General features: G+C 49.6%; 1 protein-coding gene across 3 annotated transcripts; it reads left to right on the top strand.

Moving 5' to 3' along the window:
• The first annotated feature begins 14,970 nt into the window (after nt 1-14,970).
• Nucleotides 14,971-57,888, top strand: CDK18 (cyclin dependent kinase 18). 3 transcript variants are annotated; one of them, XM_038749106.1, is made up of 17 exons: nt 14,971-15,034; nt 36,724-36,767; nt 37,171-37,349; nt 39,246-39,394; nt 40,581-40,706; nt 44,819-44,875; nt 47,770-47,884; nt 48,042-48,136; nt 49,149-49,211; nt 49,639-49,762; nt 50,456-50,576; nt 50,695-50,792; nt 53,927-54,032; nt 54,365-54,407; nt 54,827-54,917; nt 55,225-55,302; nt 55,838-57,888. In XM_038749106.1, the coding sequence occupies exons 3-17, from the start codon at nt 37,226-37,228 to the stop codon at nt 55,870-55,872; spliced, it is 1,425 nt and encodes a 474-aa protein (XP_038605034.1). In that variant the 5' UTR covers nt 14,971-15,034; nt 36,724-36,767; nt 37,171-37,225; the 3' UTR covers nt 55,873-57,888. The 3 variants fall into 3 exon arrangements, with proteins under 3 accessions (XP_038605034.1, XP_038605032.1, XP_038605031.1); XM_038749104.1 differs by having other exon boundaries at nt 37,148-37,349; XM_038749103.1 differs by lacking the exon at nt 14,971-15,034 and adding an exon at nt 21,868-22,057.
• The last annotated feature ends 13,358 nt before the right edge of the window (nt 57,889-71,246 follow it).

Here is a 71,246-nt window from a genome sequence, read left to right as displayed (position 1 = left end):
GACTCCTCTCTCTCATTCAACCCACATATTCAATCCATCACTAAATCCTGTCGATCCCACCTTCACAAAATAGCTACAATCTGCCCTTTCCTCTACATCCAAACTGCTACCACTTTAAAACAATCACTCATCCTATCCCACCTGGATTACTGCATCAGCCTCCTTGCTGACCTCCCAGCCTCCTGCCTCTCCCAACTCCAGTCCATATTTCACTCTGCTGCCCAGATCATTTTTTCTACAAAAACGTTCAGGACATGTCAAACCACGCCTCAAAACCAAAACTCCTCACATTGGTTTTAAAGCACTCCACCACCTTGCCCCCTCCTACCTCACCTCATTTATTTCCTTCTACAACCCAGCCCACACACTTTGCTCCTCTAATTCTAACCTTCTCACTGTGCCTCAATCTCACCTATCCCACTGCCGACCTCTCACCCACGTCCTGCCTCTGGCCTGGAATGCCCTCCCTCCTCAAATTCGACAGAAAATTGCTCTCCTCCACTTCAAAACGTTATTGAAGGCCTATCTCCTCCAAGAGGATTTCCCAAATTAAGTCCCACTTTTCCTCATCTCCCGCTCACTTCTGCATCACCCTGACATGCTGTCTTTGCTCTTCCCCCCTCCCAGAGCACTTATGCACATATCTGAAATTTTAGTTTATTTACTTGTATTGATGTCTGTCTCCCCCCTTCTAGACTTTCAGCTCTTTGTTGGCAGGGAATGTGACTGCTTATTGTTGTAAATGGAAGCCTCTCTTTCCCAAGCTTCATTCCCAAGCTTTTGTTTTCTTTGAGCTGTAGAGTTTAGTAAGTCTGAGTTTAGTGTGTACACTTAAGCCTTGTGGTTATGTGACTTTTGGGGGGAAGGTGGGTGGGGAGAGGGTTGCTCTGAAACATGGTGCAGGATTTTCTTTTACTGACCCCATGCTGTGCAGCAGATTGGGGAGAGGTGGCAGGGTCTCATTCCTGGTTGCTAGTCACCAAGCCAGCTGGGACAAGGTCCACTTAAAACCCATTTGGAGGGCCAAACAGAGAAAATGGGAGGAAGACAAGGTCTCGCGGAGGTGGGTGGTTCATCATAGCCTACTGCTGCTTTCCATTTAAGTTCTGCTCTGACCAATCTCCCATCTCCTGGGGAAGCAGCGTGGCTCAGTGGAAAGAGCCCAGGCTTGGGAGTCAGAGGTCATGGGTTCTAATCCCACTTCTGCCACTTGTCAGCTGTGTGACTTTGGGCAAGTCACTTAACTTCCCTGGGCCTCAGTTACCTCATCTGTAAAATGGGGATTAAGACTATAAGCCCCATGTGGGGTAACCTGATTACCTTGTATCTCCCCCAATGCTTAGAACAGTGCTTTGCACATAGTAAATGCTTAACGATTGCCATTATTATTATTATTATTATTATTATTATTTCAAGCGCTTAGTACAGTGCTCTGCATACAGTAAGCACTCAATAAATATGATTGAATGAATGAATGATGTATTCTCCCAAGCTCTTAGTACAGTGCTCTACACACAGTAAGCACTCAATAAATACGATTGAATGAATGAAATACCCACACACCAGAATCACACAATTACAGATGTACTTTCACCCACTCCAAGTTTTACCAATCGCTTTCCTCCTACTCTTCCACTTGGTCCCTCTGGTCCCAGCGGCTGCCCTGTTCCCACCTGCAATTCCCGCAGGACCCCTGGCCTTCAGGCTGCCTGGGCCAGCTCTACCGCACCTCCCCTCCCCAACAGCTCCTGGACCCTGGGTGGAAAGCACATTTCAGAGCCGGAGTCCCCAGACATTTGACCCAAAACCTTTAGCCTGGGACCTCTTGCACTCAGATCCTCTCCCGGAGAAGGCTGCCTTTCTCTCTGCTCTGGCTGGAAAGTGGCGGTGGACTGACAGGACAGTGGTGGCTCTCGCACCATCTGGGTGCTTGTTATTGTCTCTGCTGCTGCCTCCCCCGGTGCCCAGAGCTCGAGCTCTGAGAATGCCTGTTCTATGGCAGGGGCAGGGGCATCAGGGGAATAGGAGTCGCACGGAGAACCCGGGCTAAAGACGTTGGCTTCGGCTTGGGCTCTACTTCCCAGATCAGAGGAGACTTTGTCTCCCTTCCCCCGCCACACAACCCCCAATCAATAAATCAGTAATCAGTGCTTACTGTATGCAGAGCACTCTACTAAGGGCTTGGGGGAGTACAATTGAAGGCACATCTCCCAGAAGCCTTCCCTGACTAAGCCCTCCTTTCCTTTTCTCCCACTCCCTTCTGCATTGCCCTGATTTGCTCCCTTTATTTACTCCTCCCTCAGCCCTGCAGCACTTATGTACATATTCATTCATTCATTCATTCAATCGTATTTATTGAGCGCTTACTGTGTGCAGAGCACTGTACTAAGCGCTTGGGAAGTACAAGTCGGCAACATATAGAGACGGTCCCTTCCCAACAATGGGCTCACAGTCTAGAAGGGGGAGACAGACAACAAAAACAAAACATGTAGACAGGTGTCAAAATCGTCAGAACAAATAGAATTATAGCTATATGCACATCATTAACAAAATCAATAGAATAGTACATATGTCCGTGATTTATTTATTTATACTAATGTCTGTCTCCCCCTTTAAACTGTAAGCTCCTTGTGGGCAGGGAATGTGTCTACCAACTCTTATACTGTTATATTGTACTCTCCAAGCACTTAATGCAGTGTTCTACACACAGTAAGCACTCAATAAATATGATTAATTGATTGATTGATACAATGCAACACAGCTGGTAGACATATGCCCAGCCCACAAGGAGCTTACAGTCTAGAAGGGGAGACAGACTTTTAAATTTGTTAAAGATATGCACATAAGAAGGGCTGTGGGGTTGAAGGAGAGGTGAATTGGATCAATAGTATTTATTGAGCGCTTACTGTGTGCAGAGCACTGTACTAAGCACTTGGGAAGTCCAAGTCGGCAACATATAGAGATGGTCCCTACCCAACAATGGGCTCACAGTGTAGAAGGGGGAGACAGACAACAAAACAAAACATGTAGACAGGTGTCGAAACCATCAGAATAAATAGAATTATAGCTATATGCACATCATTAACAAAATAAATAGAATAGTAAATATGCACAAGTAAAACAGATAAATAAATCTGTACAAATATATGCAAGTGCTGTATCAAGTGGTTAAAGTACATAGGTGATGAAGAAGGGAGAGGGAGTAGGGGAAATGAGCGTTTATCTGTAGGGTTTAGACTACACACTTTGCTCCTCTAGTGCCAGCTTGCTCACTGGGCCCTGATCTCATCTATCTCGCCTCCGGCCCATTTCCCGCGTCCACCCTCAGGTCTGAGACTCTGTCCCCCTTCATATACACCAGATCACCACTCTTCCCACCTTCAAAGTCTTATTAAAATAGGGTTTAATCGGAGAAGGTCTCTTGGAGGAGATGTGATTTTAATTAAACCTTGAAGGAGGGGATAGTGGTGGCCTGTTATATATGAAGGGGGAGAGAGATCCAGGCCAGAGGGAAGATGTCAGCAAGGGGTCAGCAGTGACGTAGATGAGATTGAGATGTAGTGAGAAGGTTGGTGTTAGAGGAACCAAGTGTGTGGACAGGGTTGTGATAAGAAATCGGTGAAGTAAGATGGGGTGGACAAATTGATTGAGTGCCTTAAAAGCTGTTGGTGAGGAATTTCTAATTAGGAGGGTTTGAGGAGTGGGGAAACATGGACTGAGGAATGATTTAGAAAAAGAATCTGGGCAGTAGAGTGAAGTATGGACTGGAGTGGGGAAAGACAAGAGGCAGGGAGGTCAGCGAGGAGGCAGCAGTCACGGCAGGACATGACGTGCTTAGATCAGCGAGCAGTTTGGATGGAGAGTAAAGGACAGATTTTAACAATGTCGTGGAGGTAGAAATGACAGGATTTGGTGAAAGATTCAATAGTGGGTTGAATGGGAGTGATGAGCTGCGGATAATGTCCAGGCTTGTGAGATAGGATAGCGGGGTTGTTTACAGTGGTGGGAAAAACAGGGGGAGGGCAGAGTTCGGGTGGGAAGATGAGGAGTTCTGTTCTGGACATGTTAAGTTTGAGGGGTCAGGATAGCTGAGTAGAGATGTCCTGAAGAGGATATGTGAGACTACAGAGAAGGAGAAAGAGAAGGAGAGAGGTCAGGGCTGGAGGGATAGATTTGGGAATCATCCCCACAGAGATGGGAGTTAAAGCTGTGAGAGAAAATGAGTTCTCAAAGGCAGTGAGTGTTGGTGGAGAACAGAAGGGGACCCAGAACTGAGCTTTGAGGAACTCCCACAATTAGAGGGTAAGAGGCAGAGGAGGAGCCCGCATAAAAGTCTGAGAAGGAGCAGCCAGAGATACGAGGGGAGCAGGACAGGAAAGTGACAGTGAAGCCAAGGTTAGATAAAGTTTCCAAGAGAAGGAGGTAGTCCACAGTGTTGAAGGCAGCTGAGAGTCAAGGAGGATTAGGATGGAGTAGAAGCCATTGGATTGGGCAAGAAGGTCACTGATGATCTTAAGGAAGGTGGCCTCACTGTTCAGTCCTCCCAGGGCTCGGCTAAATGTAGGATAAGGCTGAGGTGGATCGGAACACTGGACAGAAATGTATAAGATTTTCAAGGATTGGTCCTATACCCTCCAACTCAATCGGAAGCAATTTCAAATGCCCAGGTCTGGATGGGGCCTAAGAATGGGGAGAAGACTCCAAGTATCAGGGTTGGAAGTGGAGGAGTGGAGTAAAGGTAGGGGCAGGGGGCACAGGGTGGGGAGAGAGATACCAGGGATTGCCTCTCTTTATTGCTGAATTGAACTTTTCAAGTGTTTAGTACAGTGCTCTGTACAAAGTAAGCACTCAGTAAATACAATTGAATGAATGAATACCACAAATATTTCTCTGGGCTCAGAAATGTCTAGTGCTTTGTTCCACTAAATACATTCTGCTGGCCTCTTTTCTGTCCCTTTCCTTGGAAGATCTCTTCCTCCCTACTCCATCTGCCCCTTCGCTCTCAGATTTTAAGTCTTGGATTCTCTAATGATAACAATAAAAATGACAACAATAATACTGATATTCGTGGTGTTTGTTAAGCACTTACTATGTGTCAAGCACTGTGGTAGTTAGAATGCAATCAGACCAGACACAGTCTCTGCCCGCAGTCTAAGGGGGAGGGAGAACAAGCATTTAATTCCCATCTTACAGATGAAGGAAACTGAGAGACTGAGAGGTGAAGTGACTTCCCCAAGGTGTCCCAGGAGAAAAGTGGCAGAGCATTCATTCATTCATTCATTCAATCGTATTTATTGAGCGCTTACTGTGTGCAGAGCACTGTACTAAGCTCTTGGGAAGTACAAGTCATCAACATATAGAGACGGTCCCTACCCAACAGCGGGCTCACAGTCTAGAAGGGGGAGACAGACAACAAAACACATTAACAAAATAAAATAAATAGAATAAATATGTACAAATAAAATACAGTAATAAATACGTACAAAAATATATGCATATATACCCACTGTTGGGTAGGGACTGTCTCTATGTGTTGCCAACTTGTACTTCCCAAGCGCTTAGTACAGTGCTCTGCACACAGTAAGCGCTCAAAAAATACGATTGATTGATTGATTGATATATACTAGGCGCATAGAAAGCGCTTAAGCAGGGATTAGAACTCTGGTCTCCTGACTCCCAGTCCTGGTTCTTTTTATGAGGCCACGCTTCAACTCTTCAGTCCCCACCTACACTCTCTTCCAACTCAAGCACATTAATTATGTAATGTATATTCATGGAGGAGATCTAATGGTTCCTCTATCCTAATCCTCTACAACTTCTCAGCTTCCTTCAACACCACAGACCACGCCCTCTCCTGGAAACACTAATCTCGGTTTTACTAACCAAGGAAACCAGTTCTCTCCTGGTATCGCTATCTTTGCACTAGCTCCTCTTTTGTCCCTCACCTCCTTACTTTGGGTAGAGTTGAAGCCGCTGAGCTCAGTCCCCTGCTCTTCTCCCTTTGTATTCACTCCCTTGGGGACTTTATCCATAGCTTCAGCTTCCTACTCTATGTGAATAATTTCCAGATCTAGTCCTGATCCATATCAACGCTGCCTTCTCTCCCCCTCTGTGATCTCACTGGTCCTCTTGCCTCAAGCTCAGTATGTCTCAAACTGAACTCATCTTACGGACCGAATCCTCTCTTCTGTCCAATGCAGTCACTACTGTTGGTGACCCCATCGTCCTCCCTATTGCCGAAGCTTGCAACCTTGGTATTAGCCTTGATTTCTCACTTTCTTTCAACTAACACATTCAATATGCCACTAAATCCTGTCACTTTTTTCCCCTCTGCATCATTTTCTGGATCTACCCCTTCCTCTCCAACCAAACCTTCTTGTTCTGCCCCCATTTCTCCACTCCTTAAAAATCTGCCATGGTTACTCAGTTTTCCCCACATCAAACAGAAACATCAAGACCATTGGCTTTAAGCCACCCCTTTAGCTCTCTTCCCCTTTCCTATCCACTCTCTTCCCTTATTACACCCCAGCTCGCATTCCCCCTTTCTCCCAAGATCATGGTCTCACTGCACCTTATTCTTGAATCTTGCTCCTCCCATCCCTGGTTCACGGTCTTCCTCTTGCCTGGAGATCCCTCCCCCTTCAAATTAAATTGGCCAGATCTCAGCTTGCCTCCGTATTCAAAGCCCCTCTGGGGCTTCTGAAATCCCACCTCCTCCAGGAGGCCTTCCCCAATTAATTTTTCTTCTCTCAGGGTCACTTCTTCCCTACTATCATTTTAGTACTTCTGCACCACATCAGCACTTAAGCATTCACTACCTCCCAAATTAATTTGCATATTCTATCTTAACAAATACCACAATTATTATTATTATTATTATTATTACTCTTAACAAAGACACGTTCCCCCTACCTGAAAATTATTCTGTCAGTCTTCCCCTTTCATTTTGTGGACTCCTTGAGGACAGGGACTGTGTCTTTCTCTATTGTGCTCTCCCAAACACTTAGTACAGTGCTCTGTGCATGGTAGACACTCTCAGTAAATAAGCAGAGAAGCAGCGTGGCTCAGTGGAAAAAGCCCGGGCTTTGGAGTAGGAGTTCATGGGTTCAAATCCCGGCTCTGCCAATTGTCAGCTGTATGACTTTGGGCAAGTCACTTCACTTCTCTGTGCTTCAGTTACCTCATCTGCAAAATGGGGATTAAGACTGTGAGCACCCCGTGGGACAACCTGATCACCTCGTAACCTCCTCAGTGCTTAGAACAGTGCTTTACACATAGTAAGCACTTAATAAATGTCATTATTATTATTATTATTACTATTGTTTGAGACAGGGCTGGAGGAGAAAAAGCTAGGATCTTCTCTGGCTGGGATCTCTGGGCCAGCTTTCCCACCTCGGCAATTTTACGTTTACAAAGTGGCTGCAGGAAGGAGGAGCTGCATATATTTTCTAAATATATCGAAAACCTGCCCAATTCAGGGAGCAAGTCAAAAACTGGTAGCACCTGTCTCTTTTTGGACACCCTTATCTCTCATCCCCTCCCCCTTCCGAGACTGCCAGTGTCTGTTGAGGGAGATGTGTTGTGATGCTCTGGGGCTTGGGTAAGGGTTAGCTCGAAGTTATTTTAATCCCTCAGCTGGACTTCAGCCTCACATGTTCCGGGATCCGCTACCAGAGAGGAAGCCAACATATTCCCACTAAGGCATTGTGTTCAGTCCTTGAGGGGCTGAGGGAGAGGAAAAGATTGTGAATATGTACATGTACACTGGGGATTCCCCTCTGGAAATTTAACCTCCTCCAGGAAGGATTCCCAGATTAGCTTCCTCCTTTCCAGGTCGTGTCACCCCAACACTCCCTGTGCTTCTTCAGCCTCTGGTAAAAGGTAGGAAAATATCTATCTACCCTTCTCTACTCCGTTACCCATCTTTTCCTTCTCTTGTAATTATTCAGTTTTATCTGTTTTCCTTATACACTGCAAAACATTTGTGCCTGCTTGTTTTCCCTGTTAGATCCCCGAGGTCAGGGATAGTGTCATTTACCTCACTTGAACTCTTCAGAGTGCTTAGTACAGTGCTCTCCATACAATGGGTGTTCAATAGATATTTTTGATTTTCCGATAGATTGGTGAAGGGAGACTATACTGGAACAGAAAAAGGGAGAGGAGTTGATGGTGGAAGTAGGCTGAAAAGGGATAGCCACTTGTCTGCTGTGTGACCTTGGGCAAATCACTTCACTTCTCTGAGCCTCAGTCCCCTCATCTTATAAAATGGGGATTGAGACTGTGAGCCGCACGTGGAATAGGGACTGTGTCCAACCCAATTTGCTTGTATCCACCGCAGCGCTTAGTACAGGGTCTGGCACATAGTAAGATCTTAACAAATACTATTATTATTATTATTACTATTATTATTATTATAGGGAAGAGCTAGGAATGAGGTTGGGGGGGCAAGGATGGATCAGGGCAGAAAAGCCTCTCTGCCCTACGTATCCCACTCTGGCTAGTGTTTCCTTTTTTATGGTATTTGTGAAGTGCTTACTATGTGCTTGGCACTATTCTAAGCATTCATTCATTCATTCAATCGTATTTATTGAGCGCTTACTGTGTGCAGAGCACTGTACTAAGCGCTTGGGAAGTACAAGTTGGCAACATATAGAGACGGTCCCTACCCAACAGTAGGCTCACAGTCTAGAAGGGGAGGACAGATAACAAAACATATTAACAAAATAAAATAAATAGAATAAATACGTACAAGTAAAATAGAGTAATAAATACGTACAAACATATACACATATATACAGGTGCTTTAGGGAGGGGAAGGAGGTAAGGTGGGGGGATGGAGAGGGGAAACATATAGAGCCGGTCCCTACCCAACAGTAGAATCACAGTCTAGAAGGGGAGGACAGACAACAAAACAAATAACAAAATAAAATAAATAGAATAGTAAATATGTACTATACGATTGAATGAGTGAATCCCGCACCTTGACCAGGGAGCACTGAGGTAGATACAAGATCATCAGGTTGGACACAGTCCGTGATCCACATGGGGCTCACAGTCTTAATCCCCCTTTGACAGATGAGGGAACTGAGGCCCAGAGGAAGCGAAGCGACTTACCCAAGGTCTCCCAGCAGACAAGTGGTGGAGCAGGGATTAGAACCCGGGTCCTTCTGACACCCGGGGCCGTGTTCGATCCACTAGGCCACCCTGCTTCCTTCCCCAGCTAGCTGTGTGGCTCTGCCGCCTCCCTTCCCCCTTGCTTTCAGCCTCCACAGCACGTGAGTCCCCAGGGAGTTATTCCAAGAGGAAAATCGTGTCACCCTTCAGGCCCTGGGGAAGGTAATCCAGGGCATTCATTCATTTGTTTATTCAATCGTATTTATTTATTTATATTTTTTAATGGCATATATTAAGCATTTACTATGTGCAAAGCACTGTTCTAAGTCCTGGGGAGGATACCAGGTGGTCAGGTTGTCCCATGAAGGGCTCACAGTCTTCATCCCCATTTTACAGATGAGGCACAGAGAAGTGAAGTGACTTGCCCAAGGTCACACAGCAGACAAGTGGCAGAGCTGGGATACTTGCACTTCCCAAGCGCTTAGTACAGTGCTCTGCACACAGTAAGTGCTCCATAAATATGATTGAATGAATGAATGAATATTTATTGGGCACTTACTGTGTGCCAAGCACTGTACCAAGCACTTGGAAAGTACAATTCACCAGTAAAGAGAGACAATCCCTACCCACAACGGGCTCAGAGTCTAGAAGTGGGGAGACAGACATCCAAACAAGTAAACAGGCAGAGCCCACCAGGCAGCGATCATGACATGTACTGGACCCTCCAGGAGTATTCATTCATTCCATCGTATTTATTGAATGCTTACTGTGTGCACAGCACTGTACTAAGCACTTGGAAAGTACAATTAGGAAATAGAGACAATCCCTACCCAACAACAGGCTTGAAGTCTAGAAGGGGGAAGACAGACAACAAAACAAGTAGACAGGCATCAGTAATATCAATATAAGTAGCTAGAATTGTAGATATATACATGTCATTAATTAAAGAAATAGAATAATAAATATGTACATATATACACAAGTGCTGTGGGGTGGGGAGGGGGGTAGAGCAGAGGGAAGGAGCCAGGGTGATGGGGAGGGGAGGAGGAGCAAAGGATAAAGGGGGGCTCAGTCTGGGAAGGCCTCCTGGGGGAGGTGAGCTCTCAGTAGGGCTTTGAAGAGGGGGAAGTGTGTCCCGAAAGCTTGAAAAGGTTAATTCAGCAACAAAGAGGGCCAATCCACAGAGAAAGACATTCCAACCAGGAGCCGGAGGCAGGGGCTGTTGGAGGTGTTGGGAGAAGCAGCAAGGCCTCGTGGAAAGAGCCCGGGCTTGGGAGTCAGAGGTCGTGGGTTCTAATCCCAGCTCTGCCACTTGGCTGTTGTGTGACCTTGGGCAAGTAGCTTCACTTCTCGAGGCCTCAGTTCCCTCATCTGTAAAATGGGGATTAAGGCTGTGAGCCCCATGTGGGACAGCCTGATTACTACCTTGTAACCCACCCCCACCCCCACCCCAGCACTTAGAACAGTGCTTGGCACATAGTAAGTGCTTAACAGGTGTCATTATTATTATTAAAATGGGGCTGGGAGACTGTGAGCCCCAAGTGGGACAATCTGATTACCTTGTATTTACCCCCAGCGCTTAGAACAGTGTACATAGTAAGTTCTTAACAAATGTTATTATTAGTATTATTATTAAAATGGGGCTGTGAAATTGTGAGCCCCATGTGGGACAATCTGATTAAATTGTATCACCCTCCAGCACTTAAAACAGTGCTTGGCACGTAGCAGGTGCTTAATACTACATTAGTATTATTATTATTAATAATAATAAAATGGGGCTGTGAGACTGACCCCCACGTGGGACAATCTGATTACCTTGTATTTACCTCCAGCAGTTAGAATGGTGCTTGGCACATAGTAAGCGCTTAACAAATACTACTATTATTATTATTATTAATAAAATGGGGCTGTGAGACTGAGCCCCACATGGGACAATCTGATTACTTTGCATTTACCCCCAGTGCTTAGAACAGTGCTTGGCACATGGTAAGCGCTTAACAAATATTATTATTATTATTATCATCATCATCATTATTGTTATTATTATTATTAAAATGGGGCTGTGAGACTGAGCCCCACGTGGGACAATCTGATTACCTTGTATTTACCTCCAGCAATGAGAATAGTGCTTGGCATATAGTTAGTGCTTAACAAATGCTATCATTATTATTATTATTATTATTAAAATGGGGCTGTGAGACTGAGCCCCACGTGGGACAATCTGATTACCTTGTATTTACCCCCAGCAGGTAGAATAGTGCTTGGCACATAGTCAACGCTTAACAAATGCTATTTTATTATTATTATTAATAAAATGGGGCTTTGAGACTGAGCCCCACGTGGGACAATCTGATTACCTTGTATTTACCCCCAGTGCTTAGAACAGTACTTGGCACATAGTAAGCGCTTAACAAATACTATCATTAACATCATTACTATTATTATTAGAACGAAGCCCACCGAGTCGGGGAGAAGCTCCTGACTCCGGGGGGTCGGTGGAGGAGGTGGGGAAAGCTGGGGGAAGGGGCTTTGGTGGGTGGGGGTGGATGGGTTATCTCTGGCCTAGGGATGGGAGGGGCAGTTTGGAGATAGGAGCGGCTAGTTTATCCCAGCTCTAAAGTAATAATAGTAATAATAATGGCATTTGTTAATAATAATAATAATAACAATAATGGCATTTATTAAGCACTTACTATGTGCAAAGCACTGTTCTAAGTGCTGGGGAGGTTACAAGGTGATCAGGTTGTCCCACGGGGGCGCTCACAGTCTTCATCCCCATTTTACAGATGCGATAACTGAGGCCCAGAGAAGTCAAGTGACTTGCCCAAAGGCACACAGCTGATAATTGGCATATACGGGATTTGAACCCATGACCTCTGACTCCAAAGCCCGGGCTCTTTCCACTGAGCCACGCTGCTTCTCAAGCGCTTACTATGTGCCAAGCACCGTTCTAAGCGCTGGAGGGGATACAAGGTAATCAGGTTGTCCCACGTGGGGCTCACAGTCTTAATCCTCATTTTACAGATGAGGTCACTGAGGCACAGAGAAGTTAAGTAATAATCATGATGGTATTTGTTAAGCGCTTACTAGGTGACAAGCACTAGGTGCCAAGTGCTGGGGTGGATCCAAGGTGATCAGGTTGCCCCACGTGGGGTTCACAGTCTTCATCCCCATTTCATAGATAATCATAATAATAATGATGGCATTTGTTAATAATAATAACGGCATTTGTTAAGCGCTTACTATGTGCCAAACACTTTTCTAAGCACGTGGGGGGATCCAAGGTGATCAGGTTATCCCCCGTGGGGCTCCTAGTCTTCACCCCCATTTTCCAGATGAGGGAACTGAGGCCCAGAGAAGTGAAGTGGCTTACCCAAAGTCACACAACTGACAACTGATGATGATGATGGCATTTATTAAGTGCTTACTATGTGTAAAGCACTGTTCTAAGCGCTGGGGAGGTTACAAGGTGATCAGGTTAGTAGTGTGGCTCAGTGGAAAGAACACGGGCTTTGGAGTCAGAGGTCGTAGGTTCTAATCCCAGCTCCACCAATTGTCAGCTGTGTGACTTTGGGCAAGTCACTTAAATTCTCTGTGCCTCAGTTCCCTCATCTGTAAAATGGGGATTAAAACTGTGAGCCCCCATGAGACAACCTGATCACCTTATAACCCCCCAGTGCTTAGAACAGTGCTTTGCACATAGTAAGCGCTTAATAAATGCCATTATTATTATTATTATTATTATTATTATCAGGTTGTCCCATGGGGGGCTTAGTTTTTTTTTTAATCCTCATTTTCCAGATGTGGTAACTGAGGCCCAGAGAAGTAAAGTGGCTTGCCCAAAGTCACCCAGCTAACAAGCGGCGGAGCCGGGATTTGAACCCATGACCTCTGACTCCCAGCCCGGGCTCTTTCCACTAAGCAAAGCTGCTTCTCAAGCACGTACTCTGTGCTAAGCCCTGTTCTAAGCACTTGAGGGGTGGGGGGTACAAGGTAATCAGGTTGTCCCACATGGGGCTCCCAGTCTTCATCCCCATTTTCCAGGTGGGGTAACTGAGGCCCAGAGAAGTGAAGTGGCTTGCCCAAAGTCACACAGCTGACGATGATGATGGCATTTATTAAGCACTTACTATGTGCAAAGCACTGTTTTAAGCGCTGGGGAGGTTACAAGGTGATCACGTTGTCCCACGGGGGGCTCACAGTTTTTTTTTATCCCCATTTTACAGATGAGGTAACTGAGGCCCAGAGAAGTTAAGTGACTTGCCCAAAGTCATGCAGCTGACAATTGGTGGAGCAGGGATCTGAACCCATGACCTCTGACTCCCCAGCCCGGGCTCTTTCCACTAAGCCATGCTGCTTCTCAAGCACTTACTATGTGCCAAGCCCTGCTCTAAGCGCTGGGGGGGGGGGGGGGGGGGGGGGGTACAAGGTAATCAGGTTGTCCCACGTGGGGCTCCCAGTCTTCATCCTCATTTTCCAGGTGGGGTAACTGAGGCCCAGAGAAGTGAAGCAGCTTGCCCAAAGTCACCCAGCTGACAATTGGTGGAGCCAGGATTTGAAATAATAATAATGATAATGATAATAATAATAGCATTTGTTAAGCGCTTACTATGTGCAAAGCACTGTTCTAAGCGCTGGGGGGATCCAAGGTGATCAAGTTGTCCCACGTGGGGTTCCCAGTCTTCATCCCCATTTTCCAGGTGGGGTAACTGAGGCCGAGAGGTGAAGCAGCTTGCCCAAAGTCACCCAGCTGACAATTGGCAGAGCCGGGATTTGAACCCATAATAATAATAGTAATATGTTAAGCGCTTACTATGTGCAAAGCACTGTTCTAAGCGCTGGGGGGGGGGGATAGAAGGTGATGAAGTTGTCCCACGTGGGGCTCCCAGTCTTCATCCCCATTTTCCAGGTGGGGTAACTGAGGCCCAGAGAGGTGAAGCGGCTTGCCCCAAGTCACCCAGCTGACAATTGGCGGAGCCGGGATTTGAACCCATAATAATAATACTATGTTAAGAGCTTACTATGTGCAAAGCACTGTTCTGAGCGCTGGGGGGGATAGAAGGCGATCAAGTTGTCCCACGGGGGGCTCCCAGTCTTCATCCTTTCATACTGCGAGCCCACTGTTGGGTAGGGACTGTCTCTATACGTTGCCAACTTGGACTTCCCAAGCGCTTAGTCCAGTGCTCTGCACACAGTAAGCGCTCAATAGATACGATTGATTGGTTGATTGATCCCCACTTTCCAGGTGGGGTAACAGAGGCCCAGAGAGGTGAAGCGGCTTGGCCCAAGTCAGCCAGCTGACAATTGCCAACTGTCGGAGGCGGGATTGGAAGGCAGGGCCCGTGAGTCCCCCGGCGGGGCTGTGTCCGCTGAGCGCCCCGTTCCCCCCGGGGAGGGAGGGAAGGGAGGAAGGGGAAGGAAGGGGCGGGAAGGCCGGGCGGGGGGCTGCCAGCCGGGACCCGCCGGACTCCTCCTCCTCCTCCTCCTCCTCCTCCTCCTCCTCCTCCTCCTCCTCCTCCTCCCGCCTCCCTCCCTCCCTCCTCCCGGCGCCGGTGGTGGTCCGGCTGGGGCGCCCCGGGCGTAGGGCTCGGGGGGCTCGGGTCCCCGGGAGCCGTTATCCCTTCCCACCCCGGGAGACTCACGTCCCGCGACCCCCGAGCCCCCAGACAGGAGCCGGAGCCCGGAGGAGACCGGAGGAGCCCGGAGCTAGGAGCCCGCGATCCGGACCCCGGAGCCGACAGGAGCCGGAGCCCGGAGGAGCCCGGAGCCCGGGGCCGGAGCCCGGACCAAGGAGCCCGGAGCCCGGAGCCCGCAGGCCGAGGCCGGGGCCGGGGCCGGGGCCGGAGCAGCCCGGAGCCCGAGCGGGCAGGAGCCGGAGCAACCGGAGCAACCGGGGCCCGGAGCCGGGGCAACCGGAGCGGTGAGGCCAGCGCCTTCGAGCCCGCTCGGGAGGACGGATAGTCAGGCAGCCCGCGGGGGGGGCGGGACGGGGGGGAACAGGACGGGACAGGGGGGACAAGGGGGGGGGGCAGGAGAGGGGACAAGAGGGAGGGACAGGAGAAGGGGATAAGAGGGGGAAGACAGTAGGGGGACAAGAGGGGGGGACAGGAGGAGGGACAGGACGGGAGGATAAGGGGGGACAGGAGGGGAGGATAGGGGGGACAGGAGGAGGGACAGGAGGGGAGAATAAGGGGGGCAGGAGGGGGGACAGGACGGGAGGATAAGGGGGGGCAGGAGGGGGGACAGGAGGAGGGACAGGACGGGAGGATGAGGGGGCAGGAGGGGGGGACAGGAGGAGGCGACAAGAGGGGGAACAGGACGGGGGACAGGACGGGAGGATGAGGGGGGACAGGAGGAGGGACAGGACGGGGACAAGGGGGGCAGGAGGAGGCGACAAGAGGGGAGGGGAAGGACAGAGGGGACAAGCGGGGGAACAAGGGGAGGGGCAGGACAGAGGGGACAAGAGGGGGAACAAGAGGAGGGACAGGACAGAGGGGACAAGCGGGGGAACAAGGGGAGGGGCAGGACAGAGGGGACAAGAGGGGGAACAAGAGGAGGGACAGGACAGAGGGGACAAGCGGGGGGAACAAGAGGAGGGACAGGACAGAGGGGACAGGAGGAGGGACAAGAGGAAGGCCCGGCCGGGGGTGTAGGAGGGGGGCGGACAGGCCGGCTCCCGGGAGACGGAGCCGAGGTGGAGCGGAGGGGCCCTTAAAGGCCGCCCTCTGCCCTCTGCCGCGGGGGGAGGCCGGACCGGCTTCCAGCGAAGAGGCTGGACAGACAGACCGACAGACAGACAGACCGACAGACAGACCGACAGACAGACAGGGTTGGGGGGGCTCGCTGCCCGGCCGGCCTTCAGGCCTCCCAACTCCCGGGAGGAATTTCGGCTCCCGGCCTACCCCCCGGAGGAGGCGGCGGCGGCGGCCTTTCCTATCGCCCCCAACTTGGGGTTGGGCCGGGAGAGGGGTGGATCGGGAACTGTACCTCCGGGCTTTCCGCTCCCCGGCAGACGTAGGGTTAATACGGTGGCATTTGGGGCTTGGGAGTCACAGGTCGTGGGTTCTAATTCCGCCCCCCGCCACTTGTCTGCCGTGTGACCTCGGCCAAGTCGCTTCACTTCTCTGGGCCTCAGTTCCCTCATCTGGAAAATGGGGATGAAGGCTGTGAGCCCCACGTGGGACAACCTGATTACCCGTGAGCCTGTTGTTGGGTAGGGACCGTCTCTATATGTTGCCAACTCGTACTTCCCAAGCGCTTAGTACAGTGCTCTGCACACAGTAAGCGCTCAATAAATACGATTGAATGAATGAATGAATTACCTCGTACCTACCCCAGCGCCTAGAACAGTGCTTGGCACATAGTAAGCGCTTAACGAATACCAGTTTTATTATTACTATTTCTCTAGGCTATAAGCCCGTTGTGGGTAGGGATTGTCTCTCTATTGCTGTATTGTACTTTCCAGGCGTTTAGTACAGTGCTGTGTGCACAGTAAGTGCTCAATAAATATGATTGAGGATCAGCAATCCACCTCTCCAAGCCAGAGAGTCGCCCTGGAGAGACCCCCCCTGGTCCGGGGAGGGGAAAACGGGAGAGTCTGGAGCAAGTAGGGGACTGGTTGTGTCTGGGGAGCATCAACTCGCACCCATGGTTGGGTACGGACAGTCTCTATGTTTCCGATTTGTAATAATAATAATGATGATGATGGTATTTTGTTAAGTGCTTACTATATGCAAAGCACTGTTCTTAGCTCTGGGGAGGTTACAAGGTGATCAGGTTGTCCCACCGTGGGCTCACAGTTTTAATCCTCATTTTGCAGATGAGGTAACAGAGGCACAGAGAATAATAATGATGATGATGGCATTTATTAAGCACCTACTATGTGCAAAGCATTGTTCTATGCTCTGGGGAGGTTACAAGAAGATCAGGTTGTCCCACAGGGGGCTCACAGTCTTCATCCCCATTTTACAGATGAGGTCACTGAGGCACAGAGAAGTTAAGTGACTTGCCCAAAGTCACACAGCTGACAAGTGGCGGAGTCAGGATTTGAACCCATGACTTCTGACTACCAAGCCCATGCTCTTTCCATTGAGCCACGCTGCTTCTCTTCTGCTTTACCAAAGGTAAATCCCTTGGTGCCGGTACTGATTTAACTGAGGATGGGTGTGGCCTAATGGATAGAGCGTAGCCTGGAAGTCAGAAGGATCTGGGTTCTAATCACGACTCTGCCATTTGTCTGCTGTGTAACCTTGGGCAACCCACTTAACTTCTCTGTGCCTGTTATCTCAACTGTAAAATGAGGATTAAGTCTGTGAGCCCCATGTGGGATGTGGACTGTGTCCAACCTGAGTAACTGTAATAATAATAGTGGCATTTATTAAGCACTTACTATGTGCAAAGCACTGTTCTAAGTGTTGGGGAGGTTACAAGATGATCAAGTTGTCCCTCGGAGGGCTCACAGTCTTAATCCCATTTTACAGATGAGGTAAGTGAGGCACAGAGAAGTGAAGTGACTTGCCCAAAGTCACACAGCTGACAAGTAGCGGAGGCAGGGTTTGAACCCATGACCTCTGACTCCAGATCCCGTGCTCTTTCCACTGAGCCACGCTGCTTCTCTATGTGAAGTAACTATGTGGCCGACTTGTACTTCCCCAGTGCTTGGTACAGTGCTCTGTACACAGTAAGCGCTCAATAAATACGACTGAATGAATGAACTTGTACCTACTCAGTGCTTGGCACATAGTATGTGCTTAACAAATACCATTTTAAAAAAAGAAAAACTGTCCCAAACCTCCAGGAAAGTCTGTCACTGCCCCAATCCCATGTCCCTCCCCTTCCCACCCCTGCCCCACCTCTCTGTCCACCTCCCCACCGGGGCCAGTGGCCTGTGACTTCGACAAGCAGCGTGGCTCAGTGGAAAGAGCTCGGGCCAGGGAGCCAGAGGTCATGGGTTCAAATCCCAGCTCCGCCACTTGTCAGCTGCGTGACTTTGGGCAAGTCACTTAACTTCCCTGTGCCTCAGTTCCCTCATCTGTAAAAGGGGGATGAAGACTGTGAGCCCCCCGTGGGACAACCTGATCACCTTGTAACCTCCCCAGCGCTTAGAACAGTGCTTTGCACATAGTGTTTAATAAATGCCATTATTATTATTATTACTGTTGCAGCTCCTTGTCCCGTCAGCTATGTGTGAGGCCTGTGCCCACGCTCACACCCACATTCCAGGAGGGCAGCTGACCTCCTGTCGAGGGGAGGGGGGAAACTGAGGGTGGCTGGGCCTGTATGAGAAGGCAGAGATGTGGCTGGAACCCTTGAAAGTGCCGGCTGGGGACGAGGAGAAAGGGCCAGACCGGGAGACCTCCCAGGCTGCAAGATAATAATAATAATAATAATGGCATTTATTAAGCATTTACTATGTGCAAAGCACTGATCTGACTTTCTGGTTTCAACCCAATCCGCAGCGGAGGCTAGGTGTCCCCAACTCCCCTTCCCTGCAAAGGTTAATCTGGCTCACGCGTGTGTACATACTTGGAGATCCCCGCATGCTGCAGGCTCTGCCCCAACCCCAGCAGACCATGCACTTATTTTGCAGCTGTGGCTAATAAGCAGCCCAGGCATTGAGCCAGCAGCCCGCCTCCCGCTCGCCCCTCCCTCCTCATCCCGCTTGTTGTCCCTTCCCTCTGTTCAGACTCAGCCAGTTTGAGCCTGGGTGACGGGCTCCCAGGTCTGAACAGGGATCTGAGCAGCCTTTTAAGGTTGTGTTTCCCTTTCAGCTGGCTAGGGTGGTGGCTGCCACCCTCCTGCAGGGGAGCGGGGGTTTCCCGGCCGTTGGAGGAATAATAATAATAATGATAGCATTTATTAAGCGCTTATTGCGTGCAGAGCACCGTTCGAAGAGCTAGGGAGGTTACAAGGTGATTGGGTTGTCCCACGCGGGGGGGCTCACAGTCTTCATCCCCATTTTACAGATGAGGTAACTGAGGCCCAGTGAAGTGACTTGCCCAAAGTCACACAGCTGACAAGGGGTGGAGCTGGGATTTGAACCCATGACCTCTGACTCCAAAGCCCGGGCTCTTTCCACTGAGCCACGCTGAATCATGTTTGGGGTAGGAGTCCCCTGGACTTCTGCTTGATCCTGGGAATGTGTCTACCAACTCTATTATATTGTCAAACTGTACTCTCCCAAGGGCTTAATAATAATAATAATAATAATAATGGTATTTGTTAAGTGCTTACTATGTGCCGAGCATCGTTCTAAGTGCTGGGGTAAATACAAGGTAATCAAGTTGTCCCACGTGGGGCTCACAGTCTTAATCCCCATTTTACAGATGAGGTAACTGAGGCACAGAGAAGTTAAGTGACTGGCCCAAAGTCGCACAGCTGACAAGTGGCAGAGGTGGGATTAGCACCCATGACCTTTGACTCCAAAGCCCCTGCTCTTTCCACTAAGCCACGCTGCTTCTCTCGTACAGTACAGTGCATCTTAGTACAGTGCTCTGCACACAGTAAGTGCTCAATAAATACAATTGATTGATTGATGGATCCTGGTCCAGAGCAGCTCCTCGCCATCCCATTGGGGTTTAGATCTCACCTTCCTCGGTTTCCCCCCTTGCCCTTCTTGTCAGCCCAGGGATTGCCCGACCGGTCCCAGCAAATTCCTGCCTGGGGCCTCATCAGTTGTACCCCACTGAGCAGAGAGGGTCTCGCCAGGATTTCCACTTTTGAACTTTGAATCCCACCCCGTCCAGTCCTTGGCAGCAGCCGGACGGGGGTGGAGCGGACAACTGTGTTGCCGTGTTGTTGTGGGATTTCCCACCTGGGAATGGGGTGAGGAATCAGAGGAGGAGGTTTCTCCCACCTAAGCACAGGAAGTGGGGAGCAAGCCAGTGGAAATCTAGAGGACTAGGGAATCCAAATCCCCACCCATATCTGCTGATGCATATCTTCTAGATAGAAGATATCATATCCTATCATTATCTTCTAGACTGTGAGCCCACTGTTGGGTAGGGACTGTATATGTTGCCAGATTGTACTTCCTAAGCGCTTAGTGCAGTGCTCTGCACACAGTAAGCACTCAATAAATATGATTGATGCCACACATTTGTGTTGATCTCTAGCTTCTCACCTGAGAGTGGAACTGAGAGAGTGGGGAGAGAGGAATTAGACTCCGGGGTCTCAGTGCCCTTTCCCCCAAGTCTATCGGCTGGCTTTCCCTCTGGAGCAGGAGACCCAAACGTCCCCTCCTCCCACTACCCCCACATTTAATTAATTACGGTAACTGTTTTGCTCTGCCGGTCTATTAGGGAGTGCTCTGCTGGTCTATTAGGTAGTTCTTGGCCCTCTTCCAGTCCTCTCTAATTAGCTTAACCCCTTTGTTTCCAAAGATGGGGTGGTGGGGGGGAAGACACATCCTGTTATGTTATGCCCCTAATAATAATAATAATAATAATGGTATTTGTTAAGCGCTTACTATGTGCAAAGCACTGTTCTAAGCGCTGGGGGGTTACAAGGTGATCAGGTTGTCCCACGGGGGGTTCACAGTTTTAACCCCCATTTTACAGATGAGGGAACTGAGGCCCGGAGAAGTTAAGTGACTTGCCCAAAGTCACACAGCTGACAATTGGCAGAGCGGGGATTTGAACCCACGACCTCTGACTCCCAAGCCCGGGCTCTTTCTACTGAGCCACAGCCCCTACCCGGACTGTGCCCAGCTGTGAACCCCACTTACACGCTTTGCCCTCCCAGCACAAGATGCTGCATGGGCAGTTTCTCCTCCGTGACCAGTGAGGGGAATCTGCAGAGGCCTAATGGAAAGAACACAGGTGTGGGAGTCAGAGGGTCTGGGTTCTAATCCCCTCACTGGCAACTGCCTGCTGTGTGACCTGGGGCAAATCACTTGACTTTTCTGTGACTGTAAAATGGGGATTCAATACCTGTTCTCCCACCTATATAGACTCTGAGTCCCTTGTTCATACTTTGTTCAACCTGATTGTCTTGTATAATAATAATAATGGTGTTTATTAAGCGCTTACTATGTGCAAAGCACTGTTCTAAGCGCTGGGGAAGTCAGAGGGTCTGGGTTCTAATCCCCTCACTGGCAACTGCCTGCTGTGTGACCTGGGGCAAATCACTTGACTTTTCTGTGACTGTAAAATGGGGATTCAATACCTGTTCTCCCACCTATATAGACTCTGAGTCCGTTATTCATACTTTGTTCAACCTGATTGTCTTGTATAATAATAATAATAATAATGGCATTTATTAAGCACTTACTATGTGCAAAGCACTGTTCTAAGCGCTAGGGAAGTTACAAGGTGAGCAGGTTGTCCCAAGGGGGGGCTCACAGTCTTCATCCCCATTTTACAGATGAGGGAACTGAGGCACAGATAAAGTGACTTGCCCAGCTGGGGAAGTTACAAGGTGATCAGGTTGTCCCAAGGGGGGGGGCTCACAGTCTTCATCCCCATTTTACAGATGAGGGAACTGAGACACAGAGAAGTTAAGTGACTTGCCCAAAGTCACACAGCTGACAATTGTATCTACCCACAGGGCTTGGCACATAATGTTTAACAAATACTATTATCGTTATCATCATTATTGTTATTATTAGGGTAGTTATTATTATTTTATTTATTTTATTTATTTTATTTATTTTATTTATTATTTTATTATTATGTTATTATTAGGCTAGTTCGGCCAGCCGAGTTCGGCTCCTCTCCTCACCTCCTGGCAAGGGTTCTGACTCAGTCTCGTAGGCCGGGTGTCTCTCCGGGAAAACAGAGACCAGCACACCTGCTCAGCCAGGCCTTCGGGGAATTTTTTTCCACTTCTAAAGTATCTGCAATGGCCACTGTTCAAAGAAGGCAAGTGGAGGCAGAGACCAAGGACCACTAGAAGAACTTCGTGGAGCTCAAAGAGGTCTCAATTCATGGGAGCCCGTTGTTGGGTAGGGATTATTTCTATCTGTTGCCGAATGGTACTTTCCAAGCGCTTAGTACAGTGCTCTGCACACAGTAAGCGTGCAATAAATACGATTGAATGAATGAATGTGTCCCAGCCCTTACTGAGAAGCAGCATGGCCTAGTGGAAAGAGCACAGGCCTAGAGGTCAGAAGGAACTGGGCTCTAATCCCAGCTCTGCCACTTGTCTTTTGTGTGACCTTGGGCAAGTCACTTCACTTCTCTGTGCCTCAGTTACCTCATCCGTAAAATGGGGGTTAAGATTATGAGCTCCATGTGGGACAGGGACTGTGTCCAACCTATCTCGTTCCACTCCAGCATTTAGAACAGTTCTTGACACGCAGTAAGCACTTAATAAACGCCATCTTCTTCATTCCTGCACCCCCTGCCCCACCTGGCTTCCGAGTTGTACCTGGGCCCGAGTCTGCTTAGCTTGGAACAGCGAACAACATTGGGCTCATTCAGGCTGCTGTTAATCTGAATTAAAAAGTGCTGTAGCACAAGGGAGTGAATTTATACAAGAGGAGGATTTTACGGACAGTTACCAAGTTGGCTTGCTTGAGCTGTGATTCTGGTGTCTCCATTCATTCATTCATTCACTCGTATTTATTGAGCGCTTACTGTGTGCAGAGCACTGTACTAAGCGCTTGGGAAGTACAAGTTGGCAACATTTAGAGACGGTCCCTACCCAACAGTGGGTTCACAGTCAAAGACTGTGTACCAAAGGGGAGACTGGCTGGACTAGTTAGGGGTAGGTCTGCCTGCCCAGAGGCAGGGGCATGGATAAGCTGACTACAGAAGATCTCCTGGCCTGAGAAATCTAGGATCCTCTGGTCTGTTTGGAAATGAATCTTTCTAGCCAACGAGGCGGTGGGGGGCAGAAAATCTAGGTGAGCACCCTCGTTTAGTGTGATGTGTGAGTTTGACAGCCTCAGCAGTCTGAAGAGCCTCATCTGGAGGCATCCCTGCCTCCAGGCAAGAACTTGGGGGTCCCGATTTTTCCCCCAGAATTTTCTAAACTTCCAGGCCATGTTTTGCCAGTCACTTCAAGCCCCGGGAGAGCTTCAGCCTATCTCTCATTTAATCCTGGTGAATCTAGTGAATAGAGCATGGGCTTGGGAGTCAGACGTCATGGATTCTAATCCAGTCTCCCCCACTTGTCTGCTATGTGACCTTGGGCAAGTCACTTCACTTCTCCAGGCCTCAGTTACCTCATCTGTAAAATGGGGATTAAGACTGTGAGCCCCATGAGGGACAGGGACTCTGTCCAACCTGCCCAAGCGCTTAATACAATGCCTGGAACATAGTAAGTGCTTAAAAAAGACCATAATTACTATTATTATTCTCAGACTCTTTGGTGGGGGAGGGAGATTAAGGCTTCAGAGCTGCCGGACTGCAGTTATTCTAGTTTAGAATGCTGATTTTTTTTTGCCTAGGAGAAGCAGTATGGCTTAGTGGAAAGAGAACGGGCTTGGAAGTCAGAGGTCTAATCCTGGCTCTGCCACTTGTCAGCTGTGTGACTTTGGGCAAGTCACTTAACTTCTCTGTGCCTGTTACCTCATCTGTAAAATGGGGATTAAGACTGTGAGGCCCACGTGGGGCAACCTGATTACCTTGTCTCTACCCCAGCGCTTAGAACAGTGCTTGGCACAAAGTAAGCACTTAACAAATAACCATTATTATTATTACTTACTGAGCACTTAGTATGTGCAGAGCGGTGTACTAAGCACTTCTTTCCATGCAATTCTTGTACCTTGCCCTTCCCCTATCCACTTCCAGTTCCCCAAGTAGGGAATTCTCCACATTTTGCCCTGAGTGCTGAGGTTAGGGTGTGTCAGCTGCCCCTCTCCTTCAGGGCTAGCAGACTGCCATGGGTCGGGGGTCAGGTGGAAGGCGCTGGAAGGCAAGATGTAGGACGAGTCCTGGCTGTGCTCTCCATCTGTCCCTGTGCAGCTCTGACTGACCTACTGATTGAGTCCCTCAGGTTCTGAGGAGGGGAGGGCCGGCAGCCTCATGACCGAAGAAAGCAGAGATGCAGCTGGGGACTCCTGGATCATCTGAGCTCAACTCTCCCCGCTGGACATAGGATAGGACAACCCTCCACCCTCCCAGACACACATACGTCCTCCCCCTGACCCTGGTCTCAAAGGAAAGAGCGGGCCCCATCTTTGAGTTGGGCTGGGTGCCAAGGGTTGAGTTGGTATTAGATCCCACTGAAGCTTCTCCCCGAAGCAGGGTGGGTACCCTGGTGGGTATTTGTGCTGGATGTAGAGGTTGACCGGAGGGAACAGGCCTTTTTCCAAGTGCCTTTCATCAAACCACACACCCTTGCCTCCCTGCCGATTCCGTACTCAGAAGCAGCCTCAGGAAACAAAGGGGAATTAAACAAAGGTTTAGTCTCTGGCCCTCCCCCCCCATCCCCAGCCCCACAAGGAGAGAGAAACAAATGGCCTAGTAGGTGCTGCCTGGGAGGTCTGGACTTTGGGCTTCTTTCCTTCATCTGCTGCTTAAATGCTGTGTGACCTTGAGCAAGTGACTTAACCTCCCTGGGGAAGTTTCCAAATAAGACTTCTTGCCGGATGAGTCTGTCTTTGGCTTATTTTAGGGCAATTATTTTTTTTAGGCAGAGAGTCCCGAGTTTGAGTCTCATGGTGCAAGAGTAGTAGTAGTTTATTGAGCACTTACTATGTGCAGAGCACTGCACTAATTAATCTCTGGGAAAGAATATACAGAAATTAGACATGATCCTTGTCTCTCAGGGCGTTCATAGCCTAATAATTAAAAGAATATTTGCCCCGCACTTAGTGGAGTGTTCTGCCCTCTAAACTATCAGCTCATTGCAGGTAGGGAACATGTCTGCCAACTCTGTTGTACTGAACTCTCCCAGGCACTTAATACAGTGTTCTGCATACAGTAAGCACTCAATAAATGTGATTGATTGTCATGGCTCAGTGGAAAGAGCACAGGAGTTAGAGATCATGGCAAGTCACTTCAATTCTCTGTGCCTCAGTTACCTCATCTGTAAACTGGGGATTAAAACTGTGAGCTCGAGGTGGGACGGGGTCATTGTCCAGTCTGATTATCTGGTATCTACCCCAAAGCTTAACACACTGCCTAGCCCATAATAAGCGCTTAACAAAAACCATTAAAAATGCAATCCCCTCTTTCGGGAGAATTGGATGGACTCTTGATTGGAAGGTAGAAGTCTGCCATTCAGCCTAGATTGCAGGAAAAATAAATTCAGCACCAGAAGTTGAGCAAAACAGGGGGAGAAGCCCTGGGCCCTTTAATTTTTTTAATGGTATTAGTTGAGCACTTACTATGTTCCAGGCACTGTACTATGTAGTGGGGTAGATACAAGTTAATCATGTACCTGTCCCACTTGGAGCTCACAGTCTTAATCCCCATTTTACAGATGAGGTAACTGGGTCACAGAGAAGTTAAGTGACTTGCTCAGGGTCATACAGCAAAGTGGCAGAGCCAGGATCAGAACCCAGGTCCTTTCCTCCTAAATAGGCTAAGAAGCAATGGCATGGGTGGTGGGGGTTCACATTATCCAGACCCTCCTAATGATGCAGCGTGGCTCAGTGGAAAAGAACACGGGCTTTGGAGTCAGAGGTCATGGGTTCAAATTCCGGCTCCTCCAATTGTCAGCTGTGTGACTTTGGGCAAGTCACTTAACTTCTCTGTGCCTCAGTTACCTCATCTGTAAAATGGGGATCAATCAATCAATCGTATTTATTGAGACTTAATCGTATTAAGACTGTGAGCCCCTCATGGGACAACCTGATCATCTTGTAACCTCCCCAGCACTTGGAATAGTGCTTTGCACATAGTAAGTGCTTATTAAATGCTATTATTATTATGCATAAATAGGAATTTAGCATTTACTTAGCCTCAGTGAGACCCCATGTAGAGTTCTGGAGAAATAAGAGGATGGAAGACCTGAAGGATAGGATCTGTGAAAGAGAGAGTAGAGAAACTAGGATTGTTTTAACCTGGCAAAGGAACCTACAAACCATTTTCCAGGATATGATGATTATTTCTCCAGAATGTAAGCTGATTGTGGGCGGGTAACTTGTCTGCCAACTCTGTTGCATTGCACTCTCACAAGCGCTTAGCACAGTGCTCTGCACGCCCGAAGTGCTCAATAAATACCATTGTTGAGTTCTTGTTCATCAACTTTGTTGTATTGTACTCTCCCAAGCGCTAAGTACAGTGCTCTGCACACAGTGAGTGCTCGATAAGTACAGTTGGTTGAAGCAGGAGCAGCATGAGAAGTGGCATGGTGTAATGGATGAAGGTCATGGGTTCTAATCCCTGCTCCACCACATGTCTGCTGTGTAACCTTGGCGGAGTCACTTCACTTGTCTGTGCCTCAGTTACCTCATCTGTAAAATGGGGATTGAGACTGTGAGCCCCACCTGGGACAGGGACTGTGTCCAACCTGATTTGTTTATATCCATCCCAGTGCTTAGTAGAGTGCTTGACATCTGGTAAGTGCTTAACAAATACTATTATTATTAAGTGGGAGGGATTTAGGTTAGACAATTGGAAATATTTTAACGGATAAACCTGGGGACTGATGACCTAGGGAGCTTGTCTAAAATTTCCTTTCTAGGAACTTTTATTCCGGGTGCTAATCAGTGCTTAGAACAGTGCTTGGCACCTAGTAAGTGCTTAACAAATGACAGTATTATTATTATTATCAATCTGGGCTAGTTGAGAGGCATCCTTCCAAGAAGCCCAGGGAGCTGGGGGGTTGACGTGTGGGGAGAGGGTGTTGGATGACATGACTGCTGAATAATTCTCCCGGGCCCCAGATTCTAGAATGTTCTCTTCTTGGGCCCAAGGTTGGGTCTTCTCTGTGACTTTGCAGAAACTTGAACCTCAGATTATTCACTCTTGAAAATCCAGAAGAAGGAGACCCAGGCCCTACTGCATCAGCATCCACTTGACACCTGTTTGTCTGCAACGTCCAAGGACTAAGAATGCAACACATAAAGTGACGAGGGTGGTCAGCCTTACAGATCTAGGTTGGAAACTCAGGCAGTGCCCAACAGCAGCATGGGTCCCAGAGAAGCTAGTTGGCTTCTGCAGTTTCTTGTTTATTTATGCTTAAGAAAGATGCCAAATAAGGTCAAGGCAGCAAAAATAGTATGGGGGAGGGAGGAAGGGAGAATATGAGAGTGAGGCAAAGCCAGAATTTCATTCAATCATTCAGTAGTATTTATTACGAGTTTTCTGTGTCCAGAGCACTGCACTAAGCGCTTGCGAGAGAACAGTACTACAATAAACAGACACATTCCCTGGAATCTAGCATAGAGGTTCGGAGAGAAAAAAGGTTACATTAGTGGTGGAAGTGGAGAAAAATTTATATTGGAAGCCTCACCTTAAACCCATTTATGTACATGTCTATAATCTATAAGTTATATATTATAAATGATTTATTTTATATTAATGTGTGCTTCCCCCTCTAGACACATTCCCTGCCCACAGCGAGCTTTGGGTAAGTGTCCTTAAAGCAAATGGTCTGGAGTTTCTGCTTTATTTGGGAAGGAAAGGGCAACCGTTGAAGCTTCTACAGGAATGGAGAGATCCCAAGTGCTTAGTACAGTACTCTGCACACAGTAAGCACTCAATAAATATGATTGAATGAATGAATGAATCTGGGCAGAATGGGTAGCAGAGAGGAGAGGCTGGAGGCAGGAGGCCAGTGATGAAGCCTGCACAGCTTCTGGCTGGGGTATGAAAGTGGGATGTCTCTCACTCTTGAATAATAATAATAATAATAATAATAATGGCATTTATTAAGCACTTACTATGTGCAAAGCACTGTTCTAAGCGCTGGGGAGGTTACAAGGTGATCAAGTTGTCCCACATGGGACTCACAGTCTTCATCCCCATTTTACAGATGAGGTAACAGGCACAGAGAAGTTAAGTGACTTGCCCGAAGTCACACAGCTGACAATTGGCAGAGCCAGGATTTGAACCCATGACCTCTGACTCCAAAGCCCGTGCTCTTTCCGCTGAGCCACGCTGCTTCTCTAAAGGTCTTCAGGGAACAGCAGCCGATTCCCTCCCATTCCTGAAAATTTCAATTATAAATTACGTATTTATTCATATTAATGTCTGCCTCCCTCTCTAGACTGTGAGCTCATTATGGGCGGGGAATGTGTCTGCTGATTCTGTTTCACTGTACTCTCCCAAGCTCATAGTACAGTGTTCTGAACATATTAAGCACTCGATATCATTGATTGATTCCTGAAAGAAGTCTAATTCCCAAACCTGGGCCTTCTTGGTGTGTCTGTCCTGGGGCCTTTAGAGGTTTTCCCAACTGGAGCTCTCTTCTGCTGTTAGAGTTCAGCACAGGGCTGAAACCAGAGGCGGCAAGTCTTGGGGGAAGGGCAGGGGTTGGGACTGCTGTTCTTGCCTGGGCAAGAAATCTGCTTTAAATTCTGATGCTTCTCTCCACTCTCCAGGAAAGTCTATTCTATTTGAGATAGAGAGATTAAATCTCTCCCATCTTCTTTGGGATCAGTTGCCCCTGAGGGCTTAATGGATAGAATAAGAGCTTGGGAGTCAGAGGACTTGGATTCTAACCCCAGCTCTGCCACTTGTCTGCTATATAACTCTGGGCGAGTCCCTTTACTTCTCTGTACCTCAGTTACCTCATCTGTGAAATGGGGATTAAGACCGTGAGCTCCATGTGGGCCGTGGACCACGTCCAATCTGATTAACTCGTATGTTCCCCAGCATTTAATACAATATTTGGTGCATAGTAAGTGCTTTACAATTATGATTTTTTTAAAAATGGGGCTGGCTTGCTGGTTTTCCTGTGCCTGCCTCTCGTAAAGTGTTCTCAGTTCTGGATTGGAGCAGGTGAAGAAGTACCCACAGGCACCCACACGCTGAGGGGAGCGAAGCAGGAAGCGGAGGGCAGACATGAAGTTCTGGAGAAAAAGAAAGAAACCTTTGGATGAACTGCCAAAGGGGCAGTTGCTCTGATGAACAGAAGAGATGTTATCAATGAAATCTTCAGGCTTCCAGTGGTAGCTGCAGCCAATTCTTCCAGTCCAGAGAAACTGCCTCTTAAAGAGTTTAACTCATGACGATTTAAAAGTAATATGCCTTATTAAAACCTTCCCAGACAGTGGAGAAATGGAGATTCATTCATTCAATCGTATTTATTGAGCGCTTACTGTGTGCAGAGCACTGTACTAAGCGCTTGGGAAGTACAAGTTGGCAACATATAGAGACGGTCCCTGCCCAACAGTGGGCTTACAGTCTAGAAGAGAGATTGAGATTGATAGGAGATTGATTAAGTAGGGGCTGTATCAGCTCACAGGCCTGAGCCCACAGCCCAGAAACTGAGTTCCTCTCCTGGAATGGAAGGAAGTCCAGGGTAGGTCCTGGGGAAGGAACCTTGTCCATCCCCCTGCCTCTGGGCATGGGGAATAATTATCTTTTTGTTTTTTATGGTATTTGCTACCTGCTTAGTGAGCAGGGAGTATGTCTGTTTACTGTTATAGTGTACTCTCCCAAGCTCTTAGTTCAGTGCTCTGTGTGCAGTAAGAGCTCAGTAAATACGATTGAATGGATACCAGGCACTGTGCTAAGCTCTGGGGTAGATACAGCGTGGCTCAGTGGAAAGAGCCCGGGCTTGGGAGTCAGAAATCATAGGTTCGAATTCCGGCTCTGCCACATGTCTGCTGTGTGACCTTGGGCAAGTCACTTACCTTCTCTGAGCCTCAGTTACCCCATCTGTAAAATGGGGATTAAGATTGTGAGCCCCATGTGGGACAACCTGATCCCCTTGTATCCCCCCCAGCGCTTAGAACAGGGCTTTGCACGTAGTAAGTGTTTAACAAATGCCATCATTATTATTTTATTATAATACAGGCTAATCACATTGGACACAGTCCATTTTAGTGGTTGTATTTATTGAGCACTTACTTGGTCAGTGCCTTGTACCAGTCACCTGGGAAATACAGGGTAGGGAAGTGACCCGTTTCCTGCCTACAAGGAGCTTACCCTCCAGAGGGAGAGACCACTTTGTTATGTTGGTAGAGGGGAAGTAGCATGGCCTTAGTGGAAAGAGCGCAGGCTGGGAGTCAGAGGACCTGGGTTCTAATCCTGGCTCTACCACATGTCTGCTGTGTGACCTTGGGCAAATCACTTAACTTCTGTCCCTCGGTTTCCTCAACTATAAAATGGGGATTAAATCCGACTTCCTCCTACTTAGACAGTGAGCTCCTTGTGGTACGGGGACTGTGTCCAATCTTATTAACTTATATTTACCCCAGCTCTTGGAAGAGTGCTTGGCACTTAGAAAGCACTTAACGAGTTCCATAAGTAGAAGTAGGGGACCTGAGTTCTAATCCTGGCTCTGTCACTTGCCCGTCAGTGTCCTTGGGGAAGTCACTTCGCTTCTCTGTACCTGTGTCCTCATCTGTAAAATGGGGATGAAATGCTTGTTCTTCCTCCTATTTAGATTGAGTGCCTTATTTGGGACTGCGTCTAACCTGATAATCTGGTGTCTACCCCAGTGCTTGACATATAATAAGCACTTAACAAATACCACTACTATTATTATTAGTATTAGGGAGAAAAGGGCTCAGGAACCCTTCTTACAATAATAATAATAATAATAATAATAATAATAGTAATAATAATAATGTTGGTATTTGTTAAGCGCTTACTATGTGCAAAGCACTGTTCTAAGCACTGGGGGAATACAAGATGATCAGGTTGTCCCACGTGGGGCCCACAGTCTTAATGCCCATTTTACAGATGAGGGAACTGAGGCCCAGAGAAGTTAAGTGACCTGCCCAAAGTCACACAGCTGACAATTGGCAGAGCCGGGATTTGAACCCATGACCTCTGACTCCAAAGCCCGGGCTCCTTCCACTGAGCCACGCTGCTTCACAACCATCCTTATTCTGCTGCTGGTGCTGGGGAAACTTAGGTCAAGCACACAATCCTGCTTTAACTCTTTAACTGCCAGGGGAAGACTACCCTATTCCCCACTTCCACCCCACACTGCTTCACTCCAGGCCTAGAATCAGCTGGGCCGTGAACTCTTTTCCCCAAACTGGCACCAGTAAGGAGAAGCCTCTTCTTCTATGGTGCTGGGCCCAGACGGCTCCTCCAGGCTCTGGGGACAAAGGCGATTCTGTGTCCGGCTCTGGGCAGGAGGTTGGCTCACACTGCCGCTCCTGTCCCTGCCTTCAAGTGACCAGACCGCCTTCCTCCCCTCCCTCCACCCCTGCATCCCTCCAACCTGGGATGTTGGTTCTCTCGAGGGCTCCTTGACAGAAGGCGTCTTGTGTGGGGGGCTGCCAGAGGATGACAGTGAGCTATTCACAGCTTTCTGATGTCCAGCCTTCCCAGGCACACCCCAGTGACTGCCCTGGGTTGGGTTTTTTTGTGGCATTTGTTAAGCACTTACTATGTGCCAGGAACTGTACTAAGCACCGGGGTGGATACAAGTTAATCAGGTTGGATACTGATCATGTCCCAAATGAAGCTCACAGTCTTCATCCCCATTTACAGATGAGGTAACTGAGGCACAGAAAAGTGAGGTGACTCACTTCCACAACAGCGGACGAGTGGCAGAGCTGAGATTAGAACTCAGGTCCTTCTGACTCCCAGGCTCCTGCTCTATCCACTAGCCCACGCTCGACACTCAGATTGTCTTTGACAGAGAGAGGGAGGTGCAGGGGGCGGCATCCATTTTGTGGACAGGCTCCCCTCCCTGGGTACCCAGTTTGGGGTTTCGTGTCCGTTAATGGGGTGAAGTTCCAGTCCCTCCTGCTTCAGAGGAAGACCTTTGCCACATGGGCCTTTGGGGAGGTGAAAACTAGCTGGTGCCCAGTCAGCTCGGCCTTCTTGAGTTCCTCAAATAGTGACTTCACTTGCAACTGCTTCCCCTCTCCCTGCCCCACTGTCTTCTTGCCCCTCACAGATGGGAGCTCTCCCCAGCTCCGCCTCAGCTCCAAGAACCCCACTCCCCCCTCACTCCTGCCCATCTGCACCCTAGAGAGAAGCATCATGGCCTAGTGGAGAGAGCATGGTCCTGGGCGTCAGAAGGGCCTGGGTCCTAATCCTGGCTCTGCCGCTTGTCTACTGTTTGACTTCAGGCAAGTCACTTCACTTCTCTGTGCCTCAGTTCCCTCATCTATAAAATGGAGATTAAGACTGTGAGCCCCATGTGGGGCAGAGACTGTGTCCAACCATTTTAGCTTGTATCTACCCCAGTGCTTAGAACAGTGCCTGACACATAATAAGCCTTTAACAAATACTACTACTTCTACTAGTAGAAGTAGTAGTAGTAGTAGTAGTAGTAGTAGTAGTAGTAGTAGTATAAGCATAATGGTGTAGTGGATAGAGCAGGGGCCTGGGAGTAAGAAGGGCCTGGGTTCTAATCCCCGCTCCGCCACTTGTCTGCTGTGTGTCCTTGGTCAAGTCATTTCACTTTTCTGCGCCTCAGATACCTCATCTTTAAAACGGGACTTGAGACTGTGGGCCTTATATGGGACAGGGACTGTGTCCAATTCAATATGCTTGTATCCACCCCAGTGCTTAGTACAGTGCCTGGCACATAGTAAGGGCTTAATAAATACTATTATTATTATTATTATTACAGAGTGGCTCTCAGACTTAGGGGAGAGCGAAACTGAGACAGGAGCAGGATCTCCTTGTTTGCCTTTGAATTTCCAAGAATCAGACAGGAACCTCAAGCTGCTACCTCTTCTCAGAGCTCCTGGCCGGCTCCAGACTCAGAGCCTCCACCGGCCCCTCTGCCACCCTTCCTCTGACCTGGCCCTTCCCGGAGACCAGGCTGGAGATTTACGATGGCTCTCGGTGAATTACTGAAGGGCAAATGGAGAACCCCAAACCCCATAAATACCAGTCACTGACAGCTTTATGGGGTCCCTCCCCTGCCGCCCCCAGCCTTTGGCTTTAGAGTGGGGAGTGACCTGCCCCACCTGGGGACTCATAAAGGAAATTCACGCCAACCTTGTTCCCTGGTTTGGGTACCTAACAATAGCCCTGCTACTCCACTTGCCTATTTTTACCCTTCCTCCCTCCAGTTTATATTTAGCAGGTTTTTACAGCATGGGCAGCAGGAGGTGGCAAGGACCAGAGAATTTTATGCATTGGAATCGCTCCCTTTAAAACCCTGGTGGGGCAGGGAGGGGGTTGGATTTCCAGCTCCTTGGCTTGCAAAGGAGCAATATTTTCCTTGGTTATTTTCCACAGACTTCCAACTCTGGATCTCTCCTGGCTCTGGCTCTGACCCCCTTGGGTGGGTGAGAGCTTCAGTTTTCCCCACCAGTCACGAGGGGCTGGTGATTGCCGCCACCTCTTTCTTGAGAGCGAAGATGCCTATAGGCATATACACGCATGGGAGAGAGGGACCAGAGGGCCACAAGGCCATTGGCATTGCCTCTTGGCTTCCTGCCTTTTGCTGGTGGGACTACCGAGAGCTCACTGCAAGTGGGAGCAAGCCAGGCGGGGTCGGAATAACGTCTGAGCTCACCCTGAAGCCCTTTTCCTCTCTTCTCTCACCAAGATTCCAGGGGAGTAGGTGTCTGGAATCCCGGCCACCACCATCTTTTGGCTGTTTCGCGTAATTTTCCAGAGTTCGGCTTCAGGGAGACGGAGATATGGGTTTGGAGGCGGCAAAGGGGCAGAGCCACACCAAGCCGGGTGGAGTGAGGACAGTGGAACCTGATCACAAAGCAGAGTGGGCATATTAACTGACCCACAATCCCTTAAACCGGGAGGATGCGGGAGTGGCCCGGTTACCATAGTGATAAAATGCAGGCAGATAACAGGGCTGAGAGCATCAATCTGGAAGAGGCCTTATGTACAGAGGGAGGTGATGATAGGAGCCTTCTCTTTTGTGGGGAACATGCCAAATGGGTGACCCTCTCCTGATGGGAGAGGGGCTCTGGAGCGTGGCTGAGAAAGAGGAGAGGGATAGACCACTTTTCTGTATAAAGAAATGTAAATAGTGTAATTCCCAGGGATAGGTGCCTGGATCTTTTCGGTCCACAAGAGCCCAGGTTGTGTCGTTTATTCTTGTAAATTCACCCCCGAAGAATGCTCCCAGTGAATGTAGAGAAACCGCATGGCCAAGTGGAAAGAGCACAGGCTTGGGAATCAGAGGACCTGTGTTCTAATCCCGGCTCTGCCACTGGTCTGCTGTATGACCTTGGGCAAGATGTGTTACTTCACTATGCCTCAGTTTCCTCATCTGTAAAATGGAGTTGAAATACCTGTTTTCCCTCCCTCTTAGACTGTGAAACCGCTGTGGGACAGGGACTGAGACTGATCTGATGTATTCAGTGCTTTGCTCAATGTTTGACACATAGTAAGCATGTAACAAACACTATTAGTAGTAGTAGCACTAGCTGGCATTCAGTGATTACCCCTGAGACTAATTTTTGTTATGATATTTAAATGCTTACTCTGTGTCAAAAGCTGTTCTAAGTGCTGGGGAAGGTACATGTTAATTAGGTCAGACACAGTCCCTCATGGGGCTTACAGTCTAAGTAGGAGGGAGAAAAAGTATTTTACCCCCTTTTACAGTTGAGGAAACTGAGACACAGAGATTGAATTGACTTGCCCAGGGTCACATAGCAAGCAATTGGCAGAGCCGGACTTAGAACCCAGGTTCTCTGACTCCCAGGACCCTGCTCTCCACTAGGCCACGCTGCTTCTCTATATAGCAATAAAAATTGAAATTTAATAATAATAATAATAATAACAGTACTTGTTAAGTGCTTACTGTGTGCTAAGCTCTGTTCTAAGGGCTCGAACAGATACAAGTCAATCAGGTTGGACACAGTCCCTGCCCCACATGGGGCTCACACTCTTAATCCCCATTTTACAGATGAGGTAACTAAATATATAATTTAAATATATGTACATAGGTGCTAAGGGGTTGAGGGTAGGGCAGATATCAAATGTCCAAAGGTCACAGTGCCTAGAAAACACAGAAGGGAGAAGAAGCGGGGGAAGAGAAGGCTTAATTGGGGTAGAAATGTGTTGCGGGAGAACCTCAAGGAGCTGAATGATTGGACAGAAGAGGGGCAGAAAAGTTTTAACATGACCTGCTAGAAAGTAATATACCTGGGGTATACATATCCAAAGCATATATTATAAATTATTTGTTTGTATAGATATCTGTCTCCCACTCTAGACTATAAACTCATGGGCAGGGAGCATGTCTGCCAACTCTGTTATATTGTACTTTTGTATATTGTATACTGAGAAGCAGCGTGGCTCAGTGGAAAGAGCATGGGCTTTGGAGTCAGAGGTCATGGGTTCAAATCCCGTCTCTGCCAATTATCAGCTGTGTGACTTTGGGCAAGTCACATTACTTCTCTATGCCTCAGTTACCTCATCTGTAAAATGGGGATTAAGACTGTGAGCCCCCCATGGGACAACCTGATCTCCTTGTAACCTCCCCAGTGCTTAGAACAGTGTTTTGCAAATAGTAAGTGCTTAATAAATGCTGTTACTATTATTATTACTCCAGCACTTAGAACAGTGCTTCACACAAAGTAAGCGCTTAACAAATACCATCATTATTATTATTATTTCCCCAAGCACTCAGTACAGTGCTCTGCACACAGTAAGTGCTCAATAAATACCATTGATGATGATGAGGATGGATAAATAAACTCCAAACTTCACCTGGTGGGTGGCAGGCACTCTGAGTTATTAACCCACGATGCTGAAAAAATCTTGGAGGGGTGGTTGCTTGTTCTTGTAAATCAGCCCAAGTGCAGCTCTGAGAGGCCCAGGGAATCCTGGCCAGTCTCAGGAGAGGAATTCAAGGCAAAACAGATTAGGTTTTAACACTGTACAAGTGTCTGGCATGACCGCACCTGGAACGGTGCTTGCAGTTCTGGTCAGCACAGGGGGAAATGTTCAAAGGCCCGCCCTTAACCATTAGCGAAACTTCAGCCATCACAGCCTCCCGAGGTCCTGCCACCACCTTCGGAAGCAGACCCCAGTTTGGGTGCTGCTTCCGTTCTAACCTTTCCCCCCACTCTTCTGGCTCTGGAGCAGGCAGAGTCTGAGGGAGAGCTGGGATGGGGGAGCAGGAGGAGAGCTGGTGGGGCCCTAGCAATCAATCAATCAATCAATCGTATTTATTGAGCACTTACAATGTGCAGAGCACTGTACTAAGCGCTTGGGAAGTACAAGTTGGCAACACATAGAGACAGTCCCTACCCACCAGTGGGCTCACAGTCTAAAAGTGGGAGACAGAGAACAAAACCAAACATACTAACAAAATAAAATAAATAGAATAGATATGTACAAGTAAAATAAATAAATAAATAGAGTAATAGATTGGGGGTCAGAGTAGAGCTGTGAGGGTTGGGTAGGGCGGGAGAGGTGGAAGGTTGGGAAAGAAAGGCGCTTTTGAGGCGGGGCAGTGGGTAGTGGGAGGGGAGACCGCTTCCACAAAGTACCGAGGGGCTCTGGGGTTTGAAAGTCAGAAAAGCCTGAGGAGAGCACCGGGCCTCAGAAGGCCAAGAGTAGGCTCTTCAAATCTGCTGCCTCGCAGAAGGGATTCCGGGGGCAACACGGAGAGGCTCCTGACGTGACACCCTTTTCTCTCTCCGTACAGCTGCCTCAATCTCCTTCTCAGCCCTGCCTCCTGTATCTCACCAGGTAAGAGAGTTGAACTGACTTGAGTTGTCTGTCTTCACCCCATGCCCTCAACCCTCTCCCGGGGTACGGGAATGGGGAAGGGAAATCCAGGACAGAATGGAGGGTGACGGTCCTGGTTTTCCTGTTTCCACTACACTCAGGCATGCACACACACACAGCCATACACTCGCTCTCCCACTCTCCCTTCCTCCCTCTCTCTCCCTCTTTCTCTCTCTCCCTAGACTGTAAGCTCATTGTGGGCAGGGAATGTGTTTATTGTTGTACTGTACTCTTCCAAGTGCTTAGTACCATGTTCTGCACACAGTAAGCACTCAATACGATTGACTGAGTGACTCTCTCACTCTGTTTCTGTCACCCTGCTCCTCTCCCCCTCCCCCCAGCCCCCGTGCCCTTCCCCCTACAGGCTTCAGTGTCCGGGCCCAGATCCGTCCCAGGAGACCCCCTGTCCCTCCCCAACAATGAACAAGATGAAAAACTTTAAGCGTCGCTTCTCCCTGTCGGTGCCCCGAACGGAGACCATCGAGGAGTCCCTGACTGAGTTCACCGAGCAGATCAACCAGATGAACAACCGGCGGAATGAGGGTGAGAGCACGCGGGCAGACGGCACCCCAACAATGTCCCTCTTCTTCCCTACCGTGGACTTAGGTTTCCATGAGAGAAGAGGGAGTGCTGGGGTGGGGAATCTCACACCAAGAAGACGCTCGCCCTTCCCCCAGCCCCTGACCAGTTCCAAAGGCAGATGGGCCCCAAGCTGGCCCTGCCCGTCCAGGGCCTGCTCCACTGGGACTCCGGCCCTACCCCTCCTCCTGGCTTCTGCCCACCCACTCTCTTCCCTGAGCCAGGACTGACTGTGCCCCAGGCAGCTTATGGGGAGGGAGCCCTGGGAACTAAGAATTCCTGGGTCCCTTGCCAGCTCTGCCACTGTATGAACCTCTTATCTTCATCCTCGTCTAACTCGGGCCTCTCTTCTTCACCTCCTCCCCTTCCCTCCTCTCTCCCAGGCTCTCTGACAATAATGGAATTCACAGAAAGGGTCTTGGGGAGAGAGGGCAAGCCTCCATCCCCTGGCCCCCGCCAGCTTCCATGAATTGGGGGAGACCTCAGTGTTGGGAGGGCTTGAGTCCTGGAGAGGGTTAGGGGGAGGAGGAGGGTTCACCTCCTTCCCGCTCCTCCTCCCCCATCTTCTTGGGCAGTTGGGCAGGGCTGGAGGGAAACCAGAGCTCTGCATGGTTTGTTGGGTGCTTGGTGGAATCAATCAATCAATCAATCACATTTATTGAGGGCTTACTATGTGCAGAGCACTGTACTAAGCGCTTGGGAAGTACAAATTGGCAACATATAGAGACAGTCCCTACCCAACAGTGGGCTCACAGTCTAAAAGGGGGAGACAGAGAATAAAACTGGCTGCTTGGTCGGACTGAGAGTAGGGAGGCATCAGGCCCAAGGTATCTGAACTCTGAAAGAAGTGAGGCCCCAGGACCCAAGTGCTTACTTCCATAAACATGGCCACCCAGACACAACAGGCAGACAGACACACAGACAGAACAGTGTCCTGTTCTGTTGAGATTGGCCCTGCCCTCTAGCTCTTCAACGCCTACTCAGGATGGTGGTCGGTGACTAGAATCTCTAGCTAGGTAAAACTAATGTCCTCCAAGCTGCCGGTGAAACCCACCTGTGGATTAATGATTGGCTGAAAAGGCCAGTGCTGGACCCTTGTCCCTACCCAAGTCCTGTTGCATTGTGCATTCAGAAAGACTAGCATTCCAACACGTGTGCATATGCTCACACCCACATGCACCCCCCCCCCCCCCCCCCCGCCCCCCACACACACTCTGGGCACACTTACAAACCATCCTGGATGGAAAGCACACATACATATACACACACGCTCAGGGCACACCCCCACCCATCCCTGTGTTGTGCACGCATAAAGACAGTCCTTCATGAAAGTGTGTATACACACATTCTGGGCAAACATACAGACCATCCTTGATGAAAGCACAAACACATACATACTCTCTCATGGCATACGCCCACCCACACCTACATTATGCACCTACAGAGAAGGTCCCTGAGGAAAGCGGACACACACATACACATACATACCACACCCCTCACCCCCAATATCTCCTAGCTATGCCCTGATCTCCAAATTTCCTTGCTTCCCTCTTTTCTCTCTCCTTGCTGAGTGGAAGAGCTTTCTCCTCTGCTGCCCTGCCTGGGCCTCTCCTGTTTCCAGTTGCCTCACCAACTCACTGGACCTTGGGCAGAGCTCTTGTTCCCTCAGGGAAAGGGGAGGAGCCCTAATGAGTGCACTGATCCATCCCTCCCTTCCTGCCAGGGAGGGGTATGAGACGAAAGAATGGGGAATAGCTGTTGACTGCTCTCAGGGGCTCAGTACAGTTCTCTGCATCATTAAGTGCTCAATAAATACCATGGATTGATCGATGGATTGACTGACCCTGTCTTCCCTCTCAGACCTCAGCCCAGGGCACCTCCAGCTCGGTCCCCTCGGCAGAGACTTCCCACCAGAGCCCAGTGCCACCTCCCCAGCTGAGGGGGACGGGAATCGGTCCCCCCAGGCTGTGTACTTCCGCAACCACCAACAACGCCGTTTCTCCATGGAAGTGAGTTATTTTCCCTGGGGCTCTGGGAATCTGGGAGTGGGACAGTGTCTCGGGATGTGAAGCAGCGCGGCCTAGTGAATAGTTCACAGGCCCGGGAGTCAGAAGGTCAGCGGTTCTAGTCCCAGCTCTGCCGCTCGTCTGCTGTGTGACCTTGGTCAAGTCACTTCTCTGTGTCTCAATGATCTCATCTGAAAAATGGCTTAGAACAGTGCCTGTTATTATTATTATTTTGCGTATGTATATAGACGAGACGTCGATTTGTGCGTGTGTAATTGAAGCATGTATATGTGTGAAGGAACTCACCCAAGTAAGTGTATGTATGCTTTTGTGTGGTCAGTCTTGTGGGCAGTCTCGCCATGGGGCAGTGGACAGGGGTGAGGGCCTGTTGAGTCCCAGAGTCCCCTGGGCCAGGTCGTGAGCCCCCACAATCCAGCCTTCTACGCGAACAGTATTGCATTGCACTCTCCTCTGCACTTCGTACAATGCTCTGCACACAATAAGCGCTCAACAAATACCAGTACGCTGCTGTGGAAAGAGCACAGGCTGGGAGTCAGAGGACCTGGGTTCTAATCCCGACTCTGCCACATGTCTGCTGTGTAGATTTGGGCAGTCATTTAACTTCTCCGTGCCTCAGTTTCCTCCTCTGTAAAATGGGAAATTCATTCGATCCCATTTATTGAGTGCTTACTGTGTGCAGAGCACTGTACTGAGCGCTTGGAAAGTACAGTTCGGCAACATACAGAGACGGACCTACTCCCTCCTACTTAGACTGTGAGCCCCATGTGGGCCAGGGATATAGTGATGGCATTTGTTAAGCGCTTACTATGTGCCAAGCACTGTTCTAAACGCTGGGGGAGATACAAGGTGATCAGGTTGTCCCACATTGGGCTCACAGTCTTAACCCCCATTTTACAGATGAGGTCACTGAGGCCCAGAGAAGTGAAGCGACACGCCCACAGTCACCCAGCTGACAAGTGGCGGAGCCGGGATTAGAACCCACGACCTCCGACTCTCCAGCCCGGGCTCTTTCCACCGAGTCCCGCTGATTGTGTCCAACCTCTTTAACCCGTGTCTACCCCGGTGCTTAGAATAGTAAGAATTTGGCACATAGTAAGCGCTTCAGTCCAACAACAACAATAATAATAATTAATTATCAGCACGGATTGAGCTTGCCCCTCCCTCCCAGGACCTGAGCAAGCGGCTGTCCCTGCCCGCGGACATCCGTCTGCCCCAGGAGTTCCTGCAGAAGCTGCAGCTGGAGAATCCAGAGCTGCTGAAGCCCCTCAGCAGGATGTCCCGCCGAGCATCCCTTGTGAGTCTCCCCTGGGGGGGGTCCCACCACCCCCACCACCCCTGCTGCTGCCCCCAGGGCTCAGGGGAGCTCCTCCCATCCCAAAGGGAAACTGCTGCAAAATCCACCTGGACCCCTGCCCCAGACCCTAGGCCCCAGTGCCCCAATGCCCCAATGCCCTAGTCTACAAGACTGAGCGAGACCCTGGGCATCGTGGGAGGGAGGAGGGACAGGGCATGGGGAAGGGGGGTTGGAGGGGGAAGGGAGAAGAGACACCAGCCCCTACGGGTTCTCAGCCCCACCCACTCTAAGACCTGCTCTCCTGCTTTAAGCCCCACCCTCACCTGCTTTAATAATGATGATAATAATAATAATAATGTTGTTATTTGTTAAGCTCTTTTACTCTGTGCCAAGCACCGTTCTAAGCGCTGGGGTAGATCCAAAGTCATCAGGTTGTCCCATGTGGGGCTCACATTCTTCATCCCCATTTTCCAGATGAAGGGAACTGGGGGCCAGAGAAGTGAGGTGACTTGCCCAAAGTCACACAGCTGACAAGTGGCGAAGCCGGGATTTGAACCCAGGACTTCTGACTGCAAAGCCGGGGCTCTTTTAAAGCCCTGTCCCTCCGGCTTTAAGCCCCACCCCTCCTGCTTTAAGCCCTGCCCTCTCCTGCTTTAAGCCCTGCCCTCACCTGCTTTAATAATAATAATGTAATAATTTTGGTATTTGTTAAGCGCTTTCTATGTGCAAAGGACTGTTCTAAGCGCTGGGGAGGATACAAGGTGATCAGGTTGTCCTAGGGGGTGCTCACAATCTTCATCCCCATTTTACTGATGAGGTAACTGAGGCACAGAGAAGCTAAGTGGTTTGCCCAAAGTCACACAGCTGACAATTGGTGGAGCTGGGATTTGAACCTGTGACCTCTGACTCCCAAACCCGGGCTCTTTCCACTGAGCCATGCTGCTTCTCGAATAATAATAATAATAATAATAATAATAATATTGGTATTTGTTAAGTGCTTACTATGTGCCAAGCACTGTTCTATGCTCTGGGGTAGATACAAAGTCATCAGGTAGTCCCATGTGGGGCTCACATTCTTCAACCCCATTTTCCAGATGAGGGAACTGAGGCCCAGAGAAGTGAGGTGACTTGCCCAAATAATAATAATAATAATAATAAAATAATAATGATGGCATTTATTAATCGCTTACTATGTGCAAAGACTGTTCTAAGCACCGGGGAGGTTACAAGGTGATCAGGTTGTCCCACAGGAGGCTCACAGTTTTAATCCCCATTTTACAGATGAGGTAACTGAGGCCCAGAGAAGTTAAGTGACTTGCCCAAAGTCACACAGCTGACAAGTGGCTCACATTCTTCATCCCCATGTTACAGATGAAGGGAACTGAGGCCCAGAGAAGTGAGGTGACTTGCCCAAATAATAATGATAATAATAATAATAATAATAGCATTTATTAAGTGCTTACTCTATGCCAAGCACTGTTCTAAGCGCTGGGGTAGATACAAAGTCATCAGGTTGTCCCATGTGGGGCTCGCATTCTTCATCCCCATTTTCCAGATGAAGGGAACTGAGGGCCAGAGAAGTGAGGCGACTTGCCCAAATAATAATGATAATAGCATTTATTAAGCGTGTACTCTGTGCCAAGCACTGTTCTAAGCGCTGGGGTAGATACAAAGTCATCAGGTTGTCCCATGTGGGGCTCACATTCTTTATCCCCATTTTCCAGATGAAGGGAACTGAGGGCCAGAGAAGTGAGGTGACTTGCCCCAAGTCACACAGCTGACAAGTGGCGGAGGTGGGATTTGAACCCACGACCTCTGACTGCAAAGCCGGGGCTCTTTTAAAGCCCCGCCCCTCCTGCTTTAAGCCCCGCCCCTCCTGCTTTAAGCCACGCCCACTGTAAGCCACGCCCTCTCCTGCTTTAAACCACGCCCGCTCTAAGCCCTGCCCCTAACTGCTTTAAGCCCCGCCCATCCGGCTTTTGGCTAACTGCGCAGGCGCCGAGCGCCCCTCCCTCGGCGGTGCCCCGCGGCCCAATTGCTTTCTCTCTGGCTCCCCCTAGTGGTCCGGGGGGGGGGGGGCGGTTCCCCCCGGGCCAGCTGCTGCGGCTGTCGAGAGCCTGGGAATGAATTGAATGAACGAATGAATCAATCAGTAAATCGTATTTATTGAGCGCTTACTGTGTGCAGAGCACTGGACTAAGCGCTTGGGAAGTATAAGTTGGCAACATATAGAGACGGTCCCTACCTAACAGTGGGCTCACAGTCTAGAAGGGGGAGTCAGAGAACAAAAGCAAACATTTTAACAAAATAAAATAAATAGAATAGATATGTACAAGGAAGATAAATAAATAGAGTAATAAATATGTACAAACATATATACATATATATAGGTGCTGTGGGGAAGGGAAGGAGGTAAGGCGGGGGGCATGGAGAGGGGGAGGAGGGGGAGAGGAAGGAGGGGGCTCAGTGTGGGAAGGCCTCCTGGAGGAGGTGAGCTCTCAGTAGGGCCTTGAAGGGAGGAAGAGAGCTAGCTTGGTGGATGTGCGGAGGGAGGGCATTCCAGGCCAGGGGGAGGACGTGGGCCGGGGGTCGACGGCGGGACAGGCGAGAACGAGGCACAGTGAGGAGGTTAGCGGCAGAGGAGCAGAGGGTGCGGGCTGGGCTGGAGAAGGAGAGAAGGGAGGTGAGGTAGGAGGGGGCGAGATGATGGACAGCCTTGAAGCCCAGGGTGAGGAGTTTCTGCCTGATGCGTAGGTTGATTGGTAGCCACTGGAGATTTTTGAGGAATAATAATAATAATAATAATGGCATTTACTAAGCGCTTACTATGTGCAAAGCACTGTTCTAAGCACTGGGGTAGCTACAAGGTAATCAAGTTGTCCCACGTGGGGCTCACAAACTTAATCTTCTAGACTGTGAGCCCACTGTTGGGTAGGGACTGTCTCCACATGTTGCCAGCCTGCACTTCCCAAGCGCCCAACACAGTGAGCTTGGGTCCTTGGGGCCCAGCAACTCCTGTCTGTGGGGCAACCCGGGAGCTCCTCCTGGTTGAGAGGCAGCATGCCTCAGTGGAAAGAGCATGGGCTTGGGAGTCAGAGGTCATGGGTTCAAATCCCAGCTCCGCCAATTGTCAGCTGGGTGACTTTGGGTGAGTCACTTCCCTTCTCTGTTCAGTTACCTCATCTGTAATAATAATAATGGCATTTATTAAGCACTTACTATGTGCAAAGCACTGTTAGTGCTGGGGAAGTTACAAGGTGATCAGGTTGTCCCATGTGGGGCTCACAGTCTTAATCCCCATTTTACAGATGAGGTAATTGAGGCACAGAGAAGTGAAGTGACTTGCCCAAAGTCACACAGCTGACAAGTGGCGGAGCCGGGATTTGAACCCATGGTCTGTGACTCCAAAGCCCATGCTCTTTCCGCTGAGCCACGCTGCTTCTCAAAATGAGGATGAAGACTGTGAGTCCCAGGTGGGACAACCTGATCACCTTGTGACCTCCCCAGCGTTTAGAACAGTGCTTTGCACATAGTAAGCGCTTAATAAATGCCATTATTATTATTATTATTATTATTATTATTATTATTTTCTGGGCCTCAGTGACTTCATCTGTAAAATGGGGATTAAGACTGTGAGTCCCACGTGGGACAACCTGATCACCTTGTGACCTCCCCAGTGCTTAGAACAGTGCTTTGCACATAGTGAGCGCTTAATAAATTCCATTATTATTATTATTATTATCATTATTATTATTCTCTGGGCCTCAGTGACCTCATCTGTAAAATGGGGATGAAGACTGTGAGCCCCATGTGGGACAACCTGATTACCTCATATCACCCCAGCGCTTAGAAGCTTAGAACAGTCCTTGACACATAGTAAGCACTTAACAAATGCTATTATTATTATTATTATTATTGTTATTATTATTATTATTCCAAGCTGCAGGCTGTGCATAGACCAGGCTGAGGCCGATTCGAGCCCCTCGGAGACAGCTCTTGCCCAGGGCTTTTAGGGCTGGGCTTTGGGTCAGGCCAGTTGTTTAACAAGTCTTTCCTCTCTTTCTTTCCCACTCCCTCCCTCCATACCCCTTTTCTATTTCTCTCCTCCCCAGTCAGATATTGGCTTTGGAAAACTGGAAACGTATGTGAAACTGGACAAACTAGGGGAGGTAAGAGTCTGTGATCTCCTGAAGGAAGAAACTTCTCGCCATCTTCAAAGCCCTACTAAAATCACATTTCCTCCAGGAAGCCCTTCCTGGCCAAGTGGTCATCTTCCCACTCAATCAAATAATTGTATTTGTGAACTTATTGTGTGAAAGCGCTTGGGAAAGTACAATACAACAGAGTTGTATGGAAGCAACATGGCCTTGTGGCAGGAACAGAGCTTGGGAGTCAGAGGTCATTCATTCATTCATTCAGTCATATTTATTGAGCACTTTGTGCAGAGCACTGTACTAAGCACTTGGGAAGTACAAATCAGCAATGTATAGAGACGGTCTCTACCCAACAATGGGCTCACAGTCTAGAAGGGGGAGACAGACAACAGACAACAAAACAAAGCAAGTAGACAGGTGTCAATACCATCAGAATAAATAGAATTATAGCTATATAAGAATCATTAATTAAATAAATAGAGTAATAAATATGTTCAAATATACACCAGTGCTGTGGGGAGCAGAAGAAGGTAGGGTGATGGGGAGAAGGAGGAGAGGGAAAGGTGGGGCTCAGTCTGGGAAGGCCTCCTGGAGGAGGTGAGCTCTCAGAAGGGCTTTGAAGGGAGGAAGAGAGCTAGTTTGGCAGATGTGTGGGGGGAGGGCATTCCAGGCCAGAGGTAGGACGTGGGCCAGGGATCGACACCAGGACAGATGAGAACGAGGCACAGTGAGGAGGTTAGCGGCCGAGGAGCGGAGGATGCGGGCTGGGCTGGAGAAGGAGAGAAGGGAGGCGAGGTAGGAGGCAGTGAGGTGATAGCTTTGAAGCCGAGAGTGAGGAGTTTTTGCTTGATGTGAAAATTGATAGGCTATCACTGGAGATTTTTGAGGAGGGGAGTGACATGCCCAGAGCATTTCTGTACAAAGATAATCCGGGCAGCAGAGTGAAGTATAGACTGAAGTGAGGAGAGACAGGAGGATGGGAGATCAGAAAGGAGGCTGATGCAGTAATCCAGTCGGGATAGGATGAGAGATTGAACCAGCAAGGCAGTGGTTTGGATGGAGAGGAAAGGGTGGTTCTTGGCGGTGTTGTGGAGGTGAGACCGGCAGGTTTTGGTGACGGATTGGATGTGTGGGGTGAATGAGAGAGCGGAGTCGAGGATGACACCAAGGTTGCAGGCTTGTGAGATGGGAAAGATGGTAGTGCCGTCCATAGTGATGGGAATGTCAGGGAGAGGACAGGGTTTGGGAGGGAAGATAAGGAGCTCCGTCTTGGACGTGTTGAGTTTTAGATGGCGGGCAGACATCCAGATGGAGATGTCCTGAAGGCAGGAGGAGATATGAGCCTGGAGGGAGGGAGAGAGAGCAGGGGCAGAGATGTAGATTTGGGTGTCATCAGCGTAGAGATGATAGTTGAAGCCGTGGGAGCGAATGAGGTCACCAAGGGAGTGAGTGTAGATCGAGAACAGAAGGGGTCCAAGCACTGAACCTTGAGGAGCCCCTACAGTAAGGGGATGGGAGGGGGAGGAGGAGCCTGCAAAAGAGACTGAGAATGAACGACCGGAGAGATGAGGAGAACCAGGAGAGGATGGAGTCTGTGAAGCCAAGGTTGGATAGCGTGTTGAGGAGAAGGGGGTAGTCCACAGTGTTGAAGGCAGCTGAGAGGTCAAGGAGGATTAGGATAGAGTAGAAGCCATTGAATTTGGCAAGAAGGGTAGTGGGTTCTAATCCCACCTCTGCCATTTGTCTGCTTTGTTACCTTGGAAAAGTTACTTCACTTCTCTGTGCCTCAGTTACCTCATCGGGAAAATGGGGATTGAGATTCTGAGCCCCACGTGGGCCAACCTGAGGACCTTGCATCTACTCCAGTGCTTAGAACAGTGTTTGGCACATAGTAAGCACTTAACAAATGTCATAATAATAATAAAGAGTTGATAGACATGTTCCCTGCCTACTGTGATCTTACAGCACCATACATTCCTTTCTTACTGCATCCCCTATGCACTTGAGTCTTTTACTCTCTAAGCACTTTAATACTCACCACACTGCATTTATGGACATATCCTTATATTCTGCTACTTCCCCTATCCATAATGTATTTTAATATCTATCTCCCCAACTAGACTGTAAGCTCCTCGATGATGATGAATGTGGTATTTGTTAAGCGCTTACTATGTGTCAGGCGTTGTACTAAGCACTGGAGTGGATACAAGTAAATCGGGTTGGACACAGTCCCTGTCCCATGTGGGGCTCACAGTCTCAATCCCCATTTTACGGGTGAGGTAACCGAGGCCCAGAGAAGTGGAGTGACTTGTCCAAAGTCAGACAACAGACAAGTGGCAGAACCAGAATTAGAACCCATGACCTTCTGATTCCCAGGCCCGGGCTCCATCCATTAAACCATGCTGCTTTTCATGCCCTCTTTGAGAGTAGGGATAGTGTCTACCAACTCTATTGCAATGCACTCTCCCAAGTGCTTAGTATAGTACTCTGCACCTAATAAGCACTCAGTAAGTACAATTTCATGATTAATGAATTAATTAATTGGAATTAGAGGGAAGCGATGGGCCTAGTTGAGCAGTGCCAGTTGGGTAGTGTGGAGGGGACATTGATGTAGCCAGTTCATCCCGCCTCTCCCGGGGTAGGCTTTTTATGGGGGCAGGGTTTCTCTACCTTCCTACCTCCCTCTCCCTAAGGTCCCTATTCTCAAAAAAGACCCCAGGGCATCGCACCTCACCCCTTCAGGCCCCATCCCACCCTGCTGGTTTCATTCCCACAACCCAGGAATGTTGGGGGGGTGGGTGGACATGGAGTCCGGGAACTGGTGGGAGCCAGACAGAAGCTGTCAAGTGGGAAGAACAGACTTGAACCTTGCCTGGTGGGGGCGGTTGGGACTGGGGCTCTCGTTCCAGGGCACCTATGCCACTGTCTTCAAAGGGCGCAGCAAGCTGACCGAGAACCTGGTGGCTCTGAAGGAGATCCGGTTGGAGCATGAAGAGGGGGCACCCTGCACCGCCATCCGCGAGGGTACACGTCTCCCCGTCCCATCCTCCCCCATCCTCACCTGTGGGGCCCGCCGGGGCGGTCATGGGGAGGCCAAGGATGGAGTGGGGCGTTGGGATGGGATGGGTCGGAGGAGGCTTTTGACAGCCCCCCGCAACTGACCCGGCGGCCCCTTCCTCAGTGTCCCTGCTGAAGAACTTGAAGCACGCGAACATCGTCACCCTCCACGATCTGATCCACACGGAGCGATCCCTCACCCTCGTCTTTGAATATCTGGTGAGGGGGAGCGGGGCTGGGGGGAAAGGGCCCAGGAGCCAGTCAGCCCACCCCCGTCCCCTCCCTTCAAGCCAGACCGCCCCTCGCATCAAGTAGAGAGAAGCCCGGAGATCCTCTGCTCTCCATACCGAGACGTGAGGAGCAGCTGGCCAGGGTGGGAGAGGAGCAGTGTGGCCTGGTGGAAAGAACACGGCTGTGGGAGTCTGAAGACCTGAGTTCTAACCCCGGCCCTAACACTGGCCTGCTATGTGACCTTGGACAAATCATTTAACTTCACTTGGACACTTGGACAAAACACCTGGCTTAGAACAGTGCTTTGCACATAGTAAGCGCATAATAAATGCCATTATCATTATTATTATTACTATAAATCATTTGGACAAACCACTTCCCTGGGCCTCAGATTCCTCGCCTGTAAAATGGGGATTTAATACTTGTGCGCCTACCTGTTTAGACTCAGACCCTCACATAGGATAGGGACCGTGAGAGATTTGATTATTCTGTATTATTTACTCCAACGTTTAGTGCAGTCTGCAGCACATAATAATAATAATAATAATGATGGCATTTATTAAGCACTTACTATGTTCAAAGAACCGTTCTAAGTGCTGGGGAGGTTACAAGGTGGTCAGGTTGTCCCACAGGAGGCTCACAGTCTTAATCCCCATTTTACAGTTGAGATAGCTGAGGCCCAGAGAAGCGAAGTGACTTGCCCAAAGTCACACAGCTGACAACTGGTGGGGCCGGGATTTGAACCCATGACCTCTGACTCCAAAGCCCGGGCTCTTTCCACTGAGCCACGCTGGCACATTGGAAGCACTGAACAAATTCTTTAAGAAGAAAGAGGGTGAGGCAGAGCCGATCGATTCCTCCTTCCAGACCTGGTCCGCCCTTCCCCTGCACCCCCGCCCCGCCAACCCTGGCCCACCCCAGGGGTCTCTGTTATTTGCCTCCAGCCCCCAGCTCCGGGTGGCAGCCCTGGGTCCGAGCTGAGCTGTCTACCTTGTTCCAGGACAGCGATCTGAAGCAGTACCTGGACAGCTGTGGGAATCTGATGAGCATGCATAATGTCAAGGTGAGGGGCCCAACCAGCACAGACAATCCACGCAGTACCAGGGCTGCGTGCACGCATGTGTTTATGTGTAAAAGTTGGGGAGGGATTGCGGAGATAAAGCTCCACTTAGCCCTACCATAGCCACATGGGTGCATCTCTTTCAGTTAATCGTATTTATTAACTCCTACTCTGTGTACTAAGTGCTTGGGAGAGTAGAATATAACAGCCTGCAGAGAGCTTATGTTCTGGCGGGCTTTTTCCGTTGGCACTGTCCCGAATGGGTGTTAAGATGGATGCAGTGTGGGCATGCACCAAGTGCCAGGCTCTTTTGTCTGAAGGCACCACCTCTCTGTCGTGCTGCAACTCTGGGGCCCAGGGCCCAGCAAGAGGAGAGCCAGACTCTCTCTGGACTCTAAATGACCACCCTCCTCCCTCTTTCCCGCTGCAGATCTTCATGTTCCAGCTTCTCCGGGGCCTCTCCTATTGCCACCGCCGCAAGATCCTACACCGGGACCTGAAGCCCCAGAATTTGCTCATCAACGAGAAGGGAGAGCTGAAGCTGGCGGACTTTGGTAAACCAGGGGATGGGGTGCCAGGGAAGTGCGGGCATTGAGGGTGCGGGTGGCTGCGCGCCACCAGAAGTTGAAGCTCTTTGGTTGATTTGTGGGCGAGAGCTCTATTATGGGTGGCAAAGGGGAAAGTCAGGGATTTAGTTAGCTGTCCCCACCCCTAGATGTGAGAACGAATGTCAAGGAGAGCAAATATCATAGTTTCTCCAAGCATCCTGTTGTCATCGTTAGAGGTGGGATCCTGGGCTGGCAGGACCACCCGCCTGTCAGTCAGTCAGTCGTATTTAATGAGCGCTTACCGTGTGCAGAGCACTGTACTAAGTGCTTGGGAGGGTACAATATAACAATATAATGGACACATTTCCTGCCCACAATGAGCTTATAGTCTAGAGGGGGAGACAGGCATTAATATAAATAAGTAAAAATATGTATATGTACCTAAGTGCTGTGGGGCTGGGAAGGGGGAATGAATAAAGGGAGTCATAGTATTTATTAAGTGCTTGCTGTGGACAGATCACTGTACTAAATTCTGGGAGAGAATACCCAGGTGGGAATTAGACATGCTCCCCGTCCCTCAGTGGACTTATAATGTGATGACGGTTCTTACGTTTTTCTGGGGGTCCCCACCTTCTTAACCTTCCCTTCTTGCCCCCCCAACTTGTCCCCACCTCCACCCTCCCTCTCCTCCCTCCCCAGGGCTGGCCAGAGCCAAGTCTGTGCCCACGAAGACCTACTCCAACGAGGTGGTGACCCTCTGGTACCGCCCCCCCGACATCCTCCTCGGGGCCACCGAGTACTCCACGCCCATCGACATGTGGTGAGTCCGGGGCAGAGGGGCTAGGAGGGAGGGTGGACTCGACCGGTCAGTTAACCCAGGGGAGTTATGGAGTAGCCCAGATGCCGCCCGGTCTTGCTGATCCCAAGTCTGCTCGCAGGGGCGTGGGCTGTATCCACTATGAGATGGCCACTGGTCGGCCCATCTTCCCAGGGTCGACGGTCAAAGAAGAATTGCATCTCATCTTCCGGCTGCTGGGTGAGTCTTGCTCACTCCTTGCGTCTCCCGTGCCACCAGAGGGCACTGACCCCTCATGGTTTATCATTCATTCAATCGTATTTATTGAGCGCTTACTGTGTGCGGAGCACTGTACTAAGCGCTTGAGCACTGTACTAAGCGCTTGACTCACTCTTGGCCAACTTGTTGTTGCCGATTTGTGCTTCCCTAGCGCTTAGTACAGTGCTCTGCACACAGTAAGCGCTCAATAAATACGATTGAATTAATTCACTCATTCATTCACTTGTATTTATTAATAATAATAATAATAATAATAATGATGGCATTTATTAAGCGCTTACTATGTGCAAAGCACTGTTCTAAGCGCTGGGGAGGTTACAAGGTGATCAGATCCCACGTGGGGCTCACAGTCTCAATCCCCATTTTACAGATGAGGTAACTGAGGCCCAGAGAAGTTAAGTGACTTGCCCAAAGTCACCCAGCTGACAATTGGCAGAGCCGGGGTTTGAACCCATGACCTCTGACTCCAAAGCCCGTGCTCTTCTCCACTGAGCCACGCTGCTATGTGTAAAGCCACTGTACTAAACGCTTGGGAGAGTACACTGCAACAATGAGCAGACCCATTTCCTGCCCACAGTGAGCTCACAGTCTAGAGGGGGAGACAGATATGAATATACATAAGTAAATGAATAAATAAAGAAATTACAGATATATATACATTTGTGCTGTGGGAGGGAGGATGAATGAAGGGAGCAAGTCAGGGTGATGCCGAAGGGAGTGGGAGAAAGGAGAGGAGGGCTTAGTCAGGGAAGGCTTCTTAGAGGAGATGTACCTGCATTAAGGCTTTGAAGTGCCTTTGTAGACTGTGAGCCCGTTGTTGGGTAGGGACCGCCTCTGTATGTTGCCAACTTGTACTTCCCAAGTGCTTAGTACAGTGCTCTGCACACAGTAAGCGCTCAATAAATACGATTGAATGAATGAAGTGCGGGACAGCAATAGTGCTCGGCACATAGCCGAGCTCCTTGTCTTCCTTCCCAAACCTTGTCCTCTCCCTGACTTTCCCATCTCTGTTGACGGCACTACCATCCTTCCCGTCTCACAAGCCCGCAACCTTGGTGTCATCCTCGACTCCGCTCTCTCATTCACCCCTCACATCCAAGCCGTCACCAAAACCTGCCGGTCTCAGCTCCGCAACATTGCCAAGATCCGCCCTTTCCTCTCCATCCAAACCGCTACCCTGCTCATTCAAGCTCTCATCCTATCCCGTCTGGACTACTGCACCAGCCTTCTCTCTGATCTCCCATCCTCGTGTCTCTCTCCACTTCAATCCATACTTCATGCTGCTGCCCGGATTATCTTTGTCCAGAAACGCTCTGGGCATATTACTCCCCTCCTCAAAAACCTCCAATGGCTACCGATCAATCTGCGCATCAGGCAGAAACTCCTCACCCTGGGCTTCAAGGCTCTCCATCACCTCGCCCCCTCCTACCTCACCTCCCTTCTCTCCTTCTACTGCCCAGCCCGCACCCTCCGCTCCTCCACCGCTGATCTCCTCACCGTACCTCGCTCTCGCCTGTCCCGCCATCGACCCCCGGCCCACGTCATCCCCCGGGCCTGGAATGCCCTCCCTCTGCCCATCCGCCAAGCTAGCTCTCTTCCTCCCTTCAATGCCCTGCTGAGAGCTCACCTCCTCCAGGAGGCCTTCCCAGACTGAGCCCCTTCTTTCCTCTCCCCCTCGTCCCCCTCTCCATCCCCCCGTCTTACCTCCTTCCCTTCCCCACAGCACCTGTATATATGTATATATGGTTGTACATACTTATTACTCTATTTATTTATTTATTTATTTATTTATTTTACTTGTACATTTCTATCCTATTTATTTTATTTTGTTGGTATGTTTGGTTCTGTTCTCTGTCTCCCCCTTTTAGACTGTGAGCCCACTGTTGGGTAGGGACTGTCTCTATGTGTTGCCAATTTGTACTTCCCAAGTGCTTAGTACAGTGCTCTGCACATAGTAAGTGCTCAATAAATACGATTGATTGATAGTAAGCGCTTAACAAATGCCATCGTTATTATTATTATTATTATCTGTCCATTGTTGGGTAGGGACCGTCTCTATATGTTGCCGACTTGTACTTCCCAAGCGCTTAGTACAGTGCTCTGCACACAGTAAGTGCTCAATAGATATGAATGAATGAATGAATCTGTCTCATAGGAGGAGGGAGGGGGTTCCAGGCCAGAGGCAGGATGTGGGCAAGAGGTTGGAGGTGAGATAGATGATATGGAGGTACAGAGAGGTGGTTAGTATTAAAGGAATGAAGTGTGCGGGCTGGGTTGTAGTAGGAGAGTAGTGAGGTGAGGTAGGAGGGAGCAAGGTGATTGAGTGCTTTAAAACCAGTGGTGAGGAGTTTTTGTTTAAAGCGGAGGTGGATGGGAAACCACTGGAGCTTCTTGAGGAGTTTCTTTAGTTGTCCACTCAGACCCCCAAACTGTTCTTCCAGGGGCCGCCAAGGAAGTGGGACTGGGTGGGAAGAGACTCCAAGATCCAGACTTCCTCTCCTGTATCATCATCATCATCAATCGTATTTATTGAGTGCTTACTGTGTGCAGAGCACTGTACTAAGCGCTTGGGAAGTACAAATTGGCAACATATACAGTCCCTACCCAACAGTGGGCTCACAGTCTAAAAGGGGGAGACAAAACCAAACATACTACAAAATAAAATGGAATAGATATGTACAAGTAAAATAAATAAATAGAGTAATAAATATGTACAAACATATATACATATATACAGGTGCTGTGGGGAAGGGAAGGAGGTAAGATGGGGGGGGATGGAGAGGGGGACGAGGGGGAGAGGAAGGAAGGGTATCACCAAGCCACCATCCTCTCTCCAGCTGCCCAAGGGGATCCTGTGGTCTTTGTCTCCTTTCCCTGTGCATTCCCCAGCACGCCTTTCAAGACTTCTAATCAGGAGTCTTCCCTCTGCTTTATTTTAATTTATCCATAATTTATTTATTTATATTAATGCCTGTCTCCCCTGCTAGACTGTATGACTCTATTATATCGTTCTCTCCCAGGCGCTTAGTACAGTGCTGTGCATACAGTAATCGCTCAATAAATATCATCGATCCGTTGGTTGATTTTTTCCCCAGGAACACCCACAGAAGAGAGTTGGCCAGGGGTGATGGCCAATGCAGAGTTCCGGGCCTACAGTTTCCCCCTTTACCGGCCCCAGCCGCTCATCAACCACGCACCCAGGTACCCCTGCCAACCTTGCTCCCTACCCTGGTCTTTCACATCCTACTCCCACTTCCTTCCCCAACTGGCATCCCACGCTCCCTCCTCTTCCCTCCCCCATGCCCCAAGAAGCCATCTGGAGCACCTAGGGTCCCGTTCTTTTTCCATCCTCTTGGATCTGGCTGGGCCTGACTGTCCCATCTCTAGCCCAGGCAGACTGAAGGCTGGCACACTGAGGGCAGACACAGTTTGGGCTTCGGGGCTCCAGCCCCTATCCCTGAGGGTTGGCATGGGGGGCTCCAGGCTCTGCTGCCTCTGGGTGCCAGTGGATGCCAACACTGGGTCTGTTCCAGGCTGGACACAGATGGAATTGACCTGCTCAACAGCCTCCTCCTGGTGAGTTCCCCCGAAACTTCCCCCTTTTAGTTCCCCGCTAAAAGTGAGGGGCTAGAAAATCAGGGGCAGGAGCCCCCACTTTGGACCACACCTCCAACCCTTTCTCTCTGCCCCCCATATCTTCCTGGGGTCCACTTCCTTACCCTCCTCCCTTGCTTCCGAGGGTTCCTGCCCTGCTCTTCCATCTCCCCATCCCCACCATTCTCTGCCCCACTGCTGACCATGGAGCAGTCTGGGGCCGATGGCGGGTCCGAAGCTGAATTTCCAACTCCCTGGCCCCAGGAGTGTATCTCTCTTCCCCATTTCTGTTCTCTCACAGCCGCTTAACATGTCTGCCCTGCCTGCAAATCTGGAGGCGGGCGGGGGGCTTCTGTCCCCCTGGGAGTCCCATCCCCCGATCGTCCTTCCGTGTCTTTCAGTACGAGGCAAAGAGCCGGGTGTCGTCCGAGGCCGCAATGAGACACCCCTACTTCAAGGCTTTGGGGGAGCGAGTGCATCAGCTGGCAGACAGTGAGTGGGGCTGGGGGCTGTGGAAGGGGTTGGGGCTAAATGAGGACACGAGAGAGCTGTGGGGAAGGAAGGCCCAGGGGCAGACGTGGTTGGTGTGGGAGGGCCAGAGCAGGTAGGAAGAGGAGCTGACACCCAAGTGGCCCAGCCCTGTCTCAGAGGCCCCACTTCTCCCAGCTGTATGACGGCCCGTGTCCAGCATTGCCTCTTCGCGGGGACTGAAAGCAGCAGGCTCACCCTCAGCCCCAGGAGTGAGCCTTGTGCCCCCGGTGCTGGCCCTCACTACCCTTTTCCTCCCTCCCTTCCCCAGCCACCTCTATCTTTTCCCTGAAGGAAATCCAGCTCCAGAAGGACCCAGGTTACAGAGGTTCTGCCTTTCAACATCCAGGTAAGACTCATCCTTCCTTCCTCCCCTCTCCTCTCTCCTTTAGTCTTCCCCTTTTATTCCCTTCCCCTTTTTTCTTCTCCTCCCCTTGTTTCTCTTCAGTTTTTTTCTTCTCCCTCCTTTCTTTTTTTCTCCCTCCTTTCTTTTCATCTTTCTGTTCCTCCCTGGAGTTCCCGATAGTTGGAATTCTGCCCTCCCTCAGAACCTCAGCTAAGTCACACACTGTCCAGCCCAAGGAGGAGGCCTCTCCCGGCCCTGGGGGAAAATGGTTTACCTGGTGGTGGGTGGGGGACGGGGGCAGAATCCTCCTATTGGGAAGGGAGCTCCCCTCTCTAGAGGCCCCTCTGGGTCAAACGGAGCTTCCTTAGCCAGAGAAGCCGGGTGAGGGAGGGGGCAGGGATCTGGAGGAGTCTATCTCCTCCCTCACCCAACCTAGGGCGTGCAGCTCAACCCTACTGGATCCCTTCCCCCTCACCTCTCCTCCCAATAACCTACCCCCACCCCCACTGCCACCCTGATGTCTCCCTGCCTCCCCCAGGCCGAGGAAAGAACCGGCGACAGAGCATCTTCTGAGCCCTGTGCTCCGTTGTCTCAGCCGGCACCTCAGAGAGCGACGCAGTGAGCACAGGTGGGAGGGACCCCTGGGAGCCATCGGCGGGGTCCAGAGCCTGAGCCCTCACTGGGCAGGAGAGGTGGTTTCCCGCCCCGGCCGACTGCTGCTGCTGCTACTGCTGCTCTTCCTCCTCCTCCACCTACTTCCAGGCTTCCCCTGGGCCCTCTCCTCCCACAGTCCTCAGGGCTGGGGATGGAGTTGCTTTGCCCTTTGACAACTTGTGGGTGGGGACCAGGGCCGGGTGAGGACCAGGCCAGGAGGCCAGGCCAAGGGGAGACTGGCAGGGACCATGGGGACCATAGTGTGGGTGTGGGGTAGAGGGAAGAGGGTACAACTAGGTTGACTCCTTGGCACGGCACAGTCACTCTGGAGCCGCCGCTCATGCCCAGGAGGATCCCAAATGACAGCCTGTCCTCTCAGTGGAGGAAGACCCTACTGCCCCCCATTTCCAAATGAGACTTAATTCCCCTTTTTCTCCTCTGCTTGGGAACGGGGCCATTCTCCCCAGTGCCAGTGTTTTTGCCAAAGGTCCCCACCCCTTCCCTGCACTTCTGTGGCTGGCACCCGCTGGGTGTGTTAGAATGGCGAGGGAGGCTTCAATTCCTGCCCTGGACCCCCTCGAATCGTCTGCCTTGGGGCAGTGCTGTCCTCCTCCCTGGTCACTGGGGTCACTAAGCCTAGGGCTGGCAGTCATGTCCCGTTCAGAGAGAACAGCCCAAGATCTGGCCCAAACCCCTGGTGGGTCTGTCCACTGACTTCCCCAAACTATCCATCCACCTCACTCCTGACCCCTGGGTTTGGATAGAATTTGCCTTAAGCTGGGAACTGAGGGTTTAATCTCTCCCCCCCACCCCCACCCCTTGAGTGTCAGGAGCTCATAAAACAGATGACAGTAGACCCCAGCCCACCCCAAGGGGCTTCTTCCCCACCATGATGACTACGACGCTCATTAGGTCGACGTCCCTATCGTCAGTTTCTCTCTTTCATCTTTCCCCAAGTTCTGATGAGCCTCTTTCAAACCAGGGTGTGACCAGACCCCTGGATCCTGTCCTCAAGGAGGCTGGAGCCAGGATATTCTAGGTCAATATTGGCTCCGAGACCTCACAGAGGCTAGAGGGACCAGGGGCCGGGCCTGGGCCACCTGCTCTGGCCCAGAATACATCTCTCCTCTTGGCCCACGGTCTGTGCCCCCCACCTCCACTTCAAGCTGGCCTTAGCCTCCCTGCTGGAGCTCAGCCCTTGGGAGTTCAGGATTCCTGAGATGACAAGGAAGATGGAGTGATGCTGGAGGTGACTGAAGGAGGAAGGGGACCAGAGCTGGTTTCGGGGCTTGGAGTCGCAGTGCAACAGAGAACGGAGTTTGTACAGAAGGGCTGGAAAGGAGCCCTGGGCCAGAGCGGATTCTCCCCATCCTGCCCTGCCCCTTCCCGTGCTGTGCCTCCGACACCAGCAGGACGGTTAGCTTTCCCCCAACTTCTGCTGCTCTCCATCCTGCCTGCTGGTTCTGGTTACCGTTTGGGGCATTAATCCTGGTCTCCAACACCCTTCTTCCTTCCCCCCCTCCTGAGGGACCATCCCCCTCTGAGCCACCCCCCACCCCAGTCCTCTAGCTTCTGCCCATGCTGGGGTCCAGCACTCCAGCCCTCACTGTACTGTGAACGTCCTGTGTGTGATTTCAGCGCAAAGACAGATAATATATTTAACTTTACTGTAACAAAACAAAAAGAAACGAACGCTGCCTCGAACCAAAGAGATCATTTAAGATGGGTGATTCTAAACGATGAGGAGACATGGTTTCTTTCCCAGACCTTCTCTGGGATTAGGAGGCAGAGACCTGGGGCAGGGGCTTGGACTGGTTGGATTTTTCTGGCGGAGTTTTGTTTCTGTGTGAGCCTGCTGTCCTGGCGACCTCACGGCCTTCTGTTGTTCTCTGATGTATCATGAGCACAAGCGAGAAATAAACGATTGAGTCTGGACGTGGTGACTCCTGGGAAAATCGGTATTAAGAGGTTACTATGTCCCAAACTCTGTACTAAGCACTGGGGTAGATACAGGATCATCAGGTCGGACACAGTTCCTGTTGACCTGAGGGGAGTCTTCAGGCACCTATGTAGGACAGAATGTGGTGAGGTGTTGGAGAAACCTGTTCCAGTCCAAATGGGAGGGAGGAAAGGTATTTAATCCCCCTTTTTCAGAGGAAGAAATTGAGGCACCAAGAAGTGAAATGACTTTCCCAAGGTCCCACAGCAGATAGGTGGCAGAGCGGATTAGAAGCCACGTCCTCTGACACCCAGGCCCGAGCAGTTTTCACTGGGCCATGCTGCTTCTCAGAGGGGTCACTGAGACCTAGTTTCCACCCTCAACTTGCCTACCACCCAGTGAGGGAGCCAGGCAAAGACAAATTATGGGCCAACAGCCGGAGAGAAATAAAGCACAGCAACAACTGGTAGTGAAAGAAGTGTAAATGGATGAACAAAGTGAAGAAACAAGCTTTTTTTAAAGCCAATTCATTCAGTTTTGAAAGGCGAAGCTACATTCTTAAATCCAGAATTAAGGACAGGTCCTGTAGCCTGCATACCGAGACCAAACAGCGTGCTTGTGCACAACTTGTTAATAATAATAATAATAATAGTATTTGTTAAGCGCTTACTGTGTGCAAAGCACTGTTCTAAGCGCTGGGGGGGATACAAGGTAATAAACTTGTCCCATATGGGACTCACAGTCTTCATCCCCATTTTACAGATGAGGTAACTGAGGCACAGAGAAGTTAAGTGACTTGCCCAAAGTCACACAGCTGACAAGCGGCGGAGCTGGGATTAGAACCCATGACCTCTGACTCCAAAGCCCGGGCTCTTTCCACTGAGCCACGCTGTTTCTCTGTTAGACTGTGTTAGACAGACTGTGAGCCCCATTTTGGGCAGGGACTGTAACCAGTCTGATTAACTTGTATCTACCCCAGCACTTAGAACAGTGCCTGGTACATAGTAAGTGCTTAACAAATACCATTATTTAAAAAAAAAATAGCAATCGGTTCCCATCTAGAAAAATGGGTATTTCTGGAAGGGCCATCAGCAATTCTTCACTGCATTCTGTCCCAAAAAGGGCCTGAAGACATGGAAGAAAGGAGTGTACTCAATTGGCATGGGCTGAAGAAAATTGTAATTATGGCACTTGTTAAGCATTTACTGTGAGCCAGGCTAAGTGCTAAGCACTGAGGTAGATACAAGATCATCAGGGTGGACACAGTCTTCGTCCCTTCCCACGTGGTACTCATAGTCTAACTAGGGAGTAGGATTTAATCCCCATTTTCCAGATGAGGAAACTGAGGATCAGAGAAATTAAGAAACTCGCCCAAGGTTCCACAACAGACAGTGGTGGAGTCAGGATTAGAACCTAGGTCTTTTGACTCCCAGTCTGTGCTCTTACCACTAGACCAGTCTCCTCTTTCTGCATAAACATTAAACTCCAGGGGTGTTAATGGCTTCATTCCATCGTGCTTTGCTCCACACCCTTCCACTCCCACCCCTGCCCCCAATCCTACCTCCCCCTTCGAATTCCCCAGACCACAGCCCTCTCCATCCTGAGAGTTCCTAACAGCCCACTTCCTCCTGGAGGCCTTCCCCTAATTAACGTCCACCCCCATCGATTGTGCCAAGCCGATGGGCACCTTTAGCATTAATGCTGATCTAGCAGGAGAATGGGAGTCCGAGAACCTGGGTTCAAATCCTGGTTCCACCACTTGTCGGCTTGGGAGGAGCAGAGAGCAAAACAGCGATTCGGGGTTAAGTTGGAAGATTAAAATTCTTAGCAGTCTGCGTGTGTCATTTATGTGTACTATTGTTATATCCTTGACATTATGATGTGCTTGTCTCAGTCGATATTCCACAGAGGAACATTTTCCCTTCATGTCTGGTGTTCTTGGTGACTCCCTCAGCTCCTGCCCACTGAGTTCAGAAGAGGCCCCCAAGTTCCCCCGGGACCAGCAGGGCAGTGATGCCAGGGCTCTGTAGCCAGGTGGGGGTTGGGAGGCCCCAGAGAAATGCTCTTGTGTCAGCAGGGCTTCCGGCGCTCCACACGCATCAGTGTGGCCCAGTGGAAAGAGCATAGGCCTGCAGGTCAGAAGACCTGGGTTCTAATTCTGCTTCTCCCGCTTACCTGCTGTGTGACCTTGGGCAAGTTACAACTTCTCTGTGCCTCAGTTTCCTCCTCTGGGGATTCAATACCCGTCCTCCCTCCTACTTTGCTAGCTCCATTTGGAAAAGGGACGGTGTCCAACCTGATGTTATTGTGCTTACCTCCATCACCTCACCCCCTCCTACCTCACCTCCCTTCTCTCCTTCTCCAGCCCAGCCCGCACCCTCTGCTCCTCTGCCGCTAATCTCCTCACCGTGCCTCGTTCTCGCCTGTCCTGCCATCGACCCCCGGCCCACGTCCTCCCCCTGGCCTGAAATGCCCTCCCTCCGCACATCCACCAAGCTAGCTCTCTTCCTCCCTTCAAGGCCCTACTGAGAGCTCACCTCCTCCAGGAGGCCTTCTCAGACTGAGCCCCCTCCTTCCTCTCCCCCTCCTGCCCTTCTCCATCCCCCCCCGCCTTACCTCCTTCCCTTCCCCACAGCACCTGTCTATATGTATATATGTTTGTACATATTTATTACTCTATTTTACTTGTACATATCTGTTCTATTTATTTTATTTTGTTAATATGTTTGGTTTTGTTCTCTGTCTCCCCATTCTAGACTGTGAGCCCACTGTTGGGTAGGGACCGTCTCTATATGTGGCCAACTTGTACTTCTCAAGCGCTTAGTACAGTGCTCTGCACACAGTAAGTGCTCAATAAATATGATTGCTTGATTACCCCAATGGAGTGGAGTATGTGGCACATAGTATAAGTGCTTAAATGCCACAATTGGCATTATTATTAATTAATTAATGATAGTATTTGTTAAGTGCTTACTATGTGCAAAGCACTGTTCTAAGTGATGGGAAGGTTACAAGGTGATCAGGTTGTCCCACGGGAGGCTCACAGTCTTAATCCCCATTTTCCAGATGAGGTAACTGAGGCCCAGAGAAACACAGCTAATAATTGGCGGAGACAGGATTTTAATCCATGACCTCTGACTCCAAAGCCCGAGCTCTTTCCACTGAGCCACGCTGCTTCCTATTACTACCTGTCCAGTCCAATATTTGCAGCCCAGAGGGTGGTGAGGAAGGGGACAGACCATTTTATTCCCACCTTGGCTCACCAAAGGCTGAAGTCATCCCTGTTTGCAGGGATCAGGCTTCCAAAAGTTGGCTGTACCCAGCCGCGCAGTGGGCAAACCGGATCCTCCATCCAGGCCTCGCTCTTGCCAGCAATAGCAGCCGGTGCCCCGCAGGAGACTGTGTACCTCCAGTAAGGACCAACCTGACTTGGCTCTTCTCCTTCCCTGCTTTGTGCCCTGGGCTCGGTCCCGGGTACCAACTGTTCAGCGGGGCCGCAGGCATTGTTCCTTGCTTGCTCCTTCTCCTGCTACAGGTGGCATCGCTGCCCTCCCACAGTGCTCTCCCAAGCCCCCGGGCCCTCCTTGCCTCACCAGATTAACCCCACATTTAGGGCAGAGGGGAGTCTGTCCGGCTTCTTCAAGGCGGGGGGTATGGAAGGAGCCTGGGGAGACTGGCTTGCCGAGTGATGCCATATTTTGTTGTCTGTCTCCCCCTTTTAGACTGTGAGCCCACTACTGAGTAGGGACTGTCTCTATATGTTGCCAACTTGTACTTCCCAAGCACTTAGTACAGTGCTCTGCACACGGTAAGCGCTCAATAAATATGATTGATGATGATGATGATGATGCCAGCCTGGCCCTCATCCTCTCCTTGCCTTCCCAGATCCTCTTCAATGTGCGCAGGAATGATAAGTGGCCAGGCCTCAGTTTCCTGGGGATAGACAATGAGACCAGCAGGGCATAAACTGGAGCTAGCTACAGATGTACTCTCTCTCTCTCTCTCTCTCTCTCTCTCTCTCTCTCTCTCTCTCTCTCTCTCTCTCTCTCTCTCTCTCTCTCTCTCTCTCCGCCCCCCCCCCCCACCCCCCCCCCACCCCAGTTACCAAAATGGGAATCTGTACTGGGGGAGTGGATTGAAGTTACCTGTACATCGCCTCTCCAGTCACTTCATTCATTCTCCAGCCTTCCAAGGAAACAGATTCCGCAGTCTATCCCCGCCTCTTGTGCCAGGTTCTCAAGCCCCTTCATCACTGGGGAAGACATTTTTGATCTTAGAATCATAGAATCTGAGAGTTAGATGATCAATCAATCGATCAATCAATCGTATTTATTGAGCGCTTACTGTGTGCAGAGCACTGTACTAAGCGCTTGGGAAGTACAAGTTGGCAACATATAGAGACAGTTCCTACCCAACAGTGGGCTCACAGTCTAGAAGAGGGAGACAGAGAACAAAACCAAACATACTAACAAAATAAAATAAATAGAATAGATATGTGCAAGTAAAATAAATAAATAGAGTAATAAATATGTACAAACATATATACATATATACAGGTGCTGTGGGGAAGGGAAGGAGGAAAGATGGGGGGATGGAGAGGGGGGTGAGGGGGAGAGGAAGGAAGGGGCTCAGTCTGGGAAGGCCTCCTGGAGGAGGTGAGCTCTCAGTAGGGCCTTGAAGGGAGGAAGAGAGCTAGCTTGGCGGATGGGCAGAGGGAGGGCATTCCAGGCCCGGGGGAGGACGTGGGCCAGGGGTTGATGGCGGGACAGGCGTGAATGAGGCACGGTGAGGAGATTAGCAGCAGAGGAGCGGAGAAGAGACCACTGGAAGTCATTTTGGCTAACCGTCATCATCATCAATGGTATTTATTGAGTGCTTTCTGTGCAGAACACTGTACTAGATGCTTGGGAGAGTACAATACAACATTCATTCATTCCATCGTATTTATTGAGCGCTTACTGTGTGCAGAACACTGTACTAAGCACTTAGGAAGTACAAGTTGGCAACATATAGAGACGGTCCCTACCCAACAACGGGCTCACGGACTAGAAGTGGGAGACAGACAACAAAACAAAACACGGGGACAGGTGTCAACTCATCAAAATAAATAGAAATAAAGCTAGATGCACACACAACAGAGTTGGTAGACACGTTCCCCACCCATAGTGATCATATTTATTGAGCGTTCACTGCATGCAGAGTACTGTACTAAGTGCTTGGGAGAGTACAATATAAGAGTTGGTAGACAAGTTCCATGTCCAAAGTGATCAATCAATCAATCGATCATATTTCTTGAGTCCTTACTGTGTGCAGAGCACTATTCTAAGTGCTTGGGAGAGTACAATATCAGCTGGTTGGTAGACAACTTCCTGCCCACAATGAGCTTACATTCTAGAAACCTCTGCTTCCAAGAAAGAAAATGCTTAACTTATTTGGGCAGGTGGATATCTACCCTGATTTAGATGCCACTTCAGGAGTGTTCAGTCCACAATCTGGTCACCTGGTTCAGCTTTCGATCCCCTGACAGAAAGGGAGGTTTTTTCCCCCAGGTGTAACCAGCTCCTTCTACTCTAATAGCCTGTTTCCTCTTGGGTGCGATCCCCAAGGTCAATTCCAAACCCTCCCTTCCTCACCCTGACAATGTCAATCAATCAATCAATTTATTGAGTGTTTACAGTGTACAGCGCTATACTGAACACGGGCCTGGGAACCAGAAGGACCTGTATTCTAACCCCGGCTCTGCCACTTCATTCATTCAATCGTATTTATTGAGCACTTACTGTGTGCAGAGCACTGTACTAAGTGCTTGGAAAGTACAATAGCGCTTGGAAAGTAGAGTTGTCTGCTGTGTGACCTTGGATAAGTAGCTTCACTTCTCCGTTCCTCAGTTATCACATCTGTAACATGGGGATAGAGACTGTGAGCCCCACGTGGGACAGGGATTATGTCCATCCCAATTTGCTTGTATCCACCCCACTGCTTAGTACAGTGCCTAGAACATAGTAAGCATTTAACAAATACCATAATTAATTAATTAGCAGAGTTGGTAGACCCAGTGAGCTTATAGTCAATGGATAGAGCTCAGTGCTCTGGGTTGCTGGGGTCTCTGGAGGGTTCAGGGACCCTTCAGGATGCTTCCTGCTGGGGAGTTATACCCTGCCAAGTAGCCCAGGGCAAATAAGCAGACCAGTGTAAGTGGGTAGGGTGGGAGGGAGAAAGGCTGGGAAGGTTGGGAGATGGGGAGATGCTCCATTCTTATTTGTAAAGCCGCCTCTGCATTAAACCAGAACACTGAACCAGAAGACAGGTAGCGGCAGACTGGGCTGCAACAAAGCACTATAAAGTGGCACTCTCGTTCACTTCGACCTGCCAGCTCAACAACAATACCTATAATCATGTAGCATTCCTTAAGCACCCAGCATTGTGCTGAACGCTGGGGTAAATGCAAGACGATAGTGTTGAACACAGTTCCCGTCCTCATCGGGCTCACCAACTAAATAGGGGGGAGAACAGATTTTGAATCCGCATTTTCCGGATGGAAAAACTGGGGCCTACAGAAGTAATAAAAATTGTGGTATCTGTAAAGCGCTTACTCTGTGCCAGGCACTGTATTAAGTGCTGGGGTGGATACAAGCAAATCGGGTTGGACGCAGTCCCTGTCCCAACTGTGGCTCACAGTCTTAATCCCCATTTTACAAATGAGGGAACTGAGGCACAGAGAAGTGAAGTGACTCGCCCAAGGTTGCATAGCAGATGAATGGTGGGGTCGGAATTAGAACCAGTTAGAATTGAGAAGCAGTGTGGCTCAGTGGAAAAGAGCCCGGGCTTTGGAGTCAGAAGTCAGGGGTTCGAATCCCAGCTCCGCCAATTGTCAGCTGTGTGACTTTGGGCAAGTCACTTAAGTTCTCTGTGCCTCAGTTCCCTCATCTGTAAAATGGGGATGAAGACTGTGAGCCCCCCGTGGGACAACCTGATCACCTTGTAACCTCCCCAGCGCTTAGAACAGTGCTTTGCACATAGTAAGCACTTAATAAATGCCATAAAAAAAATTAGAACCCAGATCCTTCTGACTCCCACACCTGTGAGCTATGAGATCACAGGCTGAGCTGTGAGCTGTGAGCTCTGAGACCACGCTGCTTCTTCAACAGGCCAGTGGCAGAGTGGGATTGTACTTCCCAAGCGCTTAGTACAGTGCTCTGTATACAGTAAGCGCTCAATAAATACTATTGAATGAGTGAATGAATGAATTAGAAACCACGAGCTCAGACTCTCAGGCCACAGCTCTTTCCATTAGGCCACCCTGCTTCTCTCCGAAGGCAAACCCTGGTGGGGCTGGAGGCCCTAGCCCTGAGAGCGGGGAGCTGCAGACCCGCCTAACTTGGTTGGCCTTCTCCCCCCACCGCCCTCCCGGGGCCCAGTGAGCAAGTTGAGGCCCAGCTTGAAGCTTGGAGCCTGGCAGGTTCAGTCCCCAGAGGGGATGTGACCTTCTGAACAATGTTTCCCGGCCCATTGTTTGCCCCCAGCCCATTGTGTGGCAGAGCCGGGACGGTCCACGGCCCACGGCGCCGGGCGAGAGGGCCAGCATCCGGGCTGAGGGTGTTTTTCCGGCACGGCGGGCGGGCCAGGGGAGAGCGAAGGCGCCTCAGGAGCTGCCACCTGGCTGGTCGGGTAGGGGAGGACGTGTGGCTCTTGGACACCTGACTTCACAGAACTGCTTGCCAGAAGGAAGGAGGACAAAGCCTTCAGGAGGCCTTCCGTGACTCAGCTCAGCTCCCATCTCCTCATCCTATTTACCTCTCTACTGCGTCACCTGTGCCTGTGTTCACACCCCCTAAGGGCATAGCTACTCACCCTGCCTTCGTCCGCCCCTCCGGCTCCTCACACCACACTTATAATAATAAATAATACTGATGGCATTTATTAAGCCCTTACTCTGTGCCAAGCTCTACGTGCTAAGCGCTGGGGAGGTTACAAGGTGATCAGGTTGTCCCACGGGGGGCTCACAGTCTCAGTCCCCATTTTACAGATGAGGTAACTGAGACACAGAGAAGTGAAGTGACTTGCCCAAAGTCACCCAGCTGACAATTGGTGGAGCCGGGATTTGAGCCCATGAGCTCTGACTCCAAAGCCCGGGTTCTTTCCACCGAGCCATGCTTCTTCTCAATAATAATGACGGCATTTGTTAAGTGCTTACTATGTGCAAAGCACCGTTCTAAGTGCTGGGGAGGATACAAGGTGATCAGGTTGTCCCACGTGGGGCTCACAGTCTTCATCCCCATTTTCCAGATGAGGGAACTGAGGACCAGAGAAGCGAAGTGACTTGCCCAAAGTCACCCAGCTGACAAGCGGTGGAACCGGGATTAGAACCCATGACCTCTAGACTCTCAAGCCCAGGTTCTTTCCACTGAGCCACGTTGCTTCTTTGTAATCCAATGCTTCCTCAACCTGTCGATTTATTTTAGTGTCTTCTTCCCCTGTGAGACTAAACTCCTTGAGAGCAGGGATCATGTCTTCTAACTCTACTGTACTCGCTCTCTTTTTCATGGTATTTGTTAAGTGCTTACTATGTGTCTGGCACTGTAATAAGCGCTGGGGTACATACAAGCTATTTGGGTTGGACATAGTCTGTGTCCCACGTGGGGCTCACAGTCTCAATCTCCATTTTAAAGTTGAGGTAACTGAGGCACAGAGAAATGAAGTGACTTAAAGCAGCATGGCCCAGTGGATAGACCACAGGCCTGGGATTCAGTAAGACCCGGGTTCTAGCCTCGGCTCTGACACTTACCTGCTGTGTGGCCTTGGGCAAGTCACTTCACTTCTCTGTGCCTCAGTTATCTAATCTGTTAAATGGGGATTAAGACTGTGAGCCCCATGTGGGACAGGGACTGTGTCCAACCTGATTAGCCTGTATCTATCCCAGTGACACTTTAATAATAATAATAATAATAATGGCATTTATTAAGCACTTACTATGTGCAAAGTACTGTTCTAAGCGCTGGGGAGGCTACAAGGTGATCAGGTTGTCCCACGTGGGGCTCACAGTCTTAATCCCTATTTTACAGATGAGGTAACTGAGGCACAGGGAAGTTAAGACTTGCCCAAAGACACACAGCTGACAACTGGTGGAGCTATAGTAACCACATAACAAATACCATCATCATCATTATTATTATTAAGGTCACACAGCTGATAAGTAGCTGAGCCGGAATTAGAACCCAGGTCCTTCTGACTCCCAAGCTCGTACTCTAACCACTAGGCCAAGCTGCTCCTTTAGAGTTGCCTCTTCTCTCAGGTGAGACTGTAAGCTTGTTGTGGGCAGAAAATGTGTCTGTTTATGATTATATTGTACTCCCCCAAGCGCTTAGTACATTGCTCTGCACACAGTAAGCACTCAATAAGTACAACTGAATGAATGAATGAATGAATGAGTGTGCAGAGCACTGTCCTAAGTGCTTGGAAGAATATCAATCAATTAATGGCATTTATTGAGCACTTCAGGTGTGCAGAGCACTGTACTTGTGCTTGTGAGATTACAATGCAATAGACTTTGTGGACACAATCCCTGCCCACAAAGCTCTGCCACTTGAATTCTGTGGGATTCTGTGCAAGACACTTAGCTTCTCTGTGTCTCGGTCTCTTCAACTGTAAAATGGGAATTCAATACCTGTTCTCCCTCCTACTTAACTGTGAACCCCTCCTGATTAATTTGTATCTACCCCAGCACTTAGAACAGTGCTTGACACATAGTAAGTGAGCAACAGATACCAGACAAAAAGCTTACTGTCTAGAGAATAATAACATAATATTTATAGAACACTTGTTGCCAAGCTCTGTGTAAACTCAAAAGAATCTGATCTGAAACCATCCCTGTCCTCACAGGGCTCACAGTCCAAGAGGGAGGGAAAACAGGTATTTAATCCCAACTTTACAAGTGAGGAAACTGAAGCACGGAGAAGTTATGTCACTTACCCAAGGTCACACAGCAGGCAGGACCCAGGCCTCCAAATCCTATTTCTCCTTCCACGGGGCCACTCTGCCTGCGACAGATCATAACCTCCCGTCCCAAGTGTCGTGCTCCTTATCCAGCAAGTGCTCAATAAACTGTGAGCCTGTTGTTGGGTAGGGATTGTCTCTATATGTTGCCAACTTGTACTTCCCACGTGCTTATTACAGTGCTGTGCACACAGTAAGTGCTCAATAAATACGATTGAATGAATGAATGAATAAAGCCGTGTGATTGCTTGTACTCTTCCAACAGAGTGGTTCTCTGCCACAGAAAGTGCTCAGTAAATACCACTGATCAACTGATTGGAACTTGGCCCAAACCACCATGGAGTTTGGTTTACTGAGGAAGCATGAGGGCAAATCTGCTGGCTGGATCTGAGTCACTTTAGGGTCTCAGTCACGTAAAGCAGGGGCTTTCATGGGTGAAGCGGGCTCTTTCTCATTCCATCTGGATTCCCTGTTCCGGCCCTGGCAGCTGTTTCCTCCCTCCCAACAAAAAGCCTCCCCTCACTGTTACAGCTGAGGATTTGAACATTACGGGAGGGAAGACTGTGGGGCGGTCACTTATTTACAAACCCGGAATTTATTATAATGTCTGTCTTCCCCCTCCAGGCAGTAAGTTCCTGGTGGGCAGGGGTCACGTCTACCAACTCTATTGTACTGTACTTTCCCAAGCACTCAGTACAGTGTTCGGTGCACAGGAAGCACTCGATAAATACCTTTGATGGATTTTTTTATATTTGTGAAGTGCTTACTATGTGCCAAAAACTATTCTAAGCACTGGGGTGGATATAAGTTAATTAGGTGGAAACATGGGCCCTGTCCCGCGTGGGGCTCACAAGTAGAAGGGAGATTGGTTGATTGACTGAGGAGCTTCCTACCAACTTGCCCAAGATCATTAATTTTACTCTTGGGGAAGGGAAGGAGGGAAAAGTAGGAAAGCTTGTGGACTGGTCCGTTTTGGGCTCTTATTTAATAATAATTATGGTACTTGATAAGTGCTCACTATTTGCCAAGCACTGTTCTAAGCGCTGGGGTAGATACAGTTAATCAGGTTGGACACAGTCCCTGTCCCCCATTGGGTTTACACTCTTAATCCCCATTTTACAGATGAGGTAACTGAGGCTCAGAGAAGTGAAATGACCTGCCCAAGGTCTCACAGCAGACACAGGGTGGAGCTGGGATTAGAACCTAGCTCCTTCTGACTCCCACGGCCCTTGGTAAGGACACCCCTCACTGACTGTGAGCCTCTATATATCTTTGTACAGATTTATTACTCTATTTATTTATTTTACTTTGAGCCCGCTGTTGGGTAGGGACTGTCTCTATATGTTGCCAACTTGTACTTCCCAAGCAGTTAGTACAGTGCTCTGCACACAGTAAGCGCTCAATAAATACGATTGAATGAATGAATGAATGAGGGACCGTCTCTATATGTTGCCGACTTGTACTTCCCAAGCGCTTAGTACAGTGCTCTGCACACAGTGTGTTCAATAAATACGATTGAATGAATGAATGAATGAATGAAATGCTGCTGCTGCTCAGCACAGATGAGTTACTCCCATTTAATTGGCCGAGAAGTTGAGGCACAGTTAGGGGTCGCCTAAGGACACCGAGCAGAATGGAAAAGGAAATCTGAGTGCTTGGGTGTTCTCTAGACTATAAGCTCGTTGTGGGCAGGGAATGTGTTTACCAACTCTTGTTATATTGTGCTCTCCCAAGCGCTAAGTACAGTGCTCTGCACACAGTAAGCACTCAAAAAATGCTATTGATTGATCCGGGCTCACCATCAGAACTATATTAAACCTGAGCTGTCATAAATGCTCTCACAATTCCCTGGGCCGTTAGCCACTCCCAGACACTTGTCTTGAAAGCACAAGAGTTTCCGATCTGCTGGCCCCCCTTCTTCCTCCCCAAGGAGCAAGATCCTAGGCTGGGTGACTCCAGACTCCCCAGTGAAGTTCTTCATGTTTGCTGAGGAGACAGAGCCCTGGAGAGGGGAAATGTTTGGCCTGGGGTTGGCCAGAGGAGCAGGAAAAGAGTCCAACAGTTGGAGGAAGGATCCCCCCATGAAGAGAGGTTACCAGCCTAGGGCTTAGGGACATTATGTTGCCAACTTGTACTTCCCAAGCGCTTAGTACAGTGCTCTGCACACAGTAAGTGCTCAATAAATATGATTGATGATAACTAGAGCTGGAGAGGGATGGGGAAGGTTGTTGAGCCTCGGGAAAATGTCCAAATGTCCTCAGGGAAAACAGGAACCTTCCCCATCCCCCAACACAGCTCTCTGATCCCCTACCCTGCCCACTCCATCCAAGGAACTGTTCCCAGGAACAGAAGGAAAAGGAATGGGATCAGCAGAGGAGGGTTTGGATCTGGGAGGAGGGGGTCGTGGTGTGTTTCAGGGGACAAACAGTCAAGGTGAGTCACCTGAGACCCATTTTGGGTGTCAGCTTTCCTGCTGCCTCAGCCAGCATCTGCCAGAGCAGAATTCCAGGCCGAAGACTCCACCACCAGATCCACCGCCTCCATCATCATCATCATCATCATCATCATCATCATCATCAGAACCAGCATGGCCTAGTGAATAGAGCACAGGCCTAGAAGTCAGAAGGACCTGGGTCCTAATCCCGGCTCTGCCACTTATCCGCTGTGTGACCTTGGGGAAGTCACTTCACTTCTCTGGCCTCAGTTACCTCATCTGTAAAATAGGGATTAAAGCTGTGAGCCCCAGGTGGGACAGGGACTGTGTCCAACCCAATTTGCTTGTATCTACCTCAGCACTCGGTGCAGCGTGGCTCAGAGGAAAGAGCCTGGGCTTTGGAGTCAGAGGTCATGGGTTCAAATCCCAGCTCTGCCAACTGTCAGCTGTGTGACTTTGGGCAAGTCACTTAACTTCTCTGTGCCTCAGTTCCCTCATCTGTAAAATGGGGATTAAAACTGTGAGCCCCCTGTGGGACAACCTGATTATCTTGTAAGCTCCCCAGTGCTTAGAACAGTGCTTTGCACATAGTAAGCGCTTAACAAATACCATCATTATTACTATTACACTGCCTGACATATAGTAAGTGCTTAACAAATACCATATTTATTATTATTATTATTATTATCATCATCAGTGGTTTTTATTGAGCATTTATTATGTGCAGAGAATACTGTAGTAAGCGCTTGGGAGAATACTACAGAGTGGGCAGACACGTTCCCTGCCCACTTGCAAGCCAACTTACATTCATTCATTCATTCAATCGGATTTATTGAGCGCTTACTGTGTGCAGAGCACTGTACTAAGCGCTTGGGAAGTACAAGTTGGCAACATATAGAGACGGTCCGTACCCAACAGTGGGCTCAT

This window comes from Tachyglossus aculeatus, chromosome 7 (genome assembly GCF_015852505.1).
Source record: "Tachyglossus aculeatus isolate mTacAcu1 chromosome 7, mTacAcu1.pri, whole genome shotgun sequence".
In the NCBI taxonomy this organism is placed as follows: Eukaryota; Metazoa; Chordata; class Mammalia; order Monotremata; family Tachyglossidae; genus Tachyglossus; species Tachyglossus aculeatus.
Note: the sequence above shows the minus strand (reverse complement) of the source record. Positions and strands in the feature narration are given on the sequence as shown.

Bases quoted from the DNA above. Each gene is read 5' to 3' on its own strand.
- CDK18 (XM_038749103.1), top strand. The intron at 49,763-50,455 runs GTAAACCAGGGG...CTCCCTCCCCAG, and splicing joins GCTGAAGCTGGCGGACTTTG to GGCTGGCCAGAGCCAAGTCT. The intron at 54,033-54,364 runs GTACCCCTGCCA...GGTCTGTTCCAG, and splicing joins CTCATCAACCACGCACCCAG to GCTGGACACAGATGGAATTG.